Source organism: Cannabis sativa, unplaced genomic scaffold (genome assembly GCF_029168945.1).
Source record: "Cannabis sativa cultivar Pink pepper isolate KNU-18-1 unplaced genomic scaffold, ASM2916894v1 Contig7, whole genome shotgun sequence".
Taxonomy (NCBI): Eukaryota; Viridiplantae; Streptophyta; class Magnoliopsida; order Rosales; family Cannabaceae; genus Cannabis; species Cannabis sativa.
In genome coordinates this window covers 9,339,273-9,411,361 of record NW_026870043.1, presented here as the reverse complement: position 1 = coordinate 9,411,361, position 72,089 = coordinate 9,339,273, and positions in this window count along the sequence as shown.

Genomic DNA, 72,089 nt, shown 5'->3' with positions numbered 1-72,089 from the left:
CTGTTTGATTCTGGGGCTACACATTCTTATGTGGCGGCCAGAGTCTTTAGTAAATTGGATAGACCGTACGATAGATATGAATCAGGGTGTGGAACCCTTTTACCTGGCGGAGAGTTGGTTATCTCCAACAGGTTGATTAGGTCTATGCCGATCAGGATAGATGGTAAAGAGTTAAGTGCTGATTTGATAGAGATGAGTCTAGTAGAGTTTGATATTATTTTAGGAATGGACTTCCTATCTAAATATTCGGCGAGTATTGATTGCAAAAGGAAGATGGTGATCTTCCAAACGGAAAGTGAAGAACCATTTGTGTTTGTTGGTTCAGTTCAAGGATCTCGGATCCCGGTGATTTCGGCCATGTCAGCTAGAGAATTATTGCATGGTGGATGCTTAGGGTTTCTGGCCGTGGTGGTGGACACCACTCAGCCAGATACCATTCGGCCAGAGGACATCAAGGTGGTTCGGGAATTTTTGGATGTTTTTCCCGAAGAACTTCCAGGGTTACCACCTCAGAGGGAGATTGACTTCGTGATAGATTTGGCACCAGGGGTGGAACTGGTTTCCAAAGCTCCGTATAGAATGGCTCCAGTTGAACTTAAGGAATTAAAGATTCAGCTCCAAGGGTTGCTTGACATAGGGTTTATTCGGCCTAGTGTGTCACCCTAGGGAGCCCCGGTTTTATTCGTCAAGAAGAAAGATGGAACTATGAGGATGTGCATCGACTACAGAGAATTGAACAAGCTGACGGTGAAGAATAAATATCCATTACCTAGGATTGATGATTTGTTCGATCAGCTTCAGGGAAAGACGGTTTTTTCTAAGATTGATCTCCGTTCGGGTTATCATCAATTGAGAATACGAGAGGAGGACATTCTGAAGACGGCTTTCCGCACTAGGTATGGACATTACGAATTCCTGGTTATGTCGTTCGGACTAACCAATGCTCCTGTGGCGTTTATGGATTTGATGAATAGAGTATTCAAGGATTTCCTCGATATCTGTGTGATTGTGTTTATCGACGACATCCTCGTGTACTCTCAATCAGAAGAGGAGCATGAATTACATCTTCAGATGGTACTGCAACGGCTTCGGGAACAAAAGCTTTATGCCAAGTTCAAGAAATGTTAATTTTGGCTATCTCAGGTGTCCTTCCTAGGGCACATTGTGAGCAAAGATGGGATCAAGGTAGATCCCGGGAAGATTGAATCCGTCATGGATTGGCCGAGACTGAAGACAGTGACAGAGATCAGAAGCTTCTTGGGTTTAGCTGGGTACTATCGTAGGTTCGTGGAAGGGTTCTCTAAAATTTCAATGCCTCTAACCGAACTTACAAAGAAGAATTAGCGATTTATCTGGTCAGACAAGTGCGAAGCTAGTTTTCAAGAGCTGAAGCAGAGGTTGATTACCGCTCCAGTGCTAGCTTTGCCTTCAGACAGCGAGAAGTTTGTAGTTTATTGTGACGCATCCAAATAGGGTTTGGGGTGTGTGTTGATGCAAGCCGATCGGGTCATCGCTTATGCCTCACGTCAGTTAAAGGATTATGAACAGCGATACCCGACTCATGATCTAGAGTTGGTCGCGGTGGTTTTTGCATTGAAGATTTGGCGGCATTACCTTTACGGAGAAAGGTGTGAAATCTATACCGACCATAAAAATCTCAAGTATTTCTTTACTCAGAAGGATTTGAATATGAGACAAAGGCGTTGGTTGGAATTAGTGAAAGATTACGACTGTGAGATCCTCTATCACCCTGGGAAGGCCAATGTAGTGGCCGATGCCCTGAGCAGAAAGAGTCCCGGGCAAGTAGCTAGTATGGTTCAGATCTCACCTCAGCTAGCAGAGGATATGGTTAGATCCAGCATTGAGTTTGTGGTAGGTCAGCTTCACAACTTAACGCTGCAATCTGATCTGTTGGAAAGAATAAAAGTCGCTCAGATGACGGATCCAGAGTTAGTGAAGATCAGAGATGAGTTGTTGGCTGGTCAAGCCAAGGACTTTTCAGTGTCAGACAACAGGATGCTTCTGTATAAAGCTAGGGTTTGTGTTCCGAATAGTGTGGAACTCAGGAATGAGATATTTGAGGAGGCTCATTCTACCTCGTATTCTCTGCATCCCGGCACCACTAAGATGTACCAAGATCTTAAACCGTACTTCTGGTGGAGCGGTATGAAGAAGAATTTGGTAGAATTCGTATCGAGATGCCTCACTTGTCAGCAGATTAAGGCTGAACATCAGAGACCAGCAGGGTTATTGCAGCCTCTAACCCTACCAGAATGGAAGTGGGAAGATATCACGATGGATTTTGTGGTCGGGTTACCTAGGACCACGGGTTTGTTTGATTCCATCTGGGTAGTGGTGGATCGATTTACGAAATCTGCTCATTTTCTGCCGGTTAGAACAACATTTATAGTGGATCAGTTGGCAGAGTTGTATGTCAGAGAGATAGTAAGACTTCACGGGGTACCGAAGTCTATAGTTTCGGATAGGGATCCAAAGTTCACCTCCAAATTTTGGCAGAGTTTGCAGCGAGCAATGGGTACAAAGCTAAAATTCAGTACAGCATTCCATCCTCAGACAGATGGTCAGTCTGAAAGGACAATTCAGATATTGGAGGACATGTTGCGAGCCTGTGTTATGGATTTTGAAGGCTCATGGAATAAATATCTACCGTTGATAGAATTTTCATACAACAACAGTTATCAGAGTACGATAGGGATGGCTCTTTATGAACTGTTATACGGTAGGAAGTGTAGATCTCCCATTCACTGGGATGAGACAGGGGAGAGGAAATACCTAGGTCCAGAGTCAGTGCAGCGGACCAATGAGGCAATAGAGAAGATAAAAGCTAGAATGCTTGCCTCACAGAGTAGACAGAAGAGTTACGCAGATCCGAAATGCAGAGATGTTGAGTTCCATGTAGGGGACCATGTGTTTTTACGGGTATCTCCGATAAAGGGGATCAAACGTTTCTGGAAAAGAGGCAAGTTATGCCCTAGATTTATAGGACCTTCCGAGATTCTCGAGAAGATAGGTCAAGTGGGATACCGATTAGCGTTGCCTCCAGCTTTATCAGCAGTTCACAACGTATTCCATGTCTCGATGTTGAGAAAATACGTTTCAGATCCCTCTCATATACTCATTTATGAGAGCCTAGAACTGCAGCCAGACATGACTTATGAAGAACAGCCAGTGCAGATCCTAGATAGAAAGGATAAAGTCCTTCGGAATAAGACCATAGCATTGGTCAAAGTTCTCTGGAGAAACAGCAAGGTGGAGGAAGCCACCTGGGAGCTAGAGTCAGATATGAGAGCTCAATATCCAGAGTTATTCAGGTTAGATTTCGGGGACGAAATCCTTTTAAGGGGGGAATAGTTGTAAAGACCGCTTAGTTAATTTGGAAATGTGGATTTGGGCCTCACTTTTTTGCAACTTTGCAGTTTTATCTTTTCTGCATCTAATTTTCTCAAAAACGCCAATTTTCAAATTCAACCATTTATATGCCAATTCTAACTATTTAATAACTATAAATAATTATTAAATAATATTGTCATTTATCATATTTATTAATTGAACCATACAAAGTATCATAATTAACAAATATGCCCCTAAAACTCTTTCTTTACAATTTCGCCCTTACTTAGTGAAAAATTCACAAATAGACATAGTCTAATTTGAGAATTATAATTGATTAATAAAAACCAAATATATGAGTCTTACAAGCAATATTATCTCAACTAGTGGGGGACCATGGGCCTATATAATCGAGCTTCGAATAAGCAGCTCAAGAATTTATTACCTAAATTCACTGACTTATTAATTCTTCGTTGAATCCACGCATAGAACTTAGAATTGCACTCTCAGTATATAGAATGCTCTATATGTTCCACCATATAGACACATCATTAGTTATCCATTCTTATAATCCTAATTTGATCAATGATCCTCTATATGAATGATCTACACTGTAAAGAGATTAGATTACCGTTACACCCTACAATGTATTTAATCCTTAAAACACTTAACCCCGTATAAATGATATTTCAGCTTATGTGAAATGAGATCTCCACCATTTATTTTCGTTTGGTCAAGCTCGAAGGAGATCATCCTTTACTTACTATTCGACAGATAGAAGCTATAGATTCCATGTTTATGTTAGCGCTCCCACTCAATTGCACTACCGTGTTCCCAAAATGTACCTAGCACACTTGTAAAGACCGCTTAGTTAATTTGGAAATTAGCAGTTAATCACGTTTAATTATGAAATTATTTATAGCTATTTAAATAATTTATTATACTGTTATTATTGAATTCGTAGATGCATTTTTATGTCATGTAGTAGTTTTCATAATTTTGCATTCCGGTGCATAGTATTTTGGAACTCGGTGTTTGGCTCAGTAAAAATCACAACTTAGTATGTTAGTAGTTTGGGGCGGTTTATTAGACATTGGGAATGTCGGGAATGGCCGGGAATTTAGAATTTCCCAAAAATACCCCTTTAGTGTTATTTATGTTATTTTAGCGTGGAGGGGCAATATGGTCTTTTTGCCCCAATGATATTTTGTCTTCTAGTGATTTTATTAATTGAAAAATATATGTTAATTGTTTATTATTTGGCTGAAATGAAGTTGATATATGTTAAGTAGCTTGTTATTTCATTTTACAAAAAATCACAACTTAAAAAAAATAGAAAAAAATTTAAAAACTCTCTCTCTTTTCCTCTTCTCTTTCGGCCTCTTGGTGCAGCAAGGAATCTTGGATTTTCCTTGTGATTTCAACTTCCCTTTGTGTTCAATTCAAGCTAGGTTAGCTCCTCTTCCTTTCTTCTTTAAAAATTGTTGAATTTTGATGAATATAGTGTAATGCATGCATGATTTTTGAGGTTGTTGCTGCTGTGTTTTTGTTGTTGATTTCTGAGGTTTAAAGCTTGTTTATTTTAGTTAATTTGAGCTGTTATGAAGCATGATAGTTAGGTTGAGCAAAGCTAAGGTTTTTCTATGCAAAAATTATGGTTTTCAAAGAGAAATGATTTAATTTCGTTGTTGTGATGTTGTTGAAGTTTGTAGTTGTTTTCAGAGGGTTAATTATGCATGTTTAAGTAGGTTTGCACTGGTTTGATTGCATGTTGGTAGTGTTTGATCAAGTTTGAGTTTAGAACTCAAAGCTTGAGCTTTAATGGTGATTTTTGTTTCTGTGCAATCTGGGTGAGTTTGATGCTTTAGAAATGTTCTAGGGGATGTATAGAACAGGTCTGGAAGTTTTGGTTTGGTTTGGAGTTGATTTGAGCATTATGTAAATTTTTGAAGTTGCTGCCTGCGAGGAACTGGAATTCCGGTTGCACATCAGGAATTCCGGATGGGGTTCTGAAATTTCCCAGAACCAGAATTCCGGTTGGGCAACCGGTCTACCGGTTGGGGAAAATTCAGGAACTCTAGATTTCCTCGATTTTATGTTTTTGGGGGTATTGCCATGCTTTTTATCGATAGGGAAACTTTTAGTTCCTAGTTTAAGTCCCCGGGAAGTGATTTAGCGTGTCACTTATAGTGTTGTGATTTTTATGGTTTAGGAGCCTGTAATCCGCCGCGCAGATAGTTCCAGTCAGGTTGACCGGCACACCTGAATTCGGAATCCAGGTAAGATTAGTATAACAGTATGCATATGTAGATTACATGTTTAGCGTGCATGTAGGAAGCCTGTTAGATTACATTAGTTATGTATGTTGGCTTCGAACCATCCAACTGTGTCACGTCGGTACAGGCTGGAGTATGACCAGCAGCCGGAGTATGACAGGTTCGATCGATTAGGCTGACACTTAGGTTGGTGGTTCCGTACTATTGACGTATCACGTCGGTACAGGCTGGAGTATGACCAGCAGCCGGAGTATGACCGGTTCTACCGATCAGGCTTACACTTAGGTTGGTGGTTCCGTACTATTGACGTATCACGTCGGTACAGGCTGGAGTATGACCAGCAGCCGGAGTATGACCAGTTCGACCGATCAGCTCGATATCAGAACACGTCGACATGTGGCTGGAGTATGACCAGCAGCCGGATTATGACCGGTTCGACCGATCAGGCTGTTACTTGTCAATAGTACCGTCCTTATGAACGTTCAGAACTCAGTACCGTGTTGGACACGGCAGTTAGGGGGACTCAGTATCGTGTTGGACAAGGCAGTTAGGTTTATGATCAGGGGTATGGGCGTCTGATCATGACCGGGTTTTATGTATGAATATTATTATGCTTTTCTTACTGAGTCTGTCGACTCACAGTGCTACATTTATGTGTAGGCAAAGGCAAGGCTAAAGCTGATGGACCGTGAACGAGCTTATGAAGATTGTACATGTCGGGGCGGTTAGGCCTGGAGCGTACGATCCTCGGGACAGCAAGGCTATTTTTGTAACTAGTCGCTAGGCGACAATTATTTTGTATGAACAGTAAACTTTTGTAAATGATTTTGTAATCGGGATCCCGAGTCTTTTGTATAAATATTTTGTAAGATTAATTAAAAAGCAAAAATTTTAATTAATCACATTTTCCATAAACCTCGTTGATTAGCAACGAGCTGCACAGCATGTTTAAAAATCACGTAATTCGCCTATGTTAGTTAGGGTGTTACAACACTGACCTAAAAGTAGGCTTAACTAACAAATCAAAGAACATGAATAGCCTCCTGAGATTGAGCCTAATCATAACAGGATTAAGATCATTTGATCTAGGATCAACTAGGCAATATTGACTTGAATAGATATTACGGGAAGTTTAATAAATCTAAGTCAAAGTTCAATATCGGTCCCTTCCGATGCATACTCCCTGCATCCAACCTAAGCTTTACTTTAACCAATGCTTTGGAAAGAACATAGCATTTCTCCAAATGCAAGTAAACTCTGTTGTAGATTATCATATCAGTAAAACCCTATGCCTGATAAATCTAGGAATCTTTATTCACATAGGCATGTTTACTTTCCAATGTGTTGACAGCACAATAAACAGGATCAAGTATGTGAAAAGGGTTTCAGATGAATTTATACATTATGTACATATAATCATGAAATAAATCATGTGAACTAGTCAACATTAAATGTTGTTTCTGATCTACATTAATAAGTAAATCTGATTATATTGAAATGTGTTTAATTTAGGGCATAAAACCTAAAAAACTCCCACTTGCACTAATATAAAACAAAAAAATGCATTTCAAATAATCTCAACACCTTGATATACAAATCAAGTGTAGTAGTAGTAAACTCATCGTAATAGGATCTGAAAGGTTGAATTAAACACAACCTTTTCTCCACCATTACTCTTCCTTAATCACAAAATCATTGATAATGTGAAATTCCTCTCTATATGTCTACTCTCTTCGGATACTGGATTCTATACCTTTGGCAACTACTTGGTTATTTAGGAAGTAACACTAGTAGTTAAGGCAATTTGGAATGGTGCCAAAAATGTATAGAACTTTCCTTAGACTGAATAAGTACCTTTCCTGCAACTTTAACATTCAGTCCCTTCCTGTTAGACCTAGAGACTTCATATAGGTTTTTACACTTCTCCAAAATCACTATTCCAACCCCAGAGTAATCACCATCTTATCAGACAGATTTTCTAGCACAAAGGAAAATTTCAAAATCTGATGTGGTGTAGTCTAAGAGTTTTAAACACACCCTTATATACTAACATATAGTTCCTCTTCTTAATCTTAAGATTTACTTGATTGTCTTCCAATGTTCTTCTCCTGGATTAATCTGATACCTACTCATTACTCCCACTCAACAACAGGTGTCTGGTCTAAGGCATACTAAAGCATATCTGAGACCTCTCACTGTTGATATAAGAAATTCTTTCATGGCTTTATCTTTTCTGGAATAGTTCAGACTTTTCCTTAGATAAATAAAATCTATGCCTAGAAGTCGAGAAGCTTCTATCGATTGCCATTAGAAAGAAAATGCTTAAGCATCTTACTAAAGTAAGTTGCTTGCATTAGAGTAAGTAATTACAAGATATACCTCAAGCCATAGGTTTAGATAAACTCAAACCTATAATACTAGGAACAAGAAGTTTTGTTAAGTCCATTGAATAGACTTATAAACGAAAATTTCCTTTTATGTCCTTGTAATAGAAAACTTTAGGTTATTCCATGTGAATGGATCAAACTATAGTTCTCTTGGCTTTCTTCTTAGTTTCTTATCTTGACAATCCATTACTTGTTTAAACTCACAATGGATTTTAATCACTAGTGTCTTCCAAGTCATAAGAAGGTGAGTTCCTAGAAACTCTCCCACTACGACAAGGTACCGTGAATTATGTCTTAAGAAAACTAAATGGTATTGATCTCTTCAGTTGTGACAAGACAACAGAGGCAGTGGGATCATCATATGTCAAATAAGATGATAGAACACTTTTGTAATCAAGAATTAAATATCTCCTTTATTTTCAGACTTAGTCATTATCTTAGAAAAGTAGTATTTGTTTAAACAAACACTTTCTTATCTATTGACTATGGGATGGTCAACCCCTAATCACTTAGAATAGCTAACAAACATGCAAACCATGGTTAACAGTTCTAGCTTTTCTTAAGATTTTGATTAGGTCATCCATGAATCTAGTAATGATTTACATTAATTATACAACCATTACATCATTCTGAAATAATACCATAGAAGGTCTTAGGCAACAACTAGTAACTAATCATCAATATGCAAATCGAAATTTCTGGGGAGGTAAGTTTGGATATAATTCAAAAATCAATTTAATGATCTTTGAGCTGCATATCTACTTACTATTTTTCTACCCCTATCAGTTCCCAAGATCTTTAACCACTTTCCTTAATGGTGTTAACCATTTCTAGAAATTAATGAAATATTTCAAACATTTCAAATTTCTTTTGCATAAGGTATAATCTAGAGTGATCGTTTTAAGAATACAACAAAAAACTCATATCCACCCTTGAATGTACATCCATCTGCGAATGAGATGAATTACTTTCTGTGGATACAGGCATCTTAACTCTTTGCAGAGATTGATCTTGTCAAAACCACTATGAACAAGATACAAATGCCATAAATTAATAAAAATGTGGTTGTGTCTTTTTGATGACTTAGGTTTAGTTATTTCAATGAGTTCATAGAATAGTGCAAGTGGATTTTGGTCACAGAATATTAAACTCATATTCCATACAGTTTGAAACCAATGATAGAAAATGGTTATTAAACACTTGTGAAAGTGTAACTGTATTGTATTCTGGAATTAGAAATATAAGAAAATTTCTGTTTGGAATCTAAAATTAAAGTCAAAGATTTAAATTTATACCAAATATAATGAGTAATTCTATCTTGGACCACGACTACTAATATAAACTCTAAGTCAGATTTGCCCTTACAAGTAGGAGAATTCTAAGATTGAGGATTTATATCATTTTGGGATAGGATTTCAGGAATATAATCAAAAGTGTCGTTTAATTTCTTAAAAGAAAATAGAATGACATTAAATGATTCATAGACCATTCATCCAATGATATGTTATTGAGCTAATTCGCAATGACTAAGCTAAGAGGAATTAGGATAATTTCGTTTATAAATAAGAATCCAACGATGCTTCGATTAGCGAGAGTCAAAGTAATCCTATTTATACAATCTTCTTGTTTCATATTGTAAGAATACTAGTCTAAGGTGTCATCAATTGATGAACAGCTAGATGTTGCATATACAATATTTATCTTTCGAGATCTAACACTATTATGTATGTCTAATGGTGAAAATCCATTAGGGATTTATCTCATTAGATAAACAAACCAAGTTAGACCAACAATGAAGATTCGAAATTAAACTACAACTTAATAACAGAAAATAACATGGTTCAATATAAATTCATACACAATTCAAAAATTATTAAACATATAGCAAGTAGGAATGACAAGTGAAAATACTAAAACATACAATCCTAAATAATTTCCATGGTTTTCAACAAACTGATATCAGTGTCCCGTTTAGGCGAGAGTCAAATCTACCATCCATTGAATAGAGTTGTCAGCTCATCTAAAATGTTAAACATTCTAGCAACCTTTTATTCGATCAAGATTGGAATTCAGCGTTGTCCCGTTTAGGCGAGAGTCAAGGCAATTCTATCTTATGAGCTTCCACCATTGTTTCATAATTTGCAAGTCAAATATGGTCGCCACCATTAGGGTGATCCATACCATATAAAACACTTACAAACTACTTATCTTTCGAGATTAAACGGTGCGAAATTGCTAACGAACGTTCCTCCATTAGGGAGGATTACTCACTAAAACAAACGCGATGTAAAACCAACAATGGAGATCGAATATCTTAATAATAAAGCTCATTATTTAAAGAGAGTTGTATTTTCTTTAATTCTCATTTTAATCTATTTATTTTTAAATATATATTTATTTAGTTAAAATTTCCAATTTAGAATGAAAAATTCTAAATATAAATTTTAATTTAATATTTATAAATTTTACTTAGATGGATATGAAAATAATATGAATTATTTCCATCTTAGTAATAATTTCCAATAAATATTTAGAAAAATATTCAATTTAAGTTGTTACAAAATTAATTTAAATTAATTTACAACTCAAATTTAATTTTCTATAAATATATATTGCATTTCGAAAAATTAAAGTATTTAAGAATACAATTTTCGAAAATGCATGTTAAAATAAAAATAAATCCTGGAAAAATTATTCTAATTTAATGTTGGCCCAAAATTAATTAATAAAATTAATTTACAACAAAAAATATAATTTTCCTATTTAATTAAATATATAAGAAAAATTTCAAATATTTAAGTATGATGATGAAAATCAACTTAAATATTAATTTTCTATTTAATTAAATACACTAGAAAAATACTTCAAGCAAAAACAGATAATATCTATCTAGATTTTCATGGACTAATTAATTCATTTTCTAATTAATTATATTTTACTTCATTTATTTTAATTAATCATTAAATGAAAAAATCATTGATTTAAGTTGGTCCAAAATTAAAATAAATAATTTACAACTTTAATCTATTTTTCAAATAAAATTCAAAATTCTAGAATTAAGAAATGCAATTTCGAAATTTGATTAATAAAATAAAGAAAAATATATTTTGAAAATTATTTAAATTTAAGTAGAAAAAATAAATTTCAACTCAAAATAATTTTCTATTTAATTAAATGTCATGAAAAAGAAATATTTAAGTATCATGATGAAAATCAACTTAGATATTTTATTTTCAATTTAATTAAATGTATTAAATTCAAGAAATAAATAATTAAGTGTAGAGAAGGCTTAATTATTAATCTCTAGTTTAATACTAGGAAAAAAATATACTTAAAATAAATTGTACCAAAATTAATTATTTAAATAATTAATTTCACAATGTATAATATTTTCCTATTTAATATTAGAAATAATAAGTAGTCTAGAAATAACTATCTAGAAAATATCTTATTTGACTAAGTATCTTTTCCACAAAATTTGAACAAAATATCTAATTTAAGTTGTATTAAAAAAATAGAACTTAAATATTTTCAAATTTAAATTTAATTAAATATCAAAAATTAAGTTGTAACCACTTATTTGAAAATATTCCATTTTAAGTTAATATTCGAAAAGACATCAACTTAAAAAATACCTTCCAGTTTCAAGAAGATGCACTGGTCTGGTGGGACATGGTGTCTACGATTCACGATGTTACGACAATGACTTGGGAAAAGTTCCAGGAACTTTTCAATGCTAAGTATTACAATTAAGCAGTCAGAAGTGCTAAGAGATAAGAATTCACTCATTTGACTAGAAAGAAAATATGAGTGTTACTGAGTACACAACGCAATTTGACTGTTTGGCAAGGTTGGCCTCGAGAATTGTGCCAACTGACTTCAGTAAGAAAGAAAAATACATGGATGGATTAAAGGCTAATATCAGGCACGATCTAATGATTACTACTGACGACAATACCACCTATGCTGAAATGGTGGATAAGGCACTGCGAGCTAAGGGGGCAATGGGATGCATGGTTGAGTTTGGTGGGACTCCGGTTGTTGGCGAGGCTCCTACCCCTCCTGCATCAGGTTTTAGCAGGGGAGGTAGTGGTTTGGCCATACATCAGAAAAGAAAGGCATCCACTGCAACCAGTGGCTAGGGTCAGAACAGGAGGTTTTGGGGGAACCAGGGTCGAGGCAATCGCCAGAGTGGCACCGAAACCCGATACACTTACCCAGAGTGCCCCAGTTGTAAAAAGCACCATCTGGGGGAGTGTAAAGGGCTAGGGTGCTTTCAGTGTGGCGTGCCAGGGCATTATAAGTGGGACTGTCCCCAGCTCAAAAATGAGGCACCAAAGACTGGAGCGAAACCCACTCCAGCCAGGGTGTTCGCGATAACCCAAGCTGATGCAGAAGCCAGCCCCTTTGTGGTAACAGGTCAGCTCTCGGTCAACAACTCTTATTTCTCTGTGTTGTTTGACTCTGGAGTCACTCATTCTTATGTGGCGGCTAGAATTTTTAATAAATTGGGTAGACCGCATGATAGCTATGAAACAGGGTTTGGAACCCTACTGCCTGACGGAGAGTTAGTTATCTCTAAAAGGTGGATTAGGTCTATGCCGATCAGAATAGAGGATAGAGAGTTGAGTGTTGATTTGATAGAGATGAATTTAGTGGATTTCGATATTATATTGGAAATGGATTTCTTGTCCAAATACTCAGCCAGTATTGATTGTAAGAGGAAGATGGTAATCTTCCAACCTCAAGGTGAAGAACCATTTGTTTTTGTCGGATCGGTTCAGGGATCTCGGATCCCAGTCATTTCAGTGCTAAAAACTAGGGAATTGTTACGAGAAGGATGTCTAGGGTTTCTGGTCATGGTATTGGATACCACTCGACCTGACTCTGTTCGGCCAAAAGACATCAAGGTGGTTCAGGAATTTCTAGATGTTTTTCTTGACGAACTTCTAGGTTTACCACCTCAGAGAGAAATTGATTTTGTTATGGACTTGGCACCTGGAGCAGAACCGGTTTCCTAGACTCCTTAAAGATGGCTCCAGCAGAACTTAAAGAATTGAAAATTTATCTCTAGGCGTTGCTTGACATAGGGTTTTCTTGGCCAAGTGTGTCACCCTGGGGAGCTCTAGTATTGTTTGTTAAGAAGAAAGATGGATCTTTGCGGATGTGCATTGATTACCGGGAATTGAATAAGCTAACAATCAAGAATAAATATCCTTTACCTAGGATCGACAATCTTTTTTATCAACTTCAGGGAAAGACTATCTTTTCAAAGATTGATCTCCTATCGGGCTATCATCAATTGAGAATCTGAGAGGAGGATATCCCAAAGACAGCTTTCCGTACTAGGTATGGGCATTATGAATTTCTGGTTATGTCTATTGGACTGACCAATGCTCCCGCAACTTTTATGGATTTGATGAGTAGGGTATTCAAGGATTTCCTCGATATTTGTGTTATTGTATTTATCGACGACATCCTTGTATACTCTCAGTCAAAAGAGGAGCATGAGCAGCATCTTCGGATGGTTCTGCAGCGACTTCGAGAACATAAGTTACATGCCAAATTCAAGAAGTGCAAATTTTGGCTGTCTCAGGTGTCTTTTCTCGGACACATTGTTAGTAAATATGGGATCAAAGTGGATCCGGGAAAGATAGAATCCGTCAGGGATTGGCCAAGACCGAAAACAGTGACAGAAGGTAGAAGTTTCTTCGGTCTGGCTGGTTATTATCGTCGGTTCGTAAAAGGGTTTTCTAAAATTTCAACACCCTTAATCGAGCTCACCATAAAGAATCAACGTTTTGTATGGACGGATAAGTGAGAATCAAGTTTTTAGGAGCTAAATGAGAGATTAATTATAGCTCCCGTGTTAGCTCTGCCTTCTGACAGAGAGAAGTTTGTGGTTTATTGTGATGCATCTAGACAGGGTCTCGGGTGCGTTCTGATGCAAGCCGATTGGGTTATTGCTTATTCCTCGCGTCAGTTGAAAGATTATGAACAACGATACCCGACTCATGACCTAGAACATACCGCAGTGGTGTTTGCTTTAAAGATTTGGCGACATTATCTCTATGGAGAGAGATGTGAAATTTATACCGACCATAAAAGTCTCAAATATTTCTTTACTCAGAAAGATTTGAATCTGAGACTGAGGCATTGGTTAGAGTTGGTTAAGGATTACGATTGTGAGATCCTTTACCATCTTGAGAAAGCCAATGTAGTGGCTGATGCCCTGAGCAGAAAGGGTCCCGGGCATATAGCTAACATGATTCAAATTTCACCTGAGTTACCAGAGCATATGGTCAGATCAAGCATCGAGTTTGTTGTAGGAAAACTTCATAACTTGACGCTGCAATCAGATCTGTTAGAAGGTATTAAAGTGGCTCAGCTAACCGATCCAGAGCTAATAAAAGTTAGAGAAGAGGTTTCAACTGGTCAAGCTAAAGACTTTATAGTGTCAAATAGTGGAATGCTATTGTTTAAGACCAGGGTCTGTGTTCCTAATAGTATGGAACTTAGAAATGAAATTCTTGAAGAGGCTCATACTACTCCATGTTCCCTGCATCCTGGCACCACCAAGATGTATCAAGATCTTAAACCTTACTTCTGGTGGAATGGAATGAAGAAGAATGTGGTAGAATTCATATCGAGATGCCTAACTTGTCAGCAGATTAAGGTTGAACATCATAAACCAGCAGGACTGTTGCAGCCTTTAACTTTACCTGAGTGGAAATGGGAGGATATCACAATGGACTTTGTGGTTGGATTACCTAGAACCACGAGATTATTTGATTCAATTTGGGTTGTGGTAGATCGGTTTACAAAGTCTGCTCATTTTCTACCAGTTAAGACAACCTTCTTAGTGGATCAGGATGCTGATTTGTACATTAAAGAGATTGTAAGACTGCATGGTGTGCCAAAATCCATAGTTTCAGATAGAGATCCGAAGTTTACTTCAAAGTTTTGGCAAAGTTTACAACGGCCTATGGGTACCAAACTGAAATTCAGTACAGCTTTCCATCTTCAGACAGATGGACAGTCCAAAAGGACGATTAAGATACTGGAAGATATGTTACGAGCCTGTGTTATGGATTTCAAAGGCTCCTAGAGTAAGTACCTACCGTTGATAGAATTTTCATACAATAACAGTTACCAAAGTACAATAGGGATGGATCCCTATGAACTGTTATATGGCAGAAAGTGTAGGTCTCCCATTCATTGGGATGAGACAGGGGAGAGGAAATGTAATATCCCGAAAAATATATAGATATTTTAATTAGACATATTTTATTAAATATGTGATTAAGTGGGTATTAGAGTAGGTTTATAATCATACTTAAACTAATTACGAGTTGATTAGGAAAATATGAGTAAATAAATAATAAAGCGTAATTTATTAATTACGGAGATTGTATTAAAATATGTGGGTATCGTAGATACAATAATTCGAATAAAATATTTTATCGGGCCCGGCTACTGTGGAAATTTAGCATTATGGTCTAAAATGTCACGACATTAATGGAAGAATTATTTTGAGGGTATTCCGGACTAGGTTAAAATTTTTAGAATGTCGGTTTAATGGATTAGTAAAATTACCAAAATGCCCCTAGGTTATTTTTTTAGAATTTAAGTTTCTTTGGAGGGTAAATTAGTCATTTTGTTAAATGGGAATTTTGACTTTTAATTTTATGGGCTGATTGTATATTTTTTTTTAAAAAAAAAAAAAGAGAGAAAGAAAAGAAAACCATTACTATATATTACTTAGAAACCAAGTAACCATCAAAACACAACCTCTTCTCCTTCTCTCTCTCGTGCAAGCTTGAACTAGCCAAACCTAGGGGATTTTCTTTAACAAGCTTTCTTTTTCCAAGCATAATTTCAATTCCAAATCAGCCTAGAAGTGAATTGAGGTAGGTTTCCTACTTTTTAAGTTGAGAACACTAGTGTTTGAGTTGGTTTTGAGGTAGGGTTTTGCTTTTCTATTGTTGTAGGAATCAAACTGACTTTGGGGTGTCTTTAGGGTAGGTTTTTGAGTATGTTGGGAGTGGTGTTAAGTGGTCTTTATGGCTGTTTGAATTGAGTTTGGTTTGATGAAGCCAAAGTTGAATTTCTTCACTTGAACATGTGATTTTGAGTTAGGGATTTAATTTTTGTGTTTTGAAGCTTGAGATATGTTATATTTATGTTATTATACTGTTCTGTAAAGTTTGGGAACAATTGTTTAGGTTTGGAGCAAGTTTTGGGACTTTGAAGAGCTAAAATTTTCGAGTTTGTGCTGTTGTGAACCGGAATTCTGGATGGAACAGGGCTGCACCAACCAGAATTCCGGATAATCAATTGTCAGGAATCGTCGATTTTCATATTTTAGCCATAACTTTTCACTCGCGTGTCCGTTTTAGACATTCTATATACCGTTTTGAAGCTTATGACGAGCTCTACTATATGAGACATAGATTAGAGCCAAAAGATATATTTTATTTTAGGGTGTTTTTACCATAAGATTTGGTAGAAAATCCTAGGTTATTTTATGCGGGTTTTAGATAGTGTTTTGGAATAGACCCTTATTGATTTACCTTTGTCGTGACATAGGACTCGAAAGTGTCGGGCATCGTTCCACTCAGGTCGGCCCACATACTTGACTTTGGACTTGAGGTAAGAAAAGTATTAAATACTGTATAAGGTTAATGTTATGATTGTTACAGTTTCGATTAAGATTGAAATCTTGTTATACGTTGTTGTGACTTAATCCTAATCGAGGTTAACGATATGTACTGGATGTGACTCGATTATGATCGAGGGAAATAATAGGAAACGATTATTATCGTTTGACTTGATTATGATCGAGGGGAAATATTATGAAACGATTATTATTGTTTGACTCGATTATGATCGAGGGAAATATTATGAAACGATTATTATCGTGTAACTCGATTATGATTGAGGGAAGTATTATGAAACAATTATTATCGTTGTGGCTCGATTATGATCGAGTAAAAGAAATGGTTATTACCGTTATGAGTCATTACTCCTGAAACCGCAGATAGATTTCTTACTGATCGTTTGTTGTATCGGACAATGATAGTGACATATACAGCTCGTGGTTAACGAGTGGTAGGGGTACTTTATGAAGTACCTAAATTATGCGGTTATGATGTTGTGGAACGATCAAGCGTGGTATTATGTGATGAGTTGTAACTAAATATATTGTGTTATGGTAAGATTGAATGAACGTTATATTACTTATGAAATTAGTCTCTATAACTGACGAGGGGTAAAAATACATGTTGTAGGGATGTAAGAATTGAGTGCTTTATGAAGCACTAAGATTATTTGTTTGAGTGCTTTATGAAGGACTGAGATTGTGTGGTTACTGTAATATATGAATTAGAGCGATTTATGAAGTACTGAAAGTGAGTGTTTATAATGATGTGTGATTAGGGTACTTTATGAACCACTGAGATAATTGATTATGAATAGCTATAATGTAACACCCTAACTATCTTAGGCATATTACGTGATTTTTAAACGTACTGTGCAGCTCGTTGCTAATCAACGAGGTTTAAGGAAAAACGTGATTAATTAAAATTTTGCTTTTTCATTAAACTTATAAACCATTTTACAAAAGTCTCGGGATCCCGATTTATAAAATATTTACAAAAGTTTTAACTGATTAACTTTTACATCAAAATGAAAGTCGTCTAACGACAGTTACAAAAATCTCAGCCGTGCTGTCCCGAGGATCGTACGCTCCAGGCCTAACCGCCCCGACATGTACAATCTCATAAGCTCGCTCACGGTCCATCAGCAACTGCCTTGCCTTTACCTACACATGAACATAAACTGTGAGTCGACAGACTCAGTAAGAAAAGCATAATAATATCATACATAAAACTGACTGCCGTGTCCAACACGATACTGAGTCCCGCTACTGCCATGTCCAACATGGTACTGAGCACTACTGCCATGTCCAACATGGTACTGAGTTTTGAACGTTCAGGGGACGGTACTATTGACAAGTATCCTCCTGATCGGTCGAACCGGTCATACTCCGGCTGCTGGTCATACTCCAGCCTGTACCGACGGGATAGGTCAATAGCACTGAACCACCAACCAAGTGTCAGCCTGATCGGTCGAACCGGTCATACTCCGGCTGCTGGTCATACTCCAGCCTGTACCGACGTGACAGGGTTGGATGGTTCGAAGCCTAAATACATAACTAATGTAATCTAGCAGGCTTCCTACATGCACGCTAAACATGTAATCTACATATGCATACTGTTATACTAATCTTACCTGGATTCCGATTTCAGGTGTGCCGGTCAACCTGACTGGAACTGAAGCTGAGCGGCGGATTACTGGCTCCTAAACCATAAAAATCACAACGCTATAAGTGACACGCTAAATCACTTCCCGGGGACTAAAACTCGAAACTAAAAGTTTCCCTATCGATAAAAAGCATGGCAATACCCCTAAAAACCCAAAAACGAGGAAAACTAGGGTTCGGAAAAATTCCCCAACCGGCAGACCGGTTGCCCAACCGGAATTCCGGTTCTGGGAATTTCTGAACCCCCATCCGGAATTCCGGATGCACAACCGGAATTCCGGTTCCTCGCAGGCAGCAACCATAAAATTTCATAACTCGACCAATTTAACCCCAATTGGTCCCAAACTTTCCAGACCTGTTCTAAACACCCTAAAGAACAAATCCAAGGCATCAAACCTACCCAGAAACCACAGATACAAAATTTGCCATTGGAGCTCAAGCTTTGAGTTCCAAACTCAAGCTTGAGCAAACCACCTAAACAAGCATGCAAACCAACTTAATTCTACATAACTAAGCATAATATCACCTCTGCAAACTAACAGAAACAACAGCAACATCACAGAACATATTCACAACATTTTCCTTCAAAAATCATATTTTTTTGCAAAGAAAACTCAAAGCTTAACAATCTAACCTACATGCTTTCAACATAGCTTAATTCCTATCAATTTAACATGTTTTAATCCACATAAAATAACCACAGTAAAAGCAAGAAGAACAACATCCAAAACAACATGCATTTACTCATCTTTTTATCAAAAATCCAAGAAAACATAGAAGGATAAGTTCAAGGATCTTACCTACAATTGAATCACACTTAAAATGGTAGAAAAAGGATTGAATTGAAGAGAAAATCCCCCAGCCCTAGCAGCTCACACCAAGCCGAAATAGAGAGAGAGAAAGAGAGAAAAATTCTCTTTGATTTCAAGGTTTTTTCTAATTTTTACTAAGTGTGAAAAACAAATGAAATAAGGGTCATATAATACCATTTTATTCAGCCAACACTTAACAAATAAAAATAAACATTTAACATTTAATTTTTCAAATAAAAAGCTCACATAAGACAAAACACTAATGGGGCAAAAAGACCATTTTGCCCCTCCACCATAAACCATGAAAAATCATACTAAAGGGGTATTTTTGGGACATTCTAAATTCCCGGCCATTCCCGACATTCCCAATGTCTAAAACCCGTCCCCAAAATACTAACATACTAAGTTGTGATTTCTACTGAGCCAAACGCCGAGTTCCAAAATACCGGACACCGGAAATGCGAAATAAAACTACTGATGACATGATCATGCATTTCTGAATTCCGTAAATAACAGTAATAAATTATTTAAATAGCTATAAATAATTTCATAATTAAACATAAACAGCTGCTAATTTCCAAATTAACTAAGCGGGCTTTACAACTATCCCCCCCTTAAAAGGATTTCGTCCCCGAAATCTAACTCCGAATAATTACCGGATATTGAGCTCGCATATCTGACTCTAGCTCCCAGGTGGCTTCCTCCACCTTGCTGTTTCTCCAGAGAACCTTGACCAATGCTATGGTCTTATTCCGAAGGACTTTATCCTTTCTATCCAGGATCTGCACTGGCTGTTCCTCATATGACATGTCTGGCTGAAGCTGAAGACTCTCATAACTGAGTATATGAGAGGGGTCTGAAACGTATTTTCTCAACATTGAGACATGAAATACGTGCACTGCTGATAAGGCTGGAGGCAATGCTAACCGATATGCCACTTGACCTATCTTCTCGAGAATCTCGAAAGGTCCTGTAAACCTAGGGCATAACTTGCCTCTTTTCCCGAAACGTTTAATCCCCTTCATCGGAGATACTCGCAAAAACACATGGTCCCCTACTCGAAACTCAACATCTCTACGTTTCGGACCGCGTAACTCTTCCGTCCGCTTCTCCGTGAGGCAAGCATTCTAGCTTTTATCTTTTCTATTGCCTCATTGGTCCGCTGAACTGACTCTGGACCTAGGTACTTCCTCTCCCCTGTCTCATCCCAGTGGATAGGGGATCTACATTTCCTACCGTACAACAGTTCATAGGGTGCCATCCCTATCGTACTCTGATAACTGTTGTTGTATGAAAATTCTATTAACGGTAGATATTTACTCCATGAACCCTCAAAGTCCATAACACAGGCTCTCAACATATCCTCCAATATCTGAATTGTCCTTTCGGACTGACCATCTGTCTGAGGATGAAATGCTGTACTGAATTTCAGCTTTGTACCCATTGCTCGTTGCAAACTTTGCCAAAATTTGGAGGTGAATTTCGGATCCCTGTCCGAAACTATAGACTTCGGTACCCCGTGAAGTCTCACTATTTCCCTGACGTACAGCTCTGCCAACTGATCCACTGAAAATGTTGTTCTGACCGGCAGAAAATGAGCAGATTTCGTAAATCGGTCCACCACTACCCAGATGGAATCATGCAAACCCGTGGTCCTAGGTAACCCGACCACAAAATCCATCGTAATATCCTCCCATTTCCATTCTGGTAGGGTTAGAGGCTGCAACAACCCTGCTGGTCTCTGATGTTCAGCCTTGATCTGCTGACAAGTGAGGCATCTCGATACGAATTCTACCAAATTCTTCTTCATTCCGCTCCACCAGAAGTACGGTTTCAAATCTTGGTACATCTTGGTGGTGCCGGGATGCAGAGAATATGGGGTAGAATGAGCCTCCTCAAAGATCTCATTTCTCAATTCCACACTGCTCGGAACACAAACCCTGGCTTTATACAAAAGCATCCCACTATCTGACACTGAAAAGTCTTTGGCTTGACCAGCCAATACCTCATCTCGGATCTTCACTAACTCCGGATCTGTCATCTGAGCAACCTTTATTCTTTCCAATAGATCAGATTGCAGCGTTAAGTTGTGAAGCTGACCTACCACAAACTCAATGCTGGATCTAACCATATCCTCTGCTAGCTGAGATGAGATCTGAACCATGCTAGCTACTTGCCCGGGACCCTTCTCGCTCGGTGGCACGGCCACTACGTTGGCTTTTCCGGGATGATAGAGGATCTCGCAATCGTAGTCCTTCACCAATTCTAACCAACGCCTTTGTCTCATGTTCAAATCTTTCTGAGTAAAGAAATACTTGAGACTCTTATGGTCGGTATAGATCTCGCATTTCTCTCCATACAGGTAATGCCGCCAAATCTTCAGTGCAAAAACCACTGCGGCCAATTCTAAGTCATGAGTCGGGTATCGCTGTTCATAATCCTTTAACTGACGGGAGGCATAAGCGATAACCCGATCGGCTTGCATCAATACGCACCCCAAACCCTGTTTGGATGCGTCACAGTAGACTACAAACTTCTCCTTGTCCGAAGGCAAAGCTAGTACTGGTGCAGTAATCAATCTCTGCTTCAGCTCCTGAAAACTAGCTTCGCATTTATCTGACCAGATAAATCGCTGATTCTTCTTTGTAAGCTCGGTTAGGGGCATTGAAATTTTGGAGAACCCCTCCACGAACCTACGGTAGTACCCGCTAATCCCAAGAAGCTTCGATCTCCGTCACCGTCTTCGGTCTCGCCAATCCCCGACGGATTCAATCTTCCCGGATCCACCTCGATCCCATCTTTACTCACAATGTGCCCTAGGAAGGACACCCGAGACAAATCCGTAACTCACATTTCTTGAACTTGGCGTAGAGTCTATGTTCTCGAAGTCGTTGCAGTACCATCTGAAGATGTAACTCATGCTCCTCTTCTGATTGAGAGTACACGAGGATGTCGTCGATAAACACAATCACACAGATATCGAGGAAATCCTTGAATACTCTATTCATCAGGTACATGAATGCTGCAGGAGCATTGGTTAGTCCGAATGACATTACCAGAAACTCGTAGTGTCCATACCTAGTGCGGAAAGCCGTCTTTGGAATGTCCTCCTCTCGGATTCTCAACTGATGATAACCCGAACGGAGATCAATCTTAGAAAAGACCGTCTTCCCCTGAAGCTGATCGAACAAGTCATCGATCCTAGGTAATGGATATTTATTCTTCACCGTCAGCTTGTTCAACTCTCTGTAGTCGATGCACATCCTCATAGATCCATCCTTCTTCTTCACGAACAAAACCGGGGCTCCCCAAGGTGACACACTGGGCCGAATGAACCCTATGTCAAGCAACCCTTGGAGCTGAATCTTTAATTCCTTAAGTTCAGCTGGAGCCATCCTATACGGGGCTTTGGAAACCGGATCCACCCCTGGTGCCAAGTCAATCACGAAGTCAATCTCCCGCTGAGGTGGTAACCCTGGAAGTTCTTCGGGAAAAACGTCCAAAAATTCCCGAACTACTCTGACGTCCTCTGGCCGAATGGTGTCTGGCCGAGTGGTGTCCACCACCACGGCCAGAAACCCTAAGCACCCACCGTGCAATAATTCTCTCGCTGACATAGCCGAGATCACCGGGATCCGAGATCCCTGAACCGAACCCACAAACACGAACGGTTCTTCACTTTCCGGTTGGAAGACCACCATCTTCCTCTTACAGTCAATGCTCGCCGAATATTTAGATAGGAAATCCATTCCTAAAATAATATCGAATTCGACTAAGCTCATCTCTATCAGATCAGCGCTTAACTCTCTACCATCTATCCTGATCGGCATAGACCTAATCCACCTATTGGAGATGACCAACTCTCCGCCAGGTAGCAGGGCTCCAAACCCTGATTCATATCTATCATAGGGTCTACCCAACTTACTAAAGACTCTGGCCGCCACATAAGAGTGTGTAGCCCCAGAATCAAACAGCACTGAATAAAGCGAGTTGTTAATAAAAAGCTGACCTGTAACAACTGATGGGCTGGCATCTGCATCAGCCTGCGTGATAGCGAATACCCTGGCTGGAGTGGGTATCGCTGGAGCTCTCGGTGCCTCTGGCCGAGCCGGGGACATTCCTCTGAAGTGTCCGGCATGCCACAATGAAAGCATCCCCGCCCCTTGCACTCACCCCGATGATGCCTCTTGCACCGGGGGCACTCGGGATAGGAGAATCGGGTCTCGCACCACCAGACGACTCCCTCTCGTTCTCGGTTCCCCCGAACCTCTTGTTCTGACTCGAGCCGCCGGAAGCAGTGGGTGCCCTCTTCCTCTGATCAATGGCCGAACCACTACTCCCCCTGCTAAAGCCTGATGCAGGAGGGGTAGGAGCCCCGCCACCAACCGGAGTACTGACTGAATCTGACATGCACCCCACTGCGCCCTCAGCTCGCAGTGCCTTCTCCACCATCTGAGCATAGGTGGTGCTGTCGTCGGTGGTAATCATCAGGTCATGCCTGATCTTGGGATTCAACCCGTCCAGATACTTCTCCTTCCCCGCCGAAGTCGGTCGGCACAATTCCCGAGGCTAACCTTGCCAACCGGTCAAACTGAGTAGTATACTCAGTGACGCTCATGTTCTCCCGCTGGGTCAGGTGAACGAACTCTTTCCTCTTGGCGCTCCTGACCGCCTCATTATAGTATTTCGCGTTGAAGAGTTCCTGAAACCTTTCCCAGGTCATGGTGGTGACATCGTGAATCTGAGACACCATGTCCCACCATACCAGGGCGTCCTCCTGGAACTGAAATGTGGCGCACACCACTCTGTCATTACAGGTGACACCCATGAAATTCGACTCGTAATCACCGTCGCCCATCGCTCGGCTTTCGATACATCCGGACCTCCTGTGAATACCGGAGGTGCTTGCTTCCGGAACCGCTCATATAAAGGTTCCAATCTGTGGGCCGCCACCACTATCTCGGCCTGGGCAGCAGGGGCAGGTGCCACTGGTACAATAGGCACTGGAACTGCAGGAGCACCCTGCTGTCTCAACCTCTGAATCTCGAGGTCTTGCTCTTCGATCCTGGCTTGCATCTCCGCAAACCGTAACTCCCGGCCGGGGCTCCCCGATCGGCCGGGGGAGCCCGGGCAGCCCGTGGCGGGTTCTCATCACCCCGCCACGAGCCCCCGCCTCGGGGACCTCTCGCCGCCCCTAGCAGGTGGGGGAAACTGAGCTCCCTGTCCCTGATTCGACCCTACGGAGTTGCCCTGACTCCTGGTAGTCCGCCTGGCGTCCATCTAGTTAGAACCGCCTGCGAAACCAAGAGTTGGCATATCAGGTCGTATTCAAGGCGAGCTTACTAATGCCGCTTAATTTGGAAATTAGAAATGAAACATGCGCCTATTCTACTATCAGGCTACTAACATGCTTCCTAACAGGCTTTTCTTTTTCATAACTGAATAAAATAAACTACTAAAGCAATAAAGGCTTACTGAACCGTGAACCGAGCTAACTGCTGATGATGATTATACATGTCGTGACGATCTTCGGAAGACAACCTGGCGGCTCTGATACCAAATTGTAACACCCTAACTATCTTAGGCATATTACGTGATTTTTAAACGTACTGTGCAGCTCGTTGCTAATCAACGAGGTTTAAGGAAAAACGTGATTAATTAAAATTTTGCTTTTTCATTAAACTTATAAACCATTTTACAAAAGTCTCGGGATCCCGATTTATAAAATATTTACAAAAGTTTTAACTGATTAACTTTTACATCAAAATGAAAGTCGTCTAACGACAGTTACAAAAATCTCAGCCGTGCTGTCCCGAGGATCGTACGCTCCAGGCCTAACCGCCCCGACATGTACAATCTCATAAGCTCGCTCACGGTCCCATCGCCTACGCCTTTGCCTTTACCTACACATGAACATAAACCGTGAGTCGACGTACTCGCAAGAAAAGCATAATAATATCATACATAAAACTGACTGCCGTGTCCAACACGATACTGAGTCCCGCTACTGCCATGTCCGACCTGGTACTGAGCACTACTGCCATGTCCAACATGGTACTGAGTTTTGAACGTTCAGGGGACGGTACTATTGACAAGTATCCTCCTGATCGGTCGAACCGGTCATACTCCGGCTGCTGGTCATACTCCAGCCTGTACCGACGGGATAGGTCAATAGCACTGAACCACCAACCAAGTGTCAGCCTGATCGGTCGAACCGGTCATACTCCGGCTGCTGGTCATACTCCAGCCTGTACCGACGTGACAGGGTTGGGTGGTTCGAAGCCTAAATACATAACTAATGTAATCTAGCAGGCTTCCTACATGCACGCTAAACATGTAATCTACATATGCATACTGTTATACCAATCTTACCTGGATTCTGATTTCGTGTGTGCTTGGCCAACCCGACCGGAACCGAAGCCGAGCTACGGACATCGGTTCCTAAACCATAAAAATCACAACGCTATAAGTGACACGCTAAATCACTTCCCCGGGACTAAAACTCGAAACTAGAAGTTTCCCTATCGATAAAAAGCATGGCAATACCCCTAAAAACCCAAAAACGAGGAAAACTAGGGTTCGGAAAAATTCCCCAACCGGCAGACCGGTTGCCCAACCGGAATTCCGGTTCTGGGAATTTCTGAACCCCCATCCGGAATTCCGGATGCACAATCGGAATTCCGGTTCCTCGCAGGCAGCAACCATAAAAATTTCATAACTCGACCAATTTAACCCCAATTGGTCCCAAACTTTCCAGACCTGTTCTAAACACCCTAAAGAACAAATCCAAGGCATCAAACCTACCCAGAAACCACAGATACAAAATTTGCCATTGGAGCTCAAGCTTTGAGTTCCAAACTCAAGCTTGAGCAAACCACCTAAACAAGCATGCAAACCAACTTAATTCTACATAACTAAGCATAATATCACCTCTGCAAACTAACAGAAACAACAGCAACATCACAGAACATATTCACAACATTTTCCTTCAAAAATCATATTTTTTTGCAAAGAAAACTCAAAGCTTAACAATCTAACCTACATGCTTTCAACATAGCTTAATTCCTATCAATCTAACATGTTTTAATCCACATAAAATAACCACAGAAAGCAGCAGCAACAACATCCAAAACAACATGCATTTACTCATCTTTTAATCAAAAATCCAAGAAAACATAGAAGGATAAGTTCAAGGATCTTACCTACAATTGAATCACACTTAAAATGGTAGAAAAAGGATTGAATTGAAGAGAAAATCCCCCAGCCCTAGCAGCTCACACCAAGCCGAAATAGAGAGAGAGAAAGAGAGAAAAATTCTCTTTGATTTCAAGGTTTTTTCTAATTTTTACTAAGTGTGAAAAACAAATGAAATAAAGGTCATATAATACCATTTTATTCAGCCAACACTTAACAAATAAAAATAAACATTTAACATTTAATTTTTCAAATAAAAAGCTCACATAAGACAAAACACTAATGGGGCAAAAAGACCATTTTGCCCCTCCACCATAAACCATGAAAAATCATACTAAAGGGGTATTTTTGGGACATTCTAAATTCCCGGCCATTCCCGACATTCCCAATGTCTAAAACCCGTCCCCAAAATACTAACATACTAAGTTGTGATTTCTACTGAGCCAAACGCCGAGTTCCAAAATACCGGACACCGGAAATGCGAAATAAAACTACTGATGACATGATCATGCATTTCTGAATTCCGTAAATAACAGTAATAAATTATTTAAATAGCTATAAATAATTTCATAATTAAACATAAACAGCTGCTAATTTCCAAATTAACTAAGCGGGCTTTACATATAAATATTCTTTATTATGTATTAAGTGTGCTTACATAAGCGTTATGTTATTTTTGTATATGTAGATTGACATATGTAAGACCTACCGGTATGTATATTTTATTATTATGAAATCTGCTTGCACTTTCCATAATGTCTAATTAGTAGCTTTTCTTGCTGAGTCATTGTGACTCACGAGTGCTTCATGGTGCAGGTAAGGAGATTAGGAGCTGTGTTTGGCCATGAGTCAGAGGTCTCCCAGTAATGTACATATCAGTCGTGGTGTCTTGGCTTGAGGAAAGCAGGATCGACTTCTTTTCTTTGTGTTTGGAAATGTAACTTTATATTGGTAATAATGGTTTTGAAATTTGTTATAAGGAAATTTTATAAACAAGGGATCCCTATATTACGACAGTATTTTAAAATGAAAGTCTTTATTTTGAATTTAATTAAAGATTTAAATTAAACCACACTTTTCCAAAATTTATAGATTAGTGATAATAAGTTTATAAAAGCACACACACGTGGCGTCCCTAAGGGTCAGGGCGTTACAGGAAATATCTAGGTCTGGAATCAGTGCAACGGACTAATGAAGCAATTGAGAAGATTAAAACCAGAATGCTTGCTTCTCAGAGCAGGCAAAAGAGTTATGAAGATCCGAAATGCAGAGATGTAGAATTTCAAGTGGGGGATCATGTGTTCCTACGGGTGTCTACTATGAAAGGGATCAAGCGTTTCCGGAAGAGAGGCAAGTTATGCCTTAAATTTACAGGACCTTTTGAGATTCTCAAGAAGGTTGGACAAGTGGCATATCAATTAGCTTTGCCTCCAGCTCTTTCAGTAGTTCACAACGTATTCCATGTCTTGATGTTAAGAAAATACGTTTCAGACCCTGCTCATGTACTTAGCTATGAGAATCTTGAGCTGCAACCAGACATGTCTTATGAAGAACAACCAGTTCAGATCCTTGACAGAAAGGATAAGGTTCTTCAGAACAAGACCATAGCTATGGTCAAAGTACTCTGGAGAAATAACAAGGTGGAGGAAGCCACCTGGGAGTTAGAATCAGACATGAGAGCTCAATATCCAGAGTTGTTCAAGTTAGATTTCGAGGACGAAATCCTTTTAAGGGGGGATAATTGTAAAGACCGATTAGCTTTAATTTAGAAATTAGCAGATAATTAGGGCTTTATTATGAAAATAAGTTATTTTTATTGAATTAATTATTTATGATGATTTATTTGAATTCAGAATGCATTTTTATGTCACATATAGAAATTTCATAATTTTGCTTATTTTGTGCCCGTCAACAATGGAACGCGGTGTATGGCTATTAGAATCACATCTTAGTATTTTTTTTAGTATATCGGAACAATATTTTAGACATTGGGAATGTCGGGATTAATCGGGATTTTAGAATTTCCCAAAATACCCCTTAGTGCCATTTTATGACTTTTAGTGTGGGAGGGGAAAAATGGTCATTTTGCCCCATTAGTCTTTTTGTCCTTAGTGAATAAATTTATTAGTAATGATATGATTTTTATTAATTATCTTAGCTGAAATTGATTTTAGAAAAGCTAAGTGTTATTTCATTTATTTCAAATTAAAGAAAAAACTAAGCAAGAGGCTCTCTCTCTCTCTCTCTCTCTCTCTCTCTCTCTCTCTCTCTCTCTCTCTCTCTCTCTCTCTCTCTCTCTCTCTCTCGTGAACCCTAGGAACCAGCTAGGAATTCAATTCTTTTTCAGCATTTCAAGCAAAGTAAAGCAAATTTATGTGAATCCAAGCTCTAAGTAAGGTCTTAAGAGATTTCCCTTTAGTTTCTTGATTTTAAAGAAAAGGAATCATGCATGTTTTTGATGTTTTGTTTGCTGCTCTTGTGGTTGTTGTTGGATTATGTTTTCAGTAGTTAAATTATGTTTATATAGGGTGATTTGAGTGGGTTTTGATAGGTAGTTTGTTGGATGAGCAAGCTTTGAGTTTTTGAACTCAAGCTTGGCTCATCAATGGTGATTTTGAATTATGTGTATGGGTAGTTTTTTTATCACTTCGAAAATGTTTATTGGGGTGTATTATGAAGGTCTGGAAAGTTTGGTTGGGTTTGGAAACGATTTTGTTAGGGCTTTGAATTTTTTGGTTTTTCTGGGTAAAATCGGTTACCCGGATTTGGCAGCAGGGAAACCCAAAAATTTAGCTTGTTCTTTCGCGTCAGTTTCAGGTTTCTAGTTGGTTGATTCCCTGCTAGTTTGGGGTATGCCATATTAAGTTGCAGTAGATAGGATTTTGGTTTAAAACCTAAGTCCTGGTTGTGATTTAGTGAGTCACTTAAGCGTGTTATTATCGATGTGATTTAGGAGCCTATAATTCGCCGAGCAGTTGTTCCACTCAGGTTGACCGGCACAGCTAAATTTGGAATTGAGGTAAGATTAGTATAATATCATGCATATGTTATTACATGTTAAGCGTACATGTTTGTTATGTCAGTTAGATTACATTAATAGCATTAATAGTATACATAGTGTTGAGCTAATTATAGATAAATGTATGTTGGCTAAATACTGATCGACGCTGTCACATCAATATGGCTAGAGTATGACTAGCATATTGAGTATAGGCTGACATTATGGTCGATAGTATTGTCGTATGAACGTTCTAGACTCAGTACCGTCTGGGACACGGGGATTAGGGTTATGATCAGGTGTATGGGCGCCAGATTATAACTCAGGTTATTTGTATGTTTATGTTATGCTTTTCTTACTGAGTCTGTCGACTCACAGTGCTATGTTTATGTGTAGGTAAGGGAAAGGCTAAAGTTGAGGACCCGTGAGTATGAGCAGATGAAGATTGTACATGTCGGGGCGGTTAGGCCTGGAGCGTACGATCTTTGGGGACATTGAGGCTTTTGCTGTGTAACACCCTAACTAGCCTAGGCGTGTTACGTGATTTCTAAACGTACTGTGCAGCTCGTTGCTAATCAACGAGGTTTATGGAAATCGTTATTAATTAAAATTTTGCTTTTTTAATTAAAACTTATATAATACATACAAAATATTCGGGATCCCGATTACAAAATACTTTACAAAAGTTTACTAATTCTTTACAAAATATTTGTCGCCCAGCGACTAACTACAAAAGAGCTGTTGTCCCAAGGATTGTACAGTCCAAGCCTAACCACCCCGACATGTACAATGTTCATCAGCTCGTCCTCACAGTTCCTCAGCTTTGGCCTTGCCCTTACCTACACATAAACATAGCACTGTGAGTCGACAGACTTAGTAAGAAAAGCATAAATCATAAACATACATAAATCTCGGGTTATGATCAGACGCCCATACACCTGACCATAACCCTAAACCCCGTGTCCCACACGGTACTTAGTCTCGAACGTTCGTACGATGGTACTTTCGACAGAGTAACAACCTATACTCGGTACACTGGTCATACTCCAGCTGCTAGTCATACTCTAGCCTTACCGATGTGTTACAGTATCAGCCTATACTCGGTACGCTAGTCATACTCTAGCTTTACCGATGTGATACAGTCAAACAGTACAGCACCACCGACCATAATATCAGCCTATACTCGGTACACTGGTCATACTCCAGCCACTAGTCATACTCTAGCCTTACCGATGTGATACTGTCGGATGGTACGAAGCCCACATACATATCTAATGTAATCTAACAGGCTTCCTAACATGCACGCTAAACATGTAAATACATATGCATACTGTTATACTAATCTTACCACGATTTTGAATTCATGCGTGCCGGTCAACCTGAGTGGAACGAACTACTCAGCGATTTACAGGCTCCTAAACCATAATAATCACAACACTGATAAGTGACACACTAAATATTTTCTAGGGACTTAAACTAGAAACTAAAAGTTTCTCTATCGATAAAAAGCATGGCATTACCCTAAACAACACAAAATTGGGAAGAACTAGGGTTCCCAATTTTTCCCCAACCGGCAAACTGGTTCGACAACCAGAATTCCGGTTCTGGGAGGAACCCAGAACACCAACCGGAATTCCAGTTCCTACAGACTATGGTGAACCAGAATGCCGGTTTAGTGCAGGAAACTTCAAAATTTCATTTCTAACTCAAATCAACCTTAAACTTCGTGCAACCTTCCAGACCTGTTCTAAATACCCCAAATAACAAAACCCAAGCAATGAAACCAAGCTTCAAACACAGAAAGAGATTCACCATTGAAGGTTCAAGATTGAGTTCAAAAACTCAAAACTTGACTAACCCTTCAAACAACCACCAAATCATGCATAATGCAACATATTTCAACCTAATTTAACCACAGAAAACACCACTAAACAATAACAACAACCACATCAACGAAAATCATCATATTACCTTGACAATCAAAGTTTTGGGTTTAAAAAAATCCAAACTTGAATAAACACAACTAAGGATCACCACAATCTGCTCTAATCCATTCATCTAAACATAATCAAGCCCAAGAAAACAATAACAAACATACACAGCAGCTATAACACCAAACTCATCAAGCATGCAAAAGTTCTACTTCCTTAAACTTCAAGAAACTAAGAGAAAAGTTCATAGAAGCTTACCAACAACAAGGAATCTCTAAACTTTGAGAAAATAACTTGAAATACCAAAGAAAACACCAAGGTTTCTACTGCTCAAGGAGGGCCGAAAGAGAGAGGGCTAGAGAGAAAATAGAATTTTGCTTTTTCTTTGATTTTTTCCAATTTTGAAACATAAAAGATGAAATGGTTTTTCACTAAGTAAATCAGCCAAAATAACATAACATACATCATGTAATCACCAAATTTTAAGTCCACTAAAAGACAAAGGCTTATGGGGCAAATGACTTTTTTGCCCCTCCCATACTAAAAGGGTTAAAAAGCACTAAAGGGGGTAATTTGGGAAACTCTAAATTTCCGACCAATCCCGACATTCCCAATGTCTAAATAAACTGCCCCGCTATACAAAACTACTAAGTTGTTATTCTACTGAGCCATACACCGCGTTCCATGTTGCCGAGCACCGAAAATGCAAAATTATGAAATTTCACTATATGACATAAAAATGCATTCAGAATTCAAATATAATAACAAAAATAATTATTTAAACATCTATAAATAATTTTCATAATTAAATCTTAATTAACTGCTTATTTCCAAATTAAACTAAGCGGTCTTTACAAGTTGCATAGTCGCTGGGCGATAAACTTTTGAATATATGTATAGCAAACTTTTATAAAGTATTTTGTAAACGGGATCCCAAAATGTTATATGTGTAATACTTAAAGTTTTTAATTAAATAAGAAAATTTTAACTATTCACGATTTTCAATAACCTCGTTGATTAGCAACGAGTTGCACAGTACGTTTAAAATCACGTTAACACGCCTATGCTAGTTGGGGTGTTACATGGGATAAAATGAGCCATCTTAGAAAATCTGTCGACACCACAAAAATTGAGTCCCTCCCACGTTTACTCCTAGGTAAACCCAATACAAAATCCATTGAGATATCAAATCGTGGTGAACTAGGAATAGGTAGGGGTGTGTAAAGACCATTTGGCTGAAACCTCGAATTAGCTTGCTTACAAGTTACACATCTACCACAAATTTGCTCAACATCTCTTTTCATGTGGGGCCAAAAGAAGTGTTCTTGTAATATAACTAAGGTTTTAGAAACTCCAAAATGTCCCATAAGCCCTCCTCCGTGGGATTCCCGAACTAAAAAATCTCGTAAAGAACAATTAGGAACACACAACCTATGGTCCCTAAACAAGAAACCCTCATGCCTATAAAACTTGCCTTCACCAGATTTTTCACAAGCAACATAAATCTCCCCAGAATAATGGTCATAAGGATAAAGTTCCTTAATATGTTCAAAACCAAGTAAGTTAGCATCAAGAGTAGAGATTAAGGCATACCTGCGAGAAAGGGCATCGACAAGCACATTCTCCTTACCTTGTTTATATCGAATGACATATGGAAATGTTTCAATGTACTCAACCCATCGTGCATGTCTCCTGTTGAGCTTGTGTTGCCCCTTCAAATGTTTAAGGGATTCATGATCTATGTGAATCACAAATTCTTTGGGCCACAAATAGTGTTTCCATGTTTCTAAAGCTCGCACTAGGGCATACAACTCTTTATCATAGGTGGGGTAATTAAGTGCAGCCCCACCTAGCTTTTCACTAAAGTTTGCAAGGGGTCTCCCTTCCTGCATAAGAGCAGCGTCAATACCTATACCAGAAGCATCACATTAAATTTCAAATGTGTTAGAAAAATTAGGTAAAGCGAGACTGGAGCGTGAGTAAGCTTGTGTTTAAGCAGTTGAAATGCCTCCTCTTGTGCTTCACCCTGTTCGAAAGCAACATTCTTTTTGATAACTTCTGTAAGCGGTGCTGCGATGGTGCTGAAATCCTTCACAAACCTCCTCTAAAAACTAGCAGGGTCATGAAAACTTCGACCATGACCTATAGTTGAGGGGGTTGGCCACTATTGGATGGCTTTGCTCTTTTCTTCATCAACCTCAATACCTGTAGCACTCACAACAAATCCTAGGAAAATAATCTTATCGGTGCAAAAAGTGCATTTATTATGGTTAGCATATAGTTTATGTTTTCGAAGCACATCCAAAACTGATTGCAAATGTGAATCATGATCATGCAAACTCTTACTATAAATTAGAATATCATCAAAATACACAACAACGTATTTTCCAATGAAAGCACGCAAAACATGATTCATTAATCGCATGAAAGTGCTAGGTGCATTAGTTAGTCCAAAAGGCATGACTAACTATTCATACAATCCATGTTTAGTTTTAAATGCAGTTTTCCACTCATCTCCTTCTTTCATACGTATTTGATGATACCCACTCTTAAGATCAATCTTAGAAAACACAAAGAACCATGCAACTCATCTAACATATCATCTAAATGAGGAATGGGATGTCGATATTTTACCGTTATGTTGTTGATGGCTCGACAATCAACACACATCCTCCATGTTCCATCCTTCTTAGGAACGAGAATTACTGGAACAGCACAAGGGCTCATGCTTTCTCTCACATGCCCTTTGATCATCAATCCTTCAATTTTCCGTTGTATTTCTTTTGTTTCATCAGGATTGGTTCTATACGCTGGGCGGTTTGGGATTGAAGCACCTGGAATAAAATCAATTTGATGTTCTATTCCTCAAATAGGTGGCACACCATGTGGTACCTCCTCATGAAACACATCCTCAAATTCCTGCAAAATAGAAACAACAACACTAGGCAACGAAGAATCATGTTGGTTAGTGTTTAAAAGAGCCTCCTTGTAAACGAACAAAAGCTTTGGTGGTTTTGTACGCCAAGCTCGCGTAATCTCACTTTTTTTGCATACAAATTATTTTGTTTTCTCTCTATTTTTTCCTCATTGATTGAACTTTTCTCTTTCTTTTCTCTCTCTCTTGCTTCGATTGTTTTCTCTTTTTGGCTCTCTTTTTTCTCATTCTTTTGCTCACTCAAGTTCTTTTTATCACTCAATTCCTTTTGATCACTCAAATTTTTTAATCTCACTTGGTCTTCATAGACTTGTTTTGGTGTCAAAGGAGCTAGAGTGATTGTTCGCTGACGGAACATGAATGAGTACTTGTTGGTGAACCCGTCATGTTAAACTCGCTTATCAAATTGCCAAGGCCTTCCTAGAAGAAGGTGTCCAGCTTGCATTGGGACCACATCGCACAATACCCCATCTTCATATTTGCCAATTCGAAAAGAAACCAAAACTTGTTTGGTAACTCTCACTTCACCACTATCATTCAACCATTGCAACTTGTAAGGACGTGGATGTTTAAGCGTTGGAAGTCCTAGCTTCTCAATAATGGATGAACTAGCAACATTAGTACAGCTACCCCCATCAATGATCACATCCCATACCTTGTCTTTCACATGACAAAGAGTATGAAAAATGTTCTCACGATGTACCTTTTCTTCCTCTTCTTTTGCTTGCGAGTTTTATGCTCGTCTGGTGACTAGTGCAAGCATGTCACCGTATTCTAGCCCATACTCTCCATCTTCTATAGAAGCATCTTCCAATGGTGGTATATCAGCAAGCTCTTCTTCATCTTCAGAATCTACTTTACCATTTTCTCGAATCACCATAACTCTCTTATTTGGACATTGGCTAGCTATGTGTCCTCGCCCTTGACATTTAGAACACTTTATCTCACTAGAATGAGATGAAAGAGGGGATACTATTCCTTGAGGGGTTGTAGCTGCGGTGGCTGGTTTGGGTCCAGAGGATGAACTAGGTTGATCCTCTTTCTTTGGGAAGTTTGACCTCCAAGGTGTTGTATTTGGATTTTGGACTTGGCCTTGGCTTTGAGCTCGAACTACCCTTCTTGAGTTGTCTTCCAAGTTTGATAGCCATGTGCACCAAATCTTCCAATTCCACATAATGGTGTAGTTCAACGATATTAGCAATCTCTCGATTCAATCCATTCCAAATCCTTGCCATTGTTGCCTCCTGATCCTCTTCCACATTAGCTCTAATCATAGCCATCTCCATCTCCTTGTACTACTCATCAACACTCTTGTAGCCTTGACGAAGACCTTGCAGCTTGAGGTACAAGTCTCAATAATAGTGAGATGGTACAAAATGCCGCCTCATTACCCTCTTCATAGCCTCCAAAGAGTCAATATCTCGTTCTCCATTCCTCCTCCTGTTGATGCACAACTGATCCCACCAAACAATAGCATAGTCAGTAAATTCAATGGCAGCAAGTTTTACCTTTTTCGTTTCAGAATAGTTGTGACAATCAAACACCAATTCCATCTTCTTCTCCCACTCCAAGTATGCTTCAGGATCACTCTTCCCTTGAAAAGAGGGAATTTTCATCTTTATATTTCCCAAATAATTATCTATCTGGTCCCTATCTTCTCTATCCCAACCATACCTCATATGAATACCTGCTGGTATCCCATCAAACTCTTCTTCAGAAATTATCTCATCCCCATCGAATTCATTATCATCCCTTTGGTGAACCCTATTCCTCTGTTGCCTCCAGTGGGTTCCCTCTTCTACTCTATCTAATTTTGCATGTATTTGTTCACACTCCTCTCGCATCATCCTCCTCATCTCCCCCATCAAAGATTGAAGTTGTAAATTTGGAACCGTAGGTGGTGTAGTTTCATTACCAGTATTTTCTTCTAGAGCTTTTGATATGATTGAATTCTGCAAAAATAAGTTAGAACAGTAAAGAGAGACCTGACCACACTCCCTCACGTGTTTCACTCAAAAAAAAAAAAACAATTTCACTCAATTCACTCGTGTTTTCACTCAAATTCGATGACTTTTACCCTCAACTAAGCTCACACCTCTGCCTTTTTCCACTCATATTCTTCTTTAAGTTCTTTAAAAAACTAATCAAACAGTATAAGAGAGGATTCAAGCAACAGTTCCAACCAAACAAACCAAATGAACACCGAAGAAAACTGAAAGAATAAATGATGATTTTTGGAACACTTGTGTGGGGTTTTGGCAAACAAGCCTCTAGACTATGGAGACTAAGAAAATACAAAAAAAAAATGAAGAGAGGTTTCCAGATTCTTCTTTTTTTTTTCTCGGTTTCCTTTTCCTTTTTTTTTTATAAGAAATTCAATTTTTTTTAACTTGCTAATGACACAAAGAAAAAAAAAAGGAAACCAAGTAGACAAGCTTTATGAAATAATTTTAGGAAACCAATGAGAAACAAAAATAAGGAAACAGATTTGTTACACAAATAGGGAAACTAGAATTCAGCAATAACAAATTGGAGTTTTTTTTTTCAAATTTTTGAATTTCAATAACCTAAAGGGAAACTAATTGACAGAAAAATTTGGAGACAAGAAATCAGCCAAAAAATTAAGAGTTTTGAATTTTCGATTTTTTTTAATAAGAAAAGAAAGCAAAGACACGATGTTTGACAGAAGAAAATTATAAGAATGTGGTTCTAACAATTTTTCGAATTTCACAAAGAAAAATAAAAGAGATGAAACATGAATTGACAGGAAAATAGAACACAAGTGAAACAAGATTATAGAACATGAATTGAAAAGAAAAACATAAAAGATAGATAGGCCAAACCCGATGATCCTAAGCTCTGATACCAAATGATACGAACCACACCAACAGTTGTGATGAAACCTGATACCAATTATGGCAGCCTCTAAGAATTCTCGAAATTGGGATGTGGAACCGCGACCCAATGCTTAGTTAAGCATGAACATTGGTATGAAGGAAGACACTACAAATGGAGGTGGAAATCCGTTTGATAAGTCAGGCTGAAAGCCACAAGGAATACTCCTTGATAAGTTCGAATAGTTCTCTCAAGAACTCAAGAAGAAAACCTCTCAAAATTTTATTCCAAAATATTCTGATTTTTCAAAGTGTTTACAAGGCTTTATATAGCCAACTTACAACCAAGAAAAAAGGAAACTAAAAGATAGACAATTTTCTAAATAAAACAAAGACAGAATAAAGGAAAAAAATTGAAAAGAAAAGCTGCCAAATGCCTTAAAAAAACGTGATAAGCTCAATTTGGGTCTAAATTGAGTCCACTTTGATGAGAAGCACAAATCTTTATTCTCCTTCAGTGTTGACTGCGATCGCCTCTTGTTTTAAAACTCTATTGACTAAGTTGTTGAGTTCTTCTTTGAATCTCTTGGCTCGCGCCCTCGTCACCAGGCCAACTGGAACTTTACTTGTATCTTTAGCCTTAGTGTTGTCATCATATATATTTTTTTTCACAATGGTATATTAGGTTAGGATTAGGGTATATTTTCATACAATAAAAATTTTGTTATTTTATTTTCTAAATGTTATACTGTAGTACGCAAAATATATATACCATATGCAAAATGTATATATCACATACTAAAAATTAATATTTCATCAATTTTTTTTATCTCAGTACAAACAATTGATATATTATAACTTTTCTTTCTCTAATTTAGCATGAAATATATGATTCATATTCATATATATACAATAACTAGTTTGATACGTTGATGTTGTTGGAAATATTTTACCAGGATCTAGATTTACTAACAAGTATGTTTCATTAACATCCTAATATGAATTTCTATAACAATGAAATAAACAGATAAGGCTTTAAGGAAACCTTACATTGATTGCAGCGGAATATAATGACTCTTTCCGTTAAGATCTCTAGCCCTTGATTCCAATCTGTAGCAGAGCATTATCAAGATCTGAACCTGGATCTCTTTCTCTCCTTCTTGAGCCTGATTCTCCTTCTTGTTGATTGGATTCTTCTTAATTTTACACACTATGATTGAGATACCACTTGATGTGTGTGGGCACTCACTCTATCACTCAAGGTTCGAATAATATGAAGAACAAAAGAGAGGAAGTGGTTTCGGCCTAATAGAATGAAAGCTCAGGAAAGTTTTCTGAAAGTGAAATTTCATCAATCTTTAAGTGTGAGCCATCACTATCTATTTATAGGCAACCACTAGGTTTACGTTATATTTAATTAGCATTAAAATAATAGAAAAATAAATGGTAAAATCCATGTTGGGTTTTGTGCCCTAAATAAAACCCATTTCAATATAATCAGATTTACTAGTTAATAAAGATCAGAAATAACATTTTATGTTGCATGGTTCACATAATTTATTTCATGGTTATATTTAATGTATTAATTATATTAAGTCCAGAACATATGTATTTGTTAATGATTATAGTGTTGTCAGCACAGTGGAATATAATCTTGATTATATGTTCGAAAGTTTAATTCCCTGATTTGTCAGTTCACTGGATTTAGAATGTCATGATAATCAGGGATAGGTATTCTTAAACCTTGAATAAGTGTTATTTCCTTTCCAGGCATTGGCAAAGTTTACCAGTATCGGATGTATGGAGTATACATCGGAAGGGACCGATATTGAACTTTGATTAGATATGTTAAAATTTACCGTAATATCTATTCAATTCAATATCAGCTAGTTGATCCTAGATCAAATGATCTTAATCCTGACATGATTAGGTTCGATCTCAAGAGTATTATACATGTTCTTTGATTTGTTAGTTAAGCCTACTTTTGGGTCAGGGTGATACGTACATTTTGGAAACATGATAGTATAATTGAGTGGGAGCGCTAAACATAGATATGGAATCTATAACTTCTATAGGTATTTAGAAGTGAAACGATGATTTCCTTCGAGCTTGGCTAAATAGAGATAAATGGTTGAGTACTCATTTTACTTCGCTGAAATATCATTTATACGGAGCTAAGTGTTTTAAGGATAAAATACATTGAAGGGTGTAACGGTAATTTAATCCCTATACAATGTAAATCATCTATTAGAGGATCATTGATCAAATTAGGATTATAACAATGGATAATTAATAGCGTATCTATATCGTGGAACATATAGAGCGTTCTATATGACTGAGAATGCAATTCTAAATTCTATGTGTGGATTCAACAAGGAATTAATAAGTTAATGGATTTACTTGGTAAATTCTTGATCTGCTTATTATAAGCTCGGTTCTATTGGCCCATGGTCCCCATACTAGTTGAGACCATACTGCTTGTAAGACTCAGTTAATTGATTTAGATTAATCTATTATAATTCTAAAATTAGACTATGTCTAGTTTATGAATTTTCACTAAGCAAGGGCAAAATTGTAAGAAAAGATATTCTAGGTTTTATTTCTTAATTAAGAGACTTTATATGTCTAATTAATAAATATATTAAATGACAATATTATTTAATAATGAATTTTTAGTTATTAAATAATTAGAATTGGCATTTAAGTTGTTAAATCGGAAAATTGGCGTTTTTGAGAAAATAGGATGGAAAAATAACAAAATGGCAAAATTGCAAAGTGGGCCCAATAACTATCCTATGGCCAGCCACACTTGTAGAATTTTACTATTTATTTTTCTATTATTTTAATGCCAAATAATTCTAACAGAAACCTAGGTGGTTATTTATAAATAGATAGTGATGGCTCACACTTAAAGATGATGAAATTTCTTGCCTTCAGGAAAATTGAGCCATCTTACCTATACCATAGTCGAATCTTCATTCTCTCTTTTCTTCTTCAGTTATTGAGCCTTGAGTGATAGAGTGAGTGCCCACACACATCAAGTGGTATCTCAATCATAGTGTGGAAGATTGTGAAGAATCCAATCAACAAGAAGGAGAATCAGCATCAAGGAAGGAGAAAAAGAGATCCATGTTCAAAACTTGGTGATGCTCTGCTACAGAAAGGAATCAAGGGCTAGAGATCTGAACAGAAGGAGTCATTATATTCCGCTGCACACAATGTAAGGTTTTCTTAAACCATTATGTGTTTATTTCATTGTTTTAGAATTCATATTAGGATGTTAATGAAACATACTTGTTAGTAAATCTAGATCCTGGTAAAATATTTCCAACAACTGACCTCAGAGCCATGGTAATGATTTACTTTCATGAAATATGAATTAAAACGATGATATGTGTTGATTTGGATAGTTTCATGTTGGTTTATGTGCTTATGTGATGAATGTATGTGTTGTACAAATTTTTCCACGAAAAATATTTTTTTTTTTGTTTTTCAAAATATTTTATTTGGATTCCTTGGGAAAAATTAAGCAAATTTATTTTTTACGGAACTCAATTCCGATAGAAATTGAAAAACTTATGAATTTCGGAAAAATCGGGTTGAAAGGGTGTCGAGGGAGGTGTTCATGCGCACCAAATCTGTAAAGCCCGCTTAGTTAATTTGGAAATTAGGAGTTGTTTATGATTAATTATGAAATTATTTATAGCTATTTAAATAATTTATTATACTGTTATTTATGTTATTCAGTATCTTGCATATTTTGCATTTCCGGTGTCCGGTATTTTGGAACTCGGCGTTTGGCTCAGTAGAAATCACAACTTAGTATGTTAGCAGTTTGGGGACGGGTTTTAGACATTGGGAATGTCGGGAATGGCCGGGAATTTAGAATGTCCCAAAAATACCCCTTTAGTATGATTTATGTGATTTTATGGTGGAGGGGCAAAATGGTCTTTTTGCCCCATTAGTGTTTTGTCTTTTAGTGACTTTTTATTTGAAAATTAAATGTTTAATTTTTAGTATTATTTGGCTGAAATAAGGGTTATGTAATGGGGGTTTAATTCATTTTATCAAAAATTTCAAAGTTTAGAAAAAATTAGAAAATTGGAAACTTTTTCTCTCTTTTCTCTCTCTCTTTTTTCGGCTGAAAGCTTGGGGTTCAAGGGTTGATTTTTCTTCAATTTGCAAGCTAGTTTCATCCAATCTAAGTGTTCTTCAAATCTTTGGTAAGTTTCTACCCTTTTCTTGTTGTAATTTCTTGAAAAAAATGATGAAAATGGTGATGCATGCTTGATGTTTTAATGTTGTTGCTGCTGGTTATTGTTGTTGTTGTTTCTGTGTTTAAAGTGTTGAATTCAATAGGTTTGATGAGATTGAATTGCATGTTTAAGTTCTTGTTCTAGTTGGTTAGATGTTTATGTGTAAAAGTTATGAATTTTTGAGTGAAATGGTTCAAATGGTTGCTGTGTAGTTGCTGGATATTCTTAGTTGTTTTCAGAGGCTTAATTATGCATGATTTAGTAGATTCTAGCTTGTTTGAATGCATGATTGTGGGAATTGCTCAAGTTTGAGTTTAGAACTCAAAGCTTGAGCTTTAATGGTGATTTTTGTTTCTGAGTGTTCTGGGTGATTTTGTTGCCTTTGAATGGTTATTTGGGACATATAGAACAGGTCTGGAAGGTTTGGATTGATTTGGGTTAGAATTGATCAAGTTAGGAATTTTTGAAAAATTCCTGCGAGGAACCGGAATTCCGGTTGTGCAACCGGAATTCCGGATGGGTGTCCAGTAATTCCCAGAACCGGAATTCCGGTTGGGGAATTTTTCCGAACCCGTGTTTTCCTCGTTTTTATGTTTTTAGGGGTATTGCCATGCTTTTTATCGATAGGGAAACTTTTAGTTCCTAGTTTTAGTCCCCGGGAAGTGATTTAGCGTGTCACTTATAGCGTTGTGATTCTTATGGTTTAGGAGCCAGTAATCCGCCGCTCAGCTTTCGGTTCCGGTCAAAGTGTTGACCGGCACACCTGAAATCGGAATCCAGGTAAGATTAGTATAACAGTATGCATATGTAGATTACATGTTTAGCGTCCATGTAGGAAGCCTGCTAGATTACATTAGTTATGTATATAGGCTTCGAACCATCCAACCCTGTCACGTCGGTACAGGTTGGAGTATGACCAGCAGCCGGAGTATGACCGGTTCGACCGATCAGGATGACATTTGGTTGGTGGTTCAGTGCTATTGACCTATCCCGTCGGTACAGGCTGGAGTATGACCAGCAGCCGGAGTATGACCGGTTCGACCGATCAGGAGGATATTTGTCAATAGTACCGTCCTTGTGAACGTTCAAAACTCAGTACCATGTTGGACATGGCAGTAGTGGCTCAATACCATGTTGGACATGGCAGTAGCGGGACTCAGTATCGTGTTGGACACGGCAGTTAGAATTATGTATGATATTATTATGCTTTTCTTACTGAGTCTGTCGACTCACAGTTTACGTTTATGTGTAGGTAAAGGCAATGCTATAGCTGATGGACCGTGAGCGAGCTTATGAGATTGTACATGTCGGGGCGATTAGGCCTGGAGCGTACGATCCTCGGGACAGCAAGGCTGAATTTTTGTAACTGGTCGTTAGACGACCCTTATTTTTATGTAACAGTTAAACTTTTTGTAAATATCTTTATAATCGGGATCCCGAGTCTTTTGTAATATGGTTTATAAGTTTAATTAAAAAGCAAAATTTTAATTAATCACGTTATACCATAAACCTCATTGATTAGCAACGAGCTGCACAGTACGTTCAAAAATCACGTAATACGCCTAAGGTAGTTAGGGTGTTACAATTTGGTATCAGAGCCGCCAGGTTGTCTTCCGAAGATCGTCACGACATGTACAATCATCATCAGCAGTTAGCTCGGTTCACGGTTCAGTAAGCCTTTATTGCTTTAGTAGTTATTTTATTCAGTTATGAAAAAGAAAAGCCTGTTAGGAAGCATGTTAGTAGCCTGATAGTAGAATAGGCGCATGTTTCGTTTTTAATTTCCAAATTAAGCGGCATTAGTAAGCTCGCCTTGAATACGACCTGATATGCCAACTCTTGGTTTCGCAGGCGGTTCTAACTAGATGGACGCCAGGCGGACTACCAGGAGTCAGGGCAACTCCGTAGGGTCGAATCAAGGACAGGGAGCTCAGTTTCCCCCACCTGCTAGGGGCCGAGGCAGAGGTCCCCGAGGCAGGGCTCGTGGCCGGGGTGATGAGAACCCGCCACAGGCTGCCCAGGCTCCCCCAGCCGATCAGGGAGCCCGGGCGGGAGTTGCGGTTTGCAGAAATGCAAGCCCGGATCGAAGAACAAGACCTCGAGATTCAGAGGTTGAGACAGCAGGGTGCTCCTGCAGTTCCTGTGCCCATAGTTCTAGTGGCACCTGCCCCTGCTACCCAGGCCGAGATAGTGGTGGCGGCCCATAGATTGGAACCATTATATGAGCGGTTCCGGAAGCAAGCACCTCCGGTATTCCTGGGAGGTCCGGACGTGATGAAAGCCGAGCAGTGGCTGACGGTGATCACCAAGATACTGAACTTTATGGGTGTCACCGGTAACGACAGAGTGGTGTGCACCACGTTTCAGTTCCAGGAGGACGCCCTGGTATGGTGGGTCATGGTGTCTCAGATTCATGATGTCACCACCATGACCTGGGAAAGGTTCCAGGAACTCTTTAATGCGAAATACTACAATGAGGCGGTCAGAAGCGCCAAGAGGAAAGAGTTCGTTCACCTGACCCAGCGGGAGAACATGAGCGTCACTGAGTATACTACTCAGTTTGATCGGTTGGCGAGGTTAGCCTCGGGAATTGTGCCGACCGACTTCAGCAAGAAGGAGAAGTATCTGGACGGGTTGAATCCCAAGATCAGGCATGATCTGATGATTACCACCGACGACAGCACCACCTATGCTCAGATGGTGGAGAAGGCACTGCGAGCTGAGGGCGCAGTGGGGTGTATGTCAGAATCAGCCAGTACTCCGGTGAGTGGCGGAGCTCCTACCCCTCCTGCATCAGGCTATAGCAGGGGAAGTAGTGGTTCGGCCATTGATCAGAGGAAGAGGGCACCCACTGCTTCCGGTGGCTCGAGTCAGAACAAGAGATTCCGGGGGAACCAGAACAGAGGGAGTCGTCCTGGTGGTAATGAGACCCGATTCTCCTATCTCGAGTGCCCTAGCTGCAAGAGGCACCATCGGGGTGAGTGCAAAGGTCAGGGATGCTTTCATTGTGGCATGCCCGGACACTTCAAGAGGGAATGTCCCCAGCTCCGACCAGAGGCACCGCGAGCTCCAGCGATACCCACTCCAGCCAGGGTGTTCGCTATCACGCAGGCTGATGCAGATGCCAGCCCATCAGTAGTCACAGGTCAGCTTTCTATTAACAACTCGCTATATTCAGTGCTGTTTGATTCTGGGGCTACACATTCTTATGTGGCGGCCAGAGTCTTTAGTAAATTGGGTAGACCCTATGATAGATTTGAATCAGGGTTTGGAACCCTGTTACCTGGCGGAGAATTGGTTATCTCCAATAGGTGGATTAGGTCTATGCCGATCAGGATAGATGGTAGAGAGTTAAGCGCTGATCTGATAGAGATGAGCTTAGTCGAATTTGATATTATTTTAGGAATGGATTTCCTATCTAAATATTCGGCGAGCATTGATTGTAAAAGGAAGATGGTGGTCTTCCAACCGGAAAGTGAAGAACCGTTTGTATTTGTGGGTTCAGTTCAGGGATCTCGGATCCCGGTGATCTCGGCTATGTCAGCGAGAGAATTGTTGCACGGCGGGTGCTTAGGGTTTCTGGCCGTGGTGGTGGACACCACTCGGCCAGACACCATTCGGCCAGAGGACATCAGAGTGGTTCGGGAATTTTTGGACGTTTTTCCCGAAGAACTTCCAGGGTTACCACCTCAGCGAGAGATTGACTTCGTGATTGACTTGGCACCAGGGGTGGATCCGGTTTCCAAAGCCCCGTATAGGATGGCTCCAGCTGAACTTAAGGAATTAAAGAATCAGCTCCAAGGGTTGCTTGACATAGGGTTCATTCGGCCCAGTGTGTCACCCTGGGGAGCCCCGGTTTTGTTCGTCAAGAAGAAGGATGGATCTATGAGGATGTGCATCGACTACAGGGAGTTGAACAAGCTGACGGTGAAGAATAAATATCCATTACCTAGGATCGATGACTTGTTCGATCAGCTTCAGGGGAAGACGGTCTTTTCTAAGATTGATCTCCGTTCGGGTTATCATCAGTTGAGAATCCGAGAGGAGGACATTCCCAAGACGGCTTTCCGCACTAGGTATGGAAGTTACGAGTTTCTGGTTATGTCATTCGGACTAACCAATGCTCCTGCAGCATTCATGGACCTGATGAATAGAGTATTCAAGGATTTCCTCGATATCTGTGTGATTGTGTTTATCGACGACATCCTCGTGTACTCTCAATCAGAAGAGGAGCATGAGTTACATCTTCAGATGGTACTGCAACGACTTCGAGAACATAAGCTTTACGCCAAGTTCAAGAAATGTGAGTTCTGGTTGTCTCAGGTGTCCTTCCTAGGGCACATTGTGAGTAAAGATGGGATCAAGGTGGATCCCGGGAAGATTGAATCCGTCAGGGATTGGCCGAGACCGAAGACAGTGACAGAGATCAGAAGCTTCTTGGGTTTAGCTGGATACTACCGTAGGTTCGTGGAAGGGTTCTCCAAAATTTCAATGCCCCTAACCGAACTTACAAAGAAGAATCAGCGATTTATCTGGTCAGATAAATGTGAAGCTAGCTTTCAGGAGCTGAAACAGAGATTGATTACTGCTCCGGTACTAGCTTTGCCTTCGGACAAGGAGAAGTTTGTAGTCTACTGTGACGCATCCAAACAGGGTTTGGGGTGTGTATTGATGCAAGCCGACCGGGTTATCGCTTATGCCTCCCGTCAGTTAAAGGATTATGAACAGCGATACCCGACTCATGATTTAGAATTGGCCGCAGTGGTTTTTGCACTGAAGATTTGGCGGCATTACCTTTATGGGGAGAAGTGTGAGATCTATACCGACCATAAAAGTCTCAAGTATTTCTTTACTCAGAAAGATTTGAACATGAGACAAAGGCGTTGGTTGGAATTAGTGAAGGATTACGATTGTGAGATCCTCTATCATCCCGGAAAAGCCAATGTAGTGGCCGATGCCCTGAGCAGAAAGGGTCCCGGGCAAGTAGCTAGCATGGTTCAGATCTCACCTCAGCTAGCAGAGGATATGGTCAGATCCAGCATTGAGTTTGTGGTAGGTCAGCTTCACAACTTGACGCTGCAATCTGATCTGTTGGAAAGAATAAAAGTCGCTCAGATGACAGATCCGGAGTTAGTGAAGATCCGAGATGAGGTGTTGGCTGGTCAAGCCAAGGACTTTTCAGTGTCAGACAGTGGGATGCTTTTGTATAAAGCCAGAGTTTGTGTTCCGAACAGTGTGGAACTTAGAAATGAGATCTTTGAGGAGGCTCATTCTACCCCGTATTCTGCATCCCTAAGACCACCAAGATGTACCAAGATTTGAAACCGTACTTCTGGTGGAGCGGTATGAAGAAGAATTTGGTAGAATTCGTATCGAGATGCCTCACGTCTCAGCAGATTAAGGCTGAACATCAGAGACCAGCAGGGTTGTTGCAGCCTCTAACCCTACCAGAATGGAAATGGGAAGATATTACGATGGATTTTGTGGTCGGGTTACCTAGGACCACGGGTTTATTTGATTCCATCTGGGTAGTGGTGGACCGATTTACGAAATCTGCTCATTTTCTGCCGGTTAGAACAACGTTCACAGTGGATCAGTTGGCAGAACTGTACGTCAGAGAGATAGTAAGACTTCACGGGGTACCGAAGTCTATAGTTTCGGACAGGGATCCGAAATTCACCTCCAAATTTTGGCAAAGTTTGCAACGGGCAATGGGTACAAAGCTAAAATTCAGTACAGCATTCCAGCCTCAGACAGATGGTCAGTCCGAAAGGACAATTCAGATATTGGAGGACATGTTGAGAGCCTGTGTTATGGACTTTGAAGGCTCATGGAGTAAGTATCTACCGTTGATAGAATTCTCTTACAACAACAGTTATCAGAGTACGATAGGGATGGCTCCCTATGAACTGTTGTACGGTAGGAAATGTAGATCCCCTATCCACTGGGATGAGACAGGGGAGAGGAAATACCTAGGTCCAGAGTCAGTTCAGCGGACTAATGAGGCGATAGAGAAGGTAAAAGCTAGAATGCTTGGCTCACAGAGCAGACAGAAGAGTTACGCAGATCCGAAACGCATAGATGTTGAGTTCCAAGTAGGGGAACATGTGTTTTTACGGGTATCTCCGATGAAGGGGATTAAACGTTTCGGGAAAAGAGGCAAGTTATGCCCTAGATTTACAGGACCTTTCGAGATTCTCGAGAAGATAGGTCAAGTGGCATATCGGTTAGCATTGCCTCCAGCCTTATCAGCAGTTCACAACGTATTCCATGTCTCGATGTTGAGAAAATACGTTTCAGACCCCTCTCATATACTCAGTTATGAGAGTCTTCAGCTTCAGCCAGACATGACTTATGAGGAACAGCCAGTGCAGATCCTGGACAGAAAGGATAAAGTCCTTCGGAATAAGACCATAGCATTGGTCAAAGTTCTCTGGAGAAACAGTAAGGTGGAAGAAGCCTCCTGGGAGCTAGAGTCAGATATGAGAGCTCAATATCCAGAGTTAGTCAGGTTAGATTTCGGGGACGAAATCCTTTTAAGGGGGGAATAGTTGTAAAGCCCGCTTAGTTAATTTGGAAATTAGCAGTTGTTTATGATTAATTATGAAATTATTTATAGCTATTTAAATAATTTATTATAATGTTATTTATGTTATTCAGTATCTTGCATATTTTGCATTTCCGGTGTCCGGTATTTTGGAACTCGGCGTTTGGCTCAGTAGAAATCACAACTTAGTATGTTAGCAGTTTGGGGACGGGTTTTAGACATTGGGAATGTCGGGAATGGCCAGGAATTTAGAATGTCCCAAAAATACCCCTTTAGTATGATTTATGTGATTTTATGGTGGAGGGGCAAAATGGTCTTTTTGCCCCATTAGTGTTTTGTCTTTTAGTGACTTTTTATTTGAAAATTAAATGTTTAATTTTTAGTATTATTTGGCTGAAATAAGGGTTATGTAATGGGGGTTTAATTCATTTTATCAAAAATTTCAAAGTTTAGAAAAAAATTAGAAAATTGGAAACTTTTTCTCTCTTTTCTCTCTCTCTTTTTTCGGCTGAAAGCTTGGGGTTCAAGGGTTGATTTTTCTTCAATTTGCAAGCTAGTTTCATCCAATCTAAGTGTTCTTCAAATCTTTGGTAAGTTTCTACCCTTTTCTTGTTGTAATTTCTTGAAGAAAATGATGAAAATGGTGATGCATGCTTGATGTTTTGATGTTGCTGCTGCTGGTTATTGTTGTTGTTGTTTCTGTGTTTAAAGTGTTGAATTCAGTAGGTTTGATGAGATTGAATTGCATGTTTAAGTTCTTGTTCTAGTTGGTTAGATGTTTATGTGTAAAAGTTATGAATTTTTGAGTGAAATGGTTCAAATGGTTGCTGTGTAGTTGCTGGATATTCTTAGTTGTTTTCAGAGGCTTAATTATGCATGATTTAGTAGATTCTAGCTTGTTTGAATGCATGATTGTGGGAATTGCTCAAGTTTGAGTTTAGAACTCAAAGCTTGAGCTTTAATGGTGATTTTTGTTTCTGAGTGTTCTGGGTGATTTTGTTGCCTTTGAATGGTTATTTGGGACATATAGAACAGGTCTGGAAGGTTTGGATTGATTTGGGTTAGAATTGATCAAGTTAGGAATTTTTGAAAAATTCCTGCGAGGAACCGGAATTCCGGATGGGTGTCCAGTAATTCCCAGAACCGGAATTCCGGTTGGGCAACCGGTCTACCGGTTGGGTTTTTTTTCTGAACCCGTGTTTTCCTCGTTTTTATGTTTTTAGGGGTATTGCCATGCTTTTTATCGATAGGGAAACTTTTAGTTCCTAGTTTTAGTCCCCGGGAAGTGATTTAGCGTGTCACTTATAGCGTTGTGATTCTTATGGTTTAGGAGCCAGTAATCCGCCGCTCAGCTTCAGTTCTAGTCGTTTTGACCGGCACACCTGAAATCGGAATCCAGGTAAGATTAGTATAACAGTATGCATATGTAGATTACATGTTTAGCGTGCATGTAGGAAGCCTGCTAGATTACATTAGTTATGTATATAGGCTTCGAACCATCCAACCCTGTCACGTCGGTACAGGCTGGAGTATGACCAGCAGCCAGAGTATGACCGGTTCGACCGATCAGGCTGACATTTGGTTGGTGGTTCAGTGCTATTGACCTATCCCGTCGGTACATGCTGGAGTATGACCAGCAGCCGGAGTATGACCGGTTCGACCGATCAGGAGGATATTTGTCAATAGTACCGTCCCTGTGAACGTTCAAAACTCAGTACCATGTTGGACATGGCAGTAGTGGCTCAGTACCATGTTGGACATGGCAGTAGCGGGACTGAGTATCGTGTTGGACACGGCAGTTAGAATTATGTATGATATTATTATGCTTTTCTTACTGAGTCTGTCGACTCACAGTTTACGTTTATGTGTAGGTAAAGGCAAGGCTATAGCTGATGGACCGTGAGTGAGCTTATGAGATTGTACATGTCGGGGCGGTTAGGCCTGGAGCGTACGATCCTCGGGACAGCAAGGCTGAATTTTTCTAACTGGTCGTTAGACGACCCTTATTTTTATGTAACAGTTAAACAGTTAAACTTTTTGTAAATATCTTTATAATCGGGATCCCGAGTCTTTTGTAATATGGTTTATAAGTTTAATTAAAAAGCAAAATTTTAATTAATCACGTTTTTCCATAAACCTCGTTGATTAGCAACGAGCTGCACAGTACGTTTAAAAATCACGTAATACGCCTAAGGTAGTTAGGGTGTTACAAGACCCTCGGACAAGGAGGCCCAACGCGCGCGTGTGCTCAGACAACTTCCTGTCAGAATGCGCCCAACGATGCTGCACCTCGCCCACGATGACCCTTCGCCTACCGAGGATTCTCGCCCATGTCACTCTGTTCCGCGCGCGTTTGATCCTAGTTGCAGCCTATGGAGGCTGCACGTGCAGCCTCCTGAGCAGCAACACCCCTAACCCGATTTTCATGGGATTTTTTCCTAAATTCCAAATTTTCCAATTTTCAAACCCTAAATTTAAAATAAAATATTTTTTAAAAAATATACTTGAACTTAAATATCATATTTTAAATTAATCATATTTATTTTTTAATAGATTATTATTAATTTTGATATTTTGAGGTTTAAATTTAAAAGTTGATTAATTTGTTTTTTTAATTATGGTCAGATTTAAAATTTGTTAATTTCTTTAATATTTATATATTATTTAATTATAAGGTAGATATTTTGATATGTAACATATTTTAAATTAAAAGATAACTTTATATTTTTTATTTAAAATATTATATTAAAATTATCTTATATGACAAATTAAATAATTAATAAATTTTAAATTAACCTAGATATTTTTATAGATATTCGAACCATAATATTTTCAAATTCAAAAGTTTGTTATTTTGTTAAATATTTATATTATTTATAAATTATAAGTTTAAAATGATATTTTACAATTTTATATCATTTTACTTATTAGATATTTGTAAATTATATTTTAAATATTTAAATAACTTAGATATTTTGTAGAAATTTGAATATTGCTTAATTTGAAATATTTTGACATATAATTAGGATAATTATTATTTATTTATTATGTTATTCTTAAAATAATAATTATCTAACCACATCTATTTTAAAATTAGTTTATTTTATTATTTTAATTTTATTAAATTAAAAGATTTGAAAATGATATTGAAGATGTTGCCCCTGATTTTGCCCAATATACGTGGACCAACCACACAGGGACACGTGGACACGGAGATCTTAACACTCAAATTATTAGCTAAGTCTTTATAAAGGCTGGCGTCATCCGGGATTTGCCTCCCGGAGAAGGCATACGAAGTCCCCTATGCTCCCTGAGGCCTAAGTGGCATCAAAGCATCTCCGCGAGGTGTCAGGCTTCCCTTGAGCAGTCATCTCGTATTTAATGCCGCATGAGAGGAAACGTGTTGGAACCGCCACACGCAATAAAGTGTGACGACACAACCCCCTATCTGCACCTACAAGGCTATGATCACTTAAATCTAATGATGGCTACACTGTGAAGAGTCACATCAGTCAAAAGGCAATAAGGACATTCCACATAAAATCCCTACAGTACCTAGGAATTTGACCATGCATTACCCATGGTATATTCATTGGGAACACCTAACTTTATTGATAGTTACAGAAATACATGTACTATAATTCTGGGAATCACCCCACCAAAAACACTATAAATACCCCCTCAAAGCTCATTAATGGGGTAGAGAATTTTGGGTTGCATAAGTGCAAGAAGAGTAAATACTCACCAAGAACATTCTCTGTATTAAACACCCTTACAAATATACAGACTCGTGGACTAAGGCTCATTAACGCCCCAACCACGTAAAAATCCTTCTCTTAATTTCTTACAGCTCTTTAATCTTTTATTATTTTATTGGTTGCCGAAAACCTCGGTCAACAGAAGATATTTTTTTTTTTCAAATCATTGATCTTATTTGAAATTTAATTTAATTTGATAAAAATAATTCAAATAAACCTAGATATTTTAATTATATTAATATCTTATTTCACATCTGTTACATGGACAATGTTTGTTTATTTATTTATATTGTTTATTCAAAACTTTTTTTTAGCAAACCTATTATTTATTTGATCTAAATTGCTATGATTAACTTGTTGACAGATCCAATGATTTGATTTTAATCATAGTCCAATTGTCAATAGATCCTATAAATAATTTGTAACAGGTAAATTTTGTACTTCTTTCATCTGTGTAAACCTAGTAACATGATAGGGCTGATCCAAATCATTTGACCTGTGTGAGCCTATATGTTTGCTATTGGGCTTAGATGCACATAGGAAGCCCATTTAAGTTTTACTAAGTAAATGGACTAGGTTGCTAAAATAAATTTTGACATAAGTAAATATATTTAGACCCAATTAGATTTCGGCTTATTCAATGAATAACAATTATTTATTTAAAGGTTAAATTCCTCTCCTTTGGACCCAGCTCTCCCTCACATGAACTACCCAAATTGTGAAGGCCCATTTCCCTTGTTTAAATAATTGTATTAGCTTATTTATAATAGTCTAACCTAATTAAAATTGAATTAGCAACATAATTAACTTTTAAAATGTATGAAATTTATTTTTCATTTAATATTTTAAAGTTAATTTTAGAAAAACACTTACTTAATTGATATATATTCTAGATAGTTATTTCTAGTACTAGTTATATTTTCTAATATTTAATTAGGAAAATATTTTAAGATGAAAATTAATTATATATTTTAATTAATTTTGGACCAACTTGATTATAGAATATTTTTCCTAGTATTAAATTCGAATTAATAATTAAGTTTCTTTAATACTTGATTATTTAATTTTTGTATTTAATACATTTAATTAAATTGAAAATTAAATATTTAAGTTGATTTCATTCTTGATACTTAAATATTATTAGTTTCATGATATTTAATTGAATAGAAAAATATTTTAAGTTTGAAATCTTATTTCAGAATAACTTATGTAACGTCCCCGCTTCAAGCCTCCATTGGGTCCTTCCACCCACAGAATAATGGCTCTTATACACGAGTACGCCACTCTGGCTGCTTCCTGGATTGATGACTGACCCTACAGACAAACACAAGTGTTTCCAGCATGCTTTGTCCTCACTCACACGCTTCCTAGGAAAACTTCCCAGGAGGTCACCCATCCTGAAATTACTCCCAAGTCAAGCTCGCTTAAATTACTCCATAATGTCTAATTAGTAGCTTTTCTTGCTGAGTCATGGTGCAGGTAAGGAGATTAAGAGCTGTGTTTGGCCATGAGTCAGAGGTCTCCCAGCAAGAAAAGCCCATCACGAAAGAACTCCACAGTTAAGCGAGCTTGACTTGGGACTAATTTCAGGATGGGTGACCTCCTGGGAAGTTTTCCTAGGAAGCGTGTGAGTGAGGACAAAGCATGCTGGAAACACTTGTGTTGGTCTGTAGGGTCAGTCATCAATCGAGGAAGCAGCCAGAGTGGCGTACTCGTGTATAAGAGCCATTATTCTGTGGGTGGAAGGACCCAATGGAGGCTTGAAGCGGGGACGTTACAACTTAAATTTGAACAATTTTCAAAATATATTTTATTTTATTTTATTAATCATTATTTTTTTTGAAATTGCATTTCTTAAATGCAGAAAAATTTTGAATTTTATTTAAAAAATAGATTAAAGTTTAAAAATATTTATTTTAATTTTGGACCAACTTAAATCAATGATTTTTTCATTTAATGATTATTAAAATAAATGAATTACAATATATTATTATTAGAAAATGAATTAATTAGTCAATGAAAGTCTTTATAGATATTATCTATTTTGCTTGAAGTATTTTTCTAGTGTATTTAATTAAATAGAAAATAAATATCTAAGTTGATTTTAATCATGATACTTAAATATTTAAAATTTTTCTTAATATTTAATTAATAGGAAAATTATATTTTTGTTGAAAATTAGCCAACATAATATTAGGATAATTTTTCCAGGATTTATTTTATTTTATTTTAAAGCATTTTTCGAAAATTGTATTCTTATATACTTTAATTTTTTGAAATGCAATATATATTTATAGAAAATTAAATTTGAGTTGTAAATTAATTTAAATTAATTTTGAAACAACTTAAATTGAATAATTTTCTAAATATTTATTGGAAATTATTACTAAGATGGAAATAATTCATTTTATTTTCATATCCATCTAAGTATATTTTATAAATATTAAATTAAAATTCATATTTATAATTTTTCATTCTAAATTGGTAATTTTAATTAAATAAATATATATATTAAAATAAGTATCAAAGAAAATACAAGTCTCTAAAATAATGAGCTTTTAGTTATAAGAATATTCGATCTCCATTGTTGGTCTTGCAATAGTTAAATGTTTTCAATATAACCTCGAGACGCTAGGCTTCGTCCCCCTTATGGATGGTTATTCGTTGAACGCGTTTAACACTGTAAGATCTCATTTGATAAGTGTTTTGTAAGTTTTCGTCTCTACTAGACTCTCCCCTACAGTGACTACTTAGAGATAAACTTATAAAACATGAAACAATGGTGGAAGTGTTGGGTTTTATGCCCCAAATCAAATTCCATTTCAATGTAATCCAATTTTATTCAACATCAATAAAGAAATAGAAGTATTTTTCATTCATTTGTGTATGTTTTGGTTCACCTTATCAATTGCTTGTCTATTTGATTTATAAATTCATCTGAAACCCTTTTCACATACTTGATCCTGTTTATTGTGTTGTCAACACATTGGAAAGTAAACATGACTATGTGAATAAAGATTCCTAGATTTATCAGACACAGGGTTTTAGTGATATGATAATCTACAACAGAGTTTACTTGCATTTGGAATAATGCTATGTTCTTTCCAAAGCATTGGTTAAAGTAAAGCTCAGGTTGGGTGCATGTAGTATGCATCGGAAGGGACCGATATTGAACTTTGACATAGATTTATCAAACTTACCGTATTATCTATTCAAGTCAATATCGCCTAGTTGATCCTAGATCAAATGATCTTAATCCTGATATGATTAGGTTCAATCTCAAGACTGTTATTCGTGTTCTTTGATTTGTTAGTTAAGCCTACTTTTGGGTTAGGGTGATACGTACATTTTGGGAACACGGTAGTGCAATTGAGTTGGAGCGCTAACATAAATATGGAATCTATAGCTTCTATCTGGCGAATAGTAAGTAAAGGATGATTTCCTTCGAGCTTGACCAAACAAAAATAAATGGTGGAGTACTCATTTCACATAGCTGAAATATCATTTATATAGGGTTAAGTGTTTTAAGGATAAAATACATTGTAGGGTGTTACGGTAATCTAATTCCTTTACAGTGTAGATCATTCATATAGAGGATCATTGATCAAATTAGGATTATAACAATGGATAATTAATGACGTGTCTATATGGTGGAACATATAGAGTGTTCTATATACTGAGAGTGCAATTCTAAGTTCTATGCGTGGATTCAACGAAGAATTAATAAGTCAGTGAATTTAGGTTATAAATTCTTGATCTGCTTATTTGAAGCTCGGTTATATAGACCCATGGTCCCCCCACTAGTTGAGATATTATTACTTGTAAGACTCATTTAATTGGTTTTGATTAATCAATTATAATTCTCAAATTAGACTATGTCTATTTGTGAATTTTTAACTAAGTAAAGGCGAAATTGTAAGGAAAGAGTTTTTAGGGCATATTTGTTAATTAAGATACTTTGTATGGTTCAATTAATAAATATGATAAATGACAATATTATTTAATAATTATTTATAGTTATTAAATAGTTAGAATTGGCATTTAAATGGTTGAATTTTAAAATTGGCGTTTTCGAGAAAATGAGATGCAGAAATGATAAAACTGCAAAATTGCAAAAAGTGAGGCCCAAATCCATATAGCCATGGCCGACAACTTTTATAGGCTTTATCATCTGATATGTTCATTATTTTAATGCCAAATAATTCAAACCTAACCCTATGTGGAATGCTATAAATAGATAGTGAAGGCTTCAGGAAATTTACACTTTTACTTCTAGTTTCCTTCAGAGAAAAACCTGAGCCTTCTCTTTCTAAACCCTAGCCGCCACCTTCATACTCTTCTTCCTCCTTGAATAATTTCGAACCTCTTAGTGATAGAGTAGTGCCCACACACAGCTGGTGATACCTCAATCATAGTGAGGAAGATCGTGAAGAAAGACATTCAACAAGAAGGAGATTCAGCGCTAAAGAAAGGCGAGAAAGAGATCCAGGTTCAGATCTTGATAATACTCTGCGACAGAAAGGATACAAGGGTTAGAGATCTGAATGGAAGGAGACATTTTATTCTGCTGCACCCAATGTAAGGTTTCTCATACTTTATATGGGTTTATTTTATAATCGTTTTAGAAGTTCATATTTAGGGTGTTAATCAACATACTTGTGAGTAGATCTAAGATCCTGGTAAAATAATTTCCAACAGGAAGCTCATAAAATGAGAATAACCTTGACTCTCGCTGTAACAGCCTAACTAGCATAGGCGTATTACGTGATTTTTAAATGTACTATGCAGCTCGTTGCCAGACAACGAGGTTTATGGAAATTGTGATTAATTAAAATTTTTGCATTTTATTTAAATTATATAATATTTCATACAAAATACTTTGGGATCCCATTTACAAAATACTTTATAAAAAGTTTACTGTCTAATACAAAATACTTGTCGCCCAGCGACTAACTACAAAAGCACTGTTGTCCCAAGGATCGTACGCTCCAAGCCTAACCGCCTCGACATGTACAATCTTCATCGGCTCGTCCTCACGGTTCCTCAGCCTTGGCCTTGCCCTTACCTACACATAAACATAGCACTGTGAGTCGACAGACTCAGTAAGAAAGGCATAAATCATAATCATACATAAATCCCGGATTATGATCAGACGCCCATACCCCTGACCATAACCCTAACTGTCGTGTCCCACACTATACTGAGTCCGGAACGTTCGTACGACGGTACTTTTGACAAAGTAACAGCCTATACTCGGTACACTGGTCATACTCCAGCTGCTAGTCATACTCTAGCCTTACCGATGTGTTACAGTATCAGCCTATACTCGGTAAACTGGTCATACTCCAGCTGCTAGTCATACTCTAGCCTTACCAATGTGATGCGGTCAAACAATACAGTACCACCAACCCTAGAATCAGCCTATACTCGGTACACTGGTCATACTCCAGCTGCTAGTCATACTCTAGCCTAATCGATGTGATATGGCGGATGGTACGAAGCCAACATAGATATCTAGTGTAATCTAACAGGCTTCCTAACTTGCACGCTAAACATGTAATACATATGCATACTGTTATACCAATCTTACCTCGATTCCGAATTCAGGTGTGCCGGTCAACCTGAGTGGAACGAACTGCACGGCGACTTACAGGCTCCTAAACCATAACAATCACAACACTAATAAGTGATACGCTAAATAACTTCCCGGGGACTTAAACTAAAAACTAAAAGTTTCCCTATCGATAAAAAGCATGGAAATACCCTAAACAACATAACAATGGGAAAAACTAGGGTTCCCAAAAATCCCCCAATCGGCAGACCGGTTCTATAACCAGAATTCCAGTTCTGGGAATTCCTGGAACACCATCCGGAATTCCGGTTCTGAGCAGGAAACTTCAAAATTTCATTTCTCACTCAAAACAAACCCAAACTCTTTCAAACCTTCCAGACCAAAACACATTTCTAAATACCCCACTAAACATTTCTAAAGCAATAACACAGCCCAAAACACACAAAATCAAAAATCACCATGTGAGCACCAAGCTTTGAGTTCAAAACTCAAACTTGGCTAAAGCTCACCTACAAGCATTAAAACCTGCTCCATTCACCATGATTCACCATAAAATTACTCCAAAAAATGAACTGAAGCATGAAAAACAACTACAGTAGCTTAATCAACATTTCACCATTGAAAAATACAAGATTTTGAGTTTAAAAGCTTCAGACATGCATAGACCAAGAACTAACAACATAATCAGTTCAAAACTATTCAATCAAGCATGCTTAAACTTTAGAAAACAACACCTAATCACAGCAGCAACAACAACTTAAAAACTACACATGCAACCTATCCAATTTCCTTAAAAATTTAAGAAAACTTCAAGACAAGTTCAAGAACCTTACCAACAACTTGAATTACACTTATAATGGCTGAAAAGTTCTTGAAAATTAAGAAAAACTCTTAGCCCTAACAGCCCACACCAAGCCAAGAGAGAGAGAGAGGAAGAGAGCTTGAATTTCACCAATTTTTCTAACTTTGAATAAAATGAAATAAATGATTAAATCCTTTCTTATTTCAGCCAACAAACACCTCATAAATTACATTACACAATAATAATAAGTCCACTAAAGGACAAAACATAATTGGGGCAAAATGACCATTTTGCCCCTCCACACTAAAATAACATAAAGGGGTACTAAAGGGTATTTTTGGGAAATTCTAAATTCCAGACCAATCCCAACATTCCCAATGTCTAATAAACTGTCCCAACATACTAACATGCTAAGTTGTAATTCTACTAAGCCAAACACCGAGTTCCATGTTACTGGGCACCGAAAATGCAAAATTATGAAATTCACTATATGACATAAAAATGCATTCTGAATTCTAAAATAACAGCATAAATAATTATTTAAATATCTATAAATAATTTTCCATAATTAAATCATAATTAACTGCTAATTTCTAAATTAAACTAAGCAGTCTTTACAACTATCCCCCCTTAAAAGGATTTCGTCCCCGAAATCAAACCTGAATAACTCTGGATATTGAGCTCTCATATCTGACTCTAGCTCCCAGGTGGCTTCCTCCACCTTGCTGTTTCTCCAGAGTACCTTGACCAATGCTATGGTCTTATTCCAAAGGACTTTATCCTTTCTATCCCGGATCTGCACTGGTTGTTCTTCGTATGTCATATCTGGCTGCAGTTCAAGACTCTCAAAACTGAGTATATGAGAAGGATCTGAAACGTATTTTCTCAACATAGAGACATGGAATACGTTGTGAACTGTAGAAAGAGCTGGAGGCAATGCTAACCGGTATGCCACTTGACCAACCTTTTCGAGAATCTCGAAAGGTCCTGTAAACCTAGGGCATAACTTGCCTCTTTTCCCAAAACGTTTAATCCCCTTCATTGGAGATACCCGTAAAAACACATGGTCCCCTACTTGGAACTCAACATCTCTGCATTTCAAATCTGCATCACTTTTCTGTCTACTCTGTGAGGCAAGCATTCTAGCTTTAATTTTCTCAATTGCCTCATTGGTCCGCTGCACTGACTCTGGACCTAGGTACTTTCTCTCCCCTGTCTCATCCCAGTGGATAGGAGACCTACATTTTCTACCGTATAACAACTCATAGGGAGTCATCCCTATCGTACTCTGATAACTGTTGTTGTATGAAAATTCAATCAACGGTAGATATTTACTCCAAGAGCCTTCAAAATCCATAACACAGGCTCGTAACATGTCCTCTAGTATCTGAATTGTCCTTTCGGACTGTTTATCTGTCTGAGGATGGAATGCTGTACTGAATTTCAGTTTTGTACCCATTGCTCGTTGCAAACTCTGCCAAAACATGGAGGTGAACTTCGGATCCCTATCCGAAACTATTGACTTCGGTACCCCGTGAAGTCTTACTATCTCTTTAACGTACAATTCTTGCAATTGGTCTACTGAATACGTTGTTCTAACAGGCAGAAAATGAGCAGACTTCGTGAATCGATCCACCACAACCCAGATGAATCGAACAAACCCGAGGTTCTAGGTAATCCAACCACGAAATCCATCGTGATATCCTCCCACTTCCATTCAGGTAGGATTAAAGGCTGCAACAACCCTGCTGGTCTCTGATGTTCAGCCTTAATCTGCTGACAGGTTAGGCACCTCGATACGAATTCTACCAAATTCTTCTTCATACAGCTCCACCAGAAGTACGGTTTAGGATCTTGGTACATCTTGGTGGTGCCGGGATGTAGGGAGTAAGGGGTAGAATGAGCCTCTTCAAAGATCTCATTCCTGAGTTCCACACTACTCGGAACACAAACCCTAGCTTTATACAAAAGCATCCCGCTGTCTGACACTGAAAAATCCCTGGCTTGACCCGCTGAAACCTCGTTTCTGATTTTTACTAACTCAGGATCAGTCATTTGAGCGACTTTAATTCTCTCTAACAGATCAGATTGCAGCGTTAAGTTGTGAAGCTGGCCTACCACAAACTCAATGCTGGATCTAACCATGTCCTCTGCTAACTGAGGTGAGATCTGAATCATGCTAGCCACCTGCCCGGGACCTTTCCTGCTTAGGGCATCGGCCACTGCATTGGCCTTCCCGGGGTGATAGAGAATCTCACAGTCATAATCTTTCACTAACCCCAACCAACGCCTCTGTCTCATATTTAAATCTTTCTGAGTAAAGAAATATTTGAGACTTTTGTGGTCGGTATAGATTTCACACCTTTCTCCGTAAAGGTAATGCCGCCAAATCTTCAATGCAAAAACTACCGCAGCCAACTCTAGGTCATGAGTCGGGTATCGCTATTCATAATCCTTTAACTGACGGGAGGCATAAGCGATAACCCGATCGGCTTGCATCAGCACACACCCCAGACCCTGTCTGGATGCATCGCAATAAACTACAAATTTCTCTTTGCCTAAAGGCAAAGCTAGCACTGGAGCTGTAATCAACCTCTGTTTCAACTCTTGAAAACTAGCTTAGCACTTGTCTGACCACACAAACCGCTGATTCTTCTTCGTAAGTTCGGTTAAGGGTGTTGAAATCTTAGAAAACCCTTCCACGAACCGACGATAATAACTAGCTAAACCCAAGAAGCTTCTAATTTCTGTCACTGTCTTCGGTCTTGGCCAATCCCTGACGGATTCTATTTTCCCGTGATCCACCTTGATCCCATCTTTGCTACAATGTGCCCTAAGAAAGACACCTGAGATAGCCAAAATTCACATTTTTTGAATTTGGCATAAAGCTTATGTTCCCGAGGCCGTTGCAGAATCATCTGAAGATGTAACTCATGCTCCTCTTATGATTGAGAGTACACAAGGATGTTGTCGATAAACACAATCACACAGATATTGAGGAAATCCTTGAATACTCTATTCATTAAATCCATAAATGTTGCAGGAGCATTGGTTAGACCAAACGAATAACCAAAAATTCGTAATGTCCATACCTAGTACGGAAAGTCGTCTTCGGAATGTCCTCCTCTTGGATTTTCAACAGATGATAACCCGATCGGAGATCAATCTTGGAAAAGACCGTCTTCCCCTGAAGTTGATCAAAAAGATCATCGATGCTAGGTGGTGGATATTTATTCATCACTGTTAGCTTGTTTAACTCTCGATAGTCGATGTACATTCTCATAGTCCCATCTTTCTTCTTGACGAATAATACCGGAGCTCCCCAGGGTGACACACTAGGCCGAATAAACCCTATGTCAAGTAACCCTTGAACTTGAATCTTTAAATCTTTAAGCTCCGCTGGAGCCATTCTATACGGAGCCTTGGAAACCGGTTCCACTCCGGGTGCCAAATCTATAACAAAATCAATCTCTCGCTGAGGTGGTAAACCTAGAAGTTCTTCGGGAAATACATCTAGAAATTCCCTAACCACTTTGATGTCCTAAGGCCGACTAGTATCTGGTCGAGTGGTGTCCATCACCACGGCCAGAAACCCTAAACAACCTCCATGCAGTAACTCCCTAGCTGACATGGCCGAAATCACCTGAACCCGAGATCCCTGAACCGAACCAACAAATACAAATGGTTCTTCACTTTCCGGTTGGCAGATCACCATCTTCCTCTTGAAGTCAATACTGGCTGAGTATTTACATAGGAAATCCATTCCTACAATAATATCGAAATCTACTAGGCTCATTTCTATCAAGTCAGCACTTAACTCTCTACCGTCTATTCTGATCGGCATAGACCTAATCCACCTTTTGGAGATAACTAACTCTCCGCCAGGTAATAGGGTTCCAAACCCTGATTCATAACTATCATACGGTCTATCCAATTTACTAAAGATTCTGGCTGCCACATAAGAATGTGTGGCCCCAGAATCAAATAATACTGAGTAAAATGAGTTATTAACTGAGAGCTGACCTGTCACCACTGAAGGGCTGGCTTCTGCATCAGCCTGCGTAATGGCAAACACCCTAGCTGGAGTGGCTCTCGCCGGAGCCCTTGGTGCCTCTGTTCTGAGCTGGGGACAATCCCTCTTATAATGTCCAGGCATGCCACACTGAAAGCATCCCTGACCTCTGCACTCACCCAGATGGTGCCTTTTACAAGTGGGGCACTCTGGGTAAGAAAAACGGGTCTCAGCATTACCCTGAGGACCGCCTCGGCTTTGGTTCCCCCGGAACCTCTTGTTCTGCCCCGAACCACCGGATGCAGTGCATGTTTTCCTCCTCTGGTCCATAGCCGAAACACTACCTCCCCTGCTAAAGCTTGATGCAGGAGGGGTAGGAGCCCCGCCACCCATTGGAGTCCTAACTGACTCCGACATACATCCAACTGCGCCCTCAGCTCGCAGTGCTTTTTCCACCATCTCAGCATAGGTGGTCTTGTCGTCTGTAGTGATCATTAGGTCATGCTTGATCTTCACATTAAGTCCATCAAGATATTTTTCCTTCTTACTGAAATCGGTTGGCACAATTCCTGAGGCCAACCTCGCCAACCGATCAAATTGAGTTGTGTATTCTGTCACACTCATATTTTCCTTCTGGGTCAGGTGGGTGAACTCTTTCCTCTTTGCACTTCTAACGGCCTCATTATAATACTTTGCGTTAAAAAGTTCCTGAAACTTTTCCCAGGTCATCGTAGTGACATCTGTTGGAATTTATTTTACCAGGATCTTAGATCTACTCACAAGTATGTTTATTAACATCCTAAATAAGAACTTTCTAAAACGATAAATTAAATACATATAAAGTTAAGAAACCTTACATTGGGTGCAGCGGAATTAAATGACTCCTTCCGTTCAGATCTCTAACCCTTATATCCTTTCTGTAGCAGAGTATTATCAAGATCTGAACCTGCATCTCTTTCTCTGAATCCTTGATGCTAAATCTCCTTTGCTGATGATCTTTCTTCACGATCTTCCTCACTATGATTGAGGTATTGCTTGCTGTGTGTGGGCACTACTCTAATCACTAGGGTAAGGTCGAAATATGAAGGAAGAAGAGAGAGAGAGGGTTGCGGCGAAGGAAGAGAGAGAAGGCTCAGGTTTTTCTGATTCAGAAGTGTAATTTTCCTGAAGCCTTCACTATCTCTTTATAGCATTCCACTAGGGTTAGGTTTGAATTATTTGGCATTAAAATAACGAAAATATCAACTTAAAAAGCCTACAAAAGTGGCCGGCTGTAACACCCTAACTAACATAGGCGTATTACGTGATTTTTAAACATACTGTGCAGCTCGTTGCTAATCAACGAGGTTTATGGAAAAACGTGATTAATAAAAATTTTTGCTTTTTAATTAAACTTACAAAATAATATTACAAAAGACTCGGGATCCCGATTATAAAATCATTTACAAAAAGATTTAACTGTTTAACTGATACACAAAATAAATGTCGCCTAGCGACCAGTTACAAAATTAGCCTTGCTGTCCCGATGATCGTACGCTCCAGGCCTAACCGCCCCGACATGTACAATCTTCACAAGCTCGCTCACGGTCCATCAGCTTTAGCCTTGCCTTTACCTACACATAAATGTAGAACTGTGAGTCGATAGACTCAGTAAGAAAAGCATAATAATACTAATACATAATCCCGGTTATGATCAGACGCCCATACCCCTGATCATAACCCTAACTGCCGTGTCCAACACGATACTGAATCCCGCTACTGCCGTGTCCAACACGGTATTGAGCCACCACTGCCATGTCCAACATGGTACTGAGTTCTGAACGTTCATAGGGACGGTACATTTGACAAGTATCCTCCTAATCGGTCGAACCGGTCATACTCTGGCTGCTGGTCATACTCCAGCCTTTACCGACGTGACAGGGTTGGGTGGTTCGAAGCCAACATACATAACTAATGTAATCTAACAGGATTCCTACATGCACGCTAGACATGTAATCTACATATGCATACTGTTATACTAATCTTACCTGGATTCTGAATTCAGGTGTGCCGGTCAACCTGACTGGAACTTTAGCTGAGCGGCGGATTACAGGCTCCTAAACCATAAAAATCACAACGCTATAAGTGACACGCTAAATCACTTCCCGGGGACTTAAACTAGGAACTAAAAGTTTCCCTATCGATAAAAAGCATGGCAATAACCCCTAAAACATAAAAACGAGGAAAACACGGGTTCTGAAAATTCCCCAACCAGTAGACCGGTTCTGCAACCGGAATTCCGGTTCTGGGAATTACTGGACCCTCATCCGGAATTCCGGTTGCACAACCGGAATTTCGGTTCCTCGCAGGAATTTTTCAAAAATTCCTAACTCAACCAATTCGACCCCAAATTGATTCAAACTTTCCAGACTTGTTCTAAATACCCCAAAGAACAAAACCAAGGCATCAAACCTACCCAGAAACCACAAATACAAAATTTGCCATTAAAGCTCAAGCTTTGAGTTCCAAACTCAAACTTGAGAAAATCCCTCTAACATGCATTCAAACCTGATTAAATCTACTTAAATATGCATGACTAAGCTTCTGAAAACAACTAAAAATATCAACAACATCACAGCAACAGAATCTAACCAATTCTCTTTGAAAACCATAGTTTTAACATAGAAAAATCATAATTTTACTCAACCTAACTATCATGCTTCACAACAGTTCAAATCAACTCAAATAAACAAGCTTTAAACCTCAGAAATCAACAACAAAACACAGCAGCAACAACCTCAATTTATCATGCATGCATTACATCAATTTCATAAAAATTCAACAAATTTCAAGAAGAAGAGATGAGGAGCTAACCTAGCTTGGATTGAACACAAAGGGAAGTTGAAATCACAAGGAAAATCCAAGACTCCTTGCTGCACCAAGAGGCCGAAAAGAGAAGAGGAAAAGAGAGAGAGTTTTTGAACTTTTTCTATTTTTCTAAGTTTTGAAAATAAGAAGCTTTGAAGAGTAAAATGAAATAAAAATAAGGGATTTAACTTAACCATTTCAGCCAACAAATAAAATCAAATAACATTTATTTCCACTAATAAAATCACTAGAAGACAAAATACTAATGGGCAAAAAGACCATTTTGCCCCTCCACACTAAAACCACATAAATAACACTAAAGGGGTATTTTTGGGAAATTCTAAATTCCCGGCCATTCTCGACATTCCCAATGTCTAATACACCGCCCCAAACTACTAACATACTAAGTTATGATTTCTACTGAGCCAAACGTCGGGTTCCAAAATACCGGGCACCGGAAATGCAAAAATATGAAAACTACTAAATGACATAGCAATGCATTTCTGAATTCAATAAATAACAGTATAATAAATTATTTAAATAGCTATAAATAATTTCATAATTAATCAAGATTAACTGCTAATTTCCAAATTAACTAAGCGGGCTTTACAACTATCCCCCCCTTAAAAGGATTTCGTCCCCGAAATCTAACCTGAATAACTCTGGATATTGAGCTCTCATATCTGACTCTAGCTCCCAGGTGGCTTCCTCCACCTTGCTGTTTCTCCCGAGAACCTTCACTAATACTATGGTCTTATTCCGAAGGACTTTATCCTTTCTATCCAGGATCTGCACTGGTTGTTCCTCATAAGTCATGTCTGGCTGTAGCTCAAGGCTCTCATAACTGAGTATATGAGAGGGATCTGAAACGTATTTTCTCAACATCGAGACATGGAATACGTTGTGAACTGCTGATAAAGCTGGAGGCAATGCTAACCGATATGCCACTTGACCTATCTTCTCGAGAATCTCGAAAGGTCCTGTAAATCTAGGGCATAACTTGCCTCTCTTCCCGAAACGCTTGATCCCCTTCATCGGAGATACCCGTAAGAACACATGTTCCCCTACTTGGAACTCAACATCTCTGCGTTTCGGATCTGCATAACTCTTCTGTCTGCTCTGTGAGGCAAGCATTCTAGCTTTTATCTTCTCTATCGCCTCATTGGTCCGTTGCACTGACTCTGGACCTAAGTATTTCCTCTCCCCTATCTCATCCCAGTGAATGGGAGATCTACACTTCCTACAGTATAACAGTTCGTAGGGAGCCATCCCTATCGTACTCTGGTAACTGTTGTTGTAAGAAAATTCTATCAACGGTAGATACTTATTCCATGAGCCTTCAAAGTCCATAACACAGGCTCACAACATGTCCTCCAATATCTGAATTGTCCTTTCGGACTGACCATCTGTCTGAGGATGGAATGCTGTACTAAATTTCAGCCTTGTACCCATTGCCCGTTGCAAACTTTGCCAAAATTTGGAGGTGAATTTCGGATACCTGTCCGAAACTATAGACTTCGGTACCCCGTGAAGTCTTACGATCTCTCTAACATACAATTCTGCCAACTAATCCTCTGTAAATGTTGTTCTAACCGGCAGAAAATGAGCAGATTTCGTAAATCGATCCACCACTACCCAGATGGAATCAAACAAACCCGTGGTCCTAGGCAATCCGACCACAAAATCCATCGTGCTATCTTCCCATTTCCATTCTGGTAGGGTTAGAGGCTGCAACAACCCTGCTGGTCTCTAATGTTCAGCCTTAATCTGCTGACAAGTGAGGCATCTCGATACGAATTCTACCAAATTCTTCTTCATACCGCTCCACCAGAAGTACGGTTTCAAATCTTGGTACATCTTAGTGGTGCCGGGATGCAGAGAATACGAGGTAGAATGAGCCTCCTCAAAGATCTCATTCCTAAGTTCCACACTATCCGGAACACAAACCCTGGCTTTATACAAAAGCATCCCACTTTCTGACACTGAAAAGTCCTTGGCTTGACCAGCCAACACCTCATCTCGGATCTTCACTAACTCTGGATCCGTCATCTGAGCAACTTTTATTCTTTCCAACAGATGAGATTGCAGCGTTAAGTTGTGAAGCTGGCCTACCACAAACTCAATGCTGGATCTAACCATATCCTCTGCTAGCTGAGGTGAGATCTGAACCATACTAGCCACTTTCCCGGGACCCTTTCTGCTCAGGGCATCGGCCACTACATTGGCTTTTCCGGGGTGATAGAGGATCTCACAATCGTAATCTTTCACTAATTCCAACCAACGCCTCTGTCTCATATTCAAATCCTTCTGAGTAAAGAAATACTTGAGACTTTTATGGTCGGTATATATCTCACACTTTTCCCCGTAAAGGTAATGCCGCCAAATCTTCAATGCAAAAACCACTGCGGCCAACTCTAGATCATGAGTCGGGTATCGCTGTTCATAATCCTTTAACTGACGGGAGGCATAAGCGATAACCCGATCGGCTTGCATCAATACACACCCTAAACCTTGTTTGGATGCGTCACAATAAACTATGAACTTCTCGCTGTCTGAAGGCAAAGCTAGCACTGGAGCGGTAATTAACCTCTGCTTCAGCTCCTGAAAACTAGCTTCGCACTTGTCTGACCAAATAAATCGCTGATTTTTCTTTGTAAGTTCGGTTAGGGGCATTGAAATTTTAGAGAACCCTTCGACGAACCTACGGTAGTACCCAGCTAAACCCAAAAAGCTTCTGATCTCTGTCACTGTCTTCGGTCTCGGCCAATCCCTGACGGATTCGATCTTCCCGGGATCCACCTTGATCCCATCTTTGCTCACAATGTGCCCTAGGAAAGACACCTGAGATAGCCAGAACTCACATTTCTTGAACTCGGCATAAAGCTTATGTTCCCGAAGCCGTTGCAGTACCATCTGAAGATGTAACTCATGCTCCTCTTCTGACTGAGAGTACACGAGGATGTCGTCGATAAACACAATCACACAGATATCGAGGAAATCCTTGAATACTCTATTCATCAAGTCCATGAATGTCGCAGGAGCATTGGTTAGTCCGAACGACATAACCAGAAATTCTTAATGTCCGTACCTAGTGCAGAAAGCCGTCTTCGGAATGTCCTCCTCTCGGATTCTCAGCTGATGATAACCCGAACGGAGATCAATCTTAGAAAAGACCGTCTTCCCCTGAAGCTGATCGAACAAATCATCGATCCTAGGTAATGGATATTTATTCTTCACCGTCAGCTTGTTCAATTCCCTGTAGTCGATGCACATCCTCATAGATCCATCCTTCTTCTTGACGAACAAAACCGGGGCTCCCCAGGGTGACACACTGGGCCAAATAAACCCTATGTCAAGCAACCCTTGGAGCCGAAACTTTAATTCCTTAAGTTCAGCTGGAGCCATTCTATACGGGGCTTTGGAAACCGGTTCCACCCCTGGTGCCAAATCTATCACGAAGTCAATCTCCCGCTGAGGTGGTAACCCTGGAAATTCTTCGGGAAAAACATCCAAAAATTCCCGAACCACTTTGATGTCCTCTGGCCGAATGGTATCTGACCGAGTGGTGTCCACCACCACGGCCAGAAACCCTAAACAACCGTCGTGCAACAATTCTCTAGCTGACATAGCCGAGATCACCGGGATCCAAGATCCCTGAACTGAACCAACAAACACAAATGGTTCTTCACTTTCCGGTTGGAAGATCACCATCTTCCTTTTACAATCTATACTCGCCAAATATTTAGATAGGAAATCCATTCCTAAAATAATATCGAATTCGACTAAACTCATCTCTATCAGATCAGCACTTAACTCTCTACCATCTATCCTGATCGGCATAGACCTAATCCACCTATTGGAGATAACCAATTCTCCGCCAGGTAATAGGGTTCCGAGCCCTGATTCATATCTATCGTACGGTCTACCCAATTTACTAAAGACTCTGGCCGCCACATAAGAATGTGTAGCCCCAGAATCAAACAACACTGAATATAGCGAGTTATCAATAGAAAGCTGACCTGTGACAATTGATGGGCTGGCATCTGCATCAGCCTGAGTGATAGCGAACACCCTGGCTGGAGTAGGTATCGCTGGAGCTCTCGGTGCCTCTGATCGGAGCTGGGGACAGTCCCTCTTGAAGTGTCCGGGCATGCCACAGTGAAAGCATCCCTGACCTTTGCACTCACCCCGATGGTGCCTCTTGCAGCTAGGGCACTCGGGATAGGAGAATCGGGTCTCAGTACCACCAGGACGACTCCCTCTGTTCTGGATCCCCCGGAACCTCTTGTTCTGACTCGAGCCACCGGAAGCAGTGGGTGCTCTCTTCCTCTGATCAATGGCGGAACCGCTACTCCCCCTGCTAAAGCCTGATGCAGGAAGGGTAGGAGCCCCGCCACTCGCCGGAGTACTAGCTGACTCCGACATACACCCAACTGCGCCCTCAGCTCGTAGTGCCTTCTCCACCATCTGAGCATAGGTGGTGCTGTCGTCCGTGGTAATCATCAGATCATGCTTGATCTTGGCATTCAACCCGTCCAGGTACTTCTCCTTCTTACTGAAGTCGGTCGGCACAATTCCCGAGGCTAACCTCGCCAACCGGTCAAACTGAGTAGTATACTCAGTGACGCTCATATTCTCACGCTGGGTCAGGTGAGCGAACTCTTTCCTCTTGGCGCTTCTGACCGCCTCATTATAGTACTTCGCGTTGAAGAGTTCCTGAAACCTTTTCCAGGTCATGGTGGTGACGTCATGGATCTGTGACACCATGTCCCACCAGACCAGAGCGTCCTCCTGGAACTGGAAAGTGGCACACACCACTCTGTCGTTACCGGTGACACCCATGAAGTTCAGGATCTTGGTAATCACCGTGAGCCACTGCTCGGCTTTCATCACGTCCGGACCTCCTAGGAAAACCGGAGGTGCTTGATTCCGGAACCGTTCATACAGAGGTTCCAATCTATTGGCCGCCACCACTATCTCGGCCTGGGCAGCAGGGGCAGGTGCCACTGGAACTATGGGCACTGGAACTGCATGAGCACCCTGCTGTCTCAACCTCTGAATCTCGAGGTCTTGCTCTTCGATCCGGGCTTGCATTTCCGCAAACCGCAACTCCCAATTTTGGGCTCCCTGATCGGCTGGGGGAGCCTGGGCAGCCTGTGGCGTGTTCTCATCACCCCGACCACGAGCCCTGCCTCTGGGACCTCTACCTCGGCCCCTAACAGGTGTGGGAAACTGAGCTCCCTGTCCTTGGTTCGACCCTACAGAGTTGCCCTGACTCCTGGTAGTCCGCCTGGCGTCCATCTGATTAGAACCGCCTGCGAAACCAAGAGTTGGCATATCAGGTCGTATTCAAGGAGAGCTTTTCATAACTGAATAAAATAAACTACTAAAGCAATAAAGGCTTACTGAACCGTGAAACGAGCTAACTACTGATGATGATTGTACATGTCGTGACGATCTTCGGAAGACAACCTGGCGGCTCTGATACCAAATTGTAACACCCTAACTAACATAGGCGTATTACGTGATTTTTAAACATACTGTGCAGCTCGTTGCTAATCAACGAGGTTTATGGAAAAACGTGATTAATTAAAATTTTTGCTTTTTAATTAAACTTACAAAATAATATTACAAAAGACTCGGGATCCCGATTATAAAATCATTTACAAAAAGATTTAATTGTTTAACTGATACACAAAATAAATGTCGCCTAGCGACCAGTTACAAAATCAGCCTCGCTGTCCCGATGATCGTACGCTCCAGGCCTAACCGCCCCGACATGTACAATCTTCACAAGCTCGCTCACGGTCCATCAGCTTTAGCCTTGCCTTTACCTACACATAAATGTAGAACTCTGAGTTGACAGACTCAGTAAGAAAAGCATAATAATACTCATACATAATCCCGGTTATGATCAGACGCCCATACCCCTGATCATAACCCTAACTGTCGTGTCCAACACGATACTGAGTCCCGCTACTGCCGTGTCCAACACGGTATTGAGCCACCACTGCCATGTCCAACCGGTCATACTCCGGCTGCTGGTCATACTCCAGCCTGTACCGACGGGATAAGTCAATAGTACAGAACCACCAACCAAGTGTCAGCCTGATCGGTCGAACCGGTCATACTCTGGCTGCTGGTCATACTCCAGCCTGTACCGACGTGACAGGGTTGGGTGGTTCGAAGCCAACATACATAACTAATGTAATCTAACAGGCTTCCTACATGCACGCTAAACATGTAATCTACATATGCATACTGTTATACTAATCTTACCTGGATTCTGAATTCAGGTGTGCCGGTCAACCTGACTGGAACTTTAGCTGAGCGGCGGATTACAGGCTCCTAAACCATAAAAATCACAACGCTATAAGTGACACGCTAAATCACTTCCCGGGGACTTAAACTAGGAACTAAAAGTTTCCCTATCGATAAAAAGCATGGCAATACCCCCTAAAACATAAAAACGAGGAAAACACGGGTTCTGAAAATTCCCCAACCGGTAGACCGGTTCTGCAACCGGAATTCCGGTTCTGGGAATTACTGGACCCTCATCTGGAATTCCAATTGCACAACCGGACCCAATTCATACCAAACCTTCCAGACCTATTCTAAATACCCCAAAGAACATTTTCAAAGCACTAAAACAACCCAGAAATCACAGATATGAAAAACACCATTAAAGCTCAAGCTTTGAGTTCCAAACTCAAACTTGAGCAAATCCCTCTAACATGCATTCAAACCTGATTAAATCTACTTAAATATGCATGACTAAGCTTCTGAAAACAACTAAAAATATCAACAACATCACAGCAAAAGAATCTAACCAATTCTCTTTGAAAACCATAGTTTTAACATAGAAAAATCATAACTTTACTCAACCTAACTATCATGCTTCACAACAGTTCAAATCAACTCAAATAAACAAGCTTTAAACCTCAGAAATCAACAACAAAACACAGCAGCAACAACCTCAATTTATCATGCATGCATTACATCAATTTCATAAAAATTCAACAAATTTCAAGAAGAAGAGATGAGGAGCTAACCTAGCTTGGATTGAACACAAAGGGAAGTTGAAATCACAAGGAAAATCCAAGACTCCTTGCTGCACCAAGAGGCCGAAAAGAGAAGAGGAAAAGAGAGAGAGTTTTTGAACTTTTTCTATTTTTCTAAGTTTTGAAAATATGAAGCTTTGAAGAGTAAAATGAAATAAGGGATTTTACTTAACCATTTCAGCCAACAAATAA